Source organism: Thalassophryne amazonica, chromosome 17 (genome assembly GCF_902500255.1).
Source record: "Thalassophryne amazonica chromosome 17, fThaAma1.1, whole genome shotgun sequence".
Classification (NCBI taxonomy): Eukaryota; Metazoa; Chordata; class Actinopteri; order Batrachoidiformes; family Batrachoididae; genus Thalassophryne; species Thalassophryne amazonica.
The window spans coordinates 27,954,812-28,015,884 of NC_047119.1; the positions used below are offsets into that span (position 1 = coordinate 27,954,812).

The 61,073-nt window shown below is 38.6% G+C and overlaps 1 protein-coding gene across 2 annotated transcripts; it reads left to right on the plus strand.

The window, feature by feature from the left end:
- Positions 1–27,366: 27,366 nt before the first annotated feature.
- tbx5a (T-box transcription factor 5a) lies at positions 27,367–56,053 on the plus strand. 2 transcript variants are annotated; one of them, XM_034192794.1, is made up of 9 exons: positions 27,367–27,705; positions 28,500–28,651; positions 29,064–29,158; positions 30,036–30,155; positions 31,441–31,588; positions 43,039–43,191; positions 47,602–47,693; positions 54,357–54,589; positions 54,824–56,053. In XM_034192794.1, the coding sequence occupies exons 2-9, from the start codon at positions 28,508–28,510 to the stop codon at positions 55,411–55,413; spliced, it is 1,575 nt and encodes a 524-aa protein (XP_034048685.1). In that variant the 5' UTR covers positions 27,367–27,705; positions 28,500–28,507; the 3' UTR covers positions 55,414–56,053. The 2 variants fall into 2 exon arrangements, with proteins under 2 accessions (XP_034048685.1, XP_034048684.1); XM_034192793.1 differs by lacking the exon at positions 27,367–27,705 and having other exon boundaries at positions 28,146–28,651.
- Positions 56,054–61,073: the final 5,020 nt, after the last annotated feature.

The following is a 61,073-nucleotide window of genomic DNA, read 5'->3' on the forward strand; positions in this document are numbered from 1 at the left end:
TCTGCCACAGCCATTGTGAAAGGTGCATCTCCGTGGATTTCCAGGTGTTGCGGTCCTCAACACTGACACACCTATGTGATGGATCATGCCCAGTGAAATGCACCACATGCACAAATTGACAGAACTGGCGTTCCCTCACTCTGCAAGTGTGCAACTGGAACTCCCTCATCCTATTCAGTTAATTTGTTGTGTCAATGTTTGCATGTCCTCCTCCCAGATTGTATACAAACCCATGAGAACCAGCCCGATCTTATAGTCAAGCAAGATCAAGTGTGTCATACCAAGCAGGTGGCAGGCTATTTAGAACAGGTTCTAAGCAATAGTATTGTTCAGATTATGAGGAAAGCATGAAATATGGCACACATGTAGCACAGGGTATATAGAAAATAATTAGGGGTGGACACCAGTGAAATTAATCTTCTGAAGGGGTGTGGCAACATTTTTTAAAGATGGCCTCCAGAGTACTAAAAATGGCTTTTTTTTACCACCGCCAAGGAGGTTATGTTTCGGTCACATCCGTTTGTTTGTTTGTTGGTTGGTTGGTCGGTTTGTTAGTGGGATTACTCAAAAAATCCTCAACTGATTTCAATAAAATTTTTACCAGGGATGTATCTTGGCCTAACTTAGAAGTCATTAAATTTGGGTAATGATCCTGTACACGATCCGGATCCAGTAATTTTTTTAAGGATTCTTTATCATTGCAGGATAGGGCCATTTTCAACATTTTTGCATCTAACTTCATGAAGACGGGTCACAAAGGCTGAACAAAAATTAAGTTACAATACAACAATAATTTAGCATTTTTTTTCTCCTCATTGAATAAACTTATTAGAAAAAAGAAAGCTTGTTAGTTCATGCAGTTTCTCTTTATAAATACATTTGCTGAAGATCTAAGGGTTTAACCACTGAATCTGAAACATGACGGTAGATGCCTGAAATGATGTGGAATAAGTCTCTTTGCCAAAGGGTATTCCATGTGAAGTCAGTGACCGCATGACCTTAGCGAAGGTTTGCGCTCTCCGAGTGCTTCTAGTTTTTAATAGTTCTGTCCTTGCATGCTTTGTTTTGTATTATGACTGATGGTGAAATTATTTTAATAAACTCACAAAGCAATGTGTTGTACTCTATTAGAAGTACATTCCCAACATTTTTACCACCCTGCCTTTGACTTAAAAGTGGTTGAGTTTTACTGGAAGAAATGACAACAATTGTAAGAATCTAAGTTTTGCTGTTCATTTTATGTGATGTTGAAACAGTAATATTACATGCATAAATGTAATATTGCAGTGGTCAGAACCAGTGAAGAATGGTCCAGATATATAGTTAAGAGAATAATTCAAGTGTTTTTTGTTCTAGGCATGAGAATAATGATCATTCACTTAGCAACTCAAGCATGCAGAGGGTTCTATGTGCAAGCAAAATGCCCTGACTTGCACTGATTTATGTGCTTGTGAAGGAGGATGTGCAGAGTAGATGAATATATGACATGTTTTTGCTTTAACATGTATATTGTGACATGTATAACTTGTTAGCCCTCGGGAGTCGAATGACGCACCCTCACGTAAAAAGTCAAAATGACCTAATTAAGCCGACGTAACACTCAATCTGCTGCACTCTGAGGTTCCCTTTAAATATGTGTTGAACGTGGAGACTTCAACCTTTATAGTACTTTTTCAATTTTGTTAATAGCCCTAGTACAGTTGTGCTCAAAAGTTTACATACCCTTGCAGAATTCTTGCTTTTTTGGCCATTTTTAAGAGAATATGAATGACAACACAGAAAACTTTTTTTTCACTCACGGTTAGTGGTTGGGTGAAGCGATTTATTGTCAAACAACTGTGTTTCCTCTTTTTAAATCAAAATGATGAGAGAACTACCCAAATGAACGTCATCAAATATTTACATAGCCCTGTTCTTAATACTGTGTATTGCCCCCTTTAACATCAATATGGGTATGTAAACTTTTACAACAACTGTATAACTTGACTTATGAGTATTTTTAACGCCATGCGTTATCATGAATATTATTGTCATTTTTTGCTGGGCGTTTATGTACACACATGCAGCCAAAAGCATCATTTCCTTCTCTACTGCAGCAGCAACAGTGGTGGGAAGAAATAAGGCTCCTTCTTCCTCTTTGGTTGGCTCCTGAAATTTTCCATCAATCAGAAGTCAAGCAACCCAGTCCAGTCAAAGATTCAAGCTTCTCTACTATGGAAACCACCTGGACAACTGAGAGCCTACACAAAAACTTTGGGGGGTTTTGTAAAAATGAGGTGTTTTGTTTTATGAATGTGGAGCAAGCGCTTCAGTTATTTTTTTTGAACTGATGGAAGATGGAGCATGCAGTGCATTGTCAGAGTCTGAAACAGACAGTGAGGATTCTGGTCATGAAAGAGATTATCCATTTTCTCTTCTGGAGGAGCAACCAAAGCAGATGGGTCCACCAACATACACATGGAGATCTGAAGAGAGGCTCAGAGCGCGTGCTTCTGTTTCCAGATCCAGATCTCCACTCAGATGTGCTGCAGAGACACGCCCCAGCGCTGACTGCTGGAACATGGAGGAGGATGCAGACACTGGTCCAGCAGTAAGCAGATTTCAGCCTCAGAGAACACCAAGAGTCCAGGTTGATACACTTTCCACCCAAAGTCCAAAAGACCTTTTTCTTTTGTTTTTTGCACCTGACACAATTATAATAATTTGCACCAACGCCAATAAAATTGCTGCAAAAAACAAGGCATTATGGAAAAAATACAACTGGACAGACACTGAAATGGAAGATCTGTACAAATTTTATGGACTTCTGATATACATGTCGTTTGTGTCACTGCCAAGTCTCCAGGACTACTGGAAACAAAATAATTAGCATTTTCTGCACTATATGTTTTTGAAATGTGCAATTCATAATTACATTCTAAATCTTAGTGATATCTAACTATTTAACACATATAGTTTTGCATGTCCTGTACTACACTGTACATATGTTTTTGAAATTTACCATTTATATTTACATTCTAAGTCTTATTTTGACATATGATTGTTTTCTAAATAGTTTAGCATTAACATTTCCTGCACTATATTTGTACATATGTTTTTGAAATTCTAAATCTTATTGTGAAATCTGACTGTTTTGTAAATAATTGTACAAAAAATGCCTGAAGCATTTCCTGCATTTATGTAAATAGTTGTATTTAACTCTTCTTTTTTTTTTTTTTTTTTTGCTACATTTGTACATATGTTTTTGAAATTTACAATTTATATTTACATTTGAAGTCATGAAAATGGTTTCTTAAACAGGTTTGTGGTTTTCACAGTAAAAAAAAAAAAAAAAACTTTTTTTCTACTTGGATTTTATGTTTTTTTGTGTGATTTTAGGTTCACTGTGTTAATACAGTAGGTCACAATGAATGAAAAACTGTAAAGTCACACAGGTGAGGTTGTGCTGAAAAAAACGTCACCAAACAAGGTCAGGTAAGCACTTTTTAAAGGTAAATTATAAAGGTAAAACCAAAAGTAGTCAAAAACGGACAATTATACCCTGGACTCCAGAGGATTATAGGGTTACCATTTTTCTTTTAAGAGAAAAATGAATGGACATTACATGTGTGTGTTTCGTTAGCATTTTGTGAAAACACCAAGCTGCAGATACATAATATTCCTATCTTTCAAAATGGCCACTTGCTGAATATTTACATGTATCCCTTGTTGTGAGTTTAAAGCTGTTCAAATATGATTTGTCTGTCTGATGAATAGCCAGTTGATGACTGTCATACAAGCAGAATCATGCATATGCAGATGTAAATGTAAAATCAATCAATCAATCAACTTTTTTCTTATATAGCGCCAAATCACAACAAACAGTTGCCCCAAGGCGCTCCATATTGTAAGGCAAGGCCATACAATAATTATGAAAAACCCCAACGGTCAAAACGACCCCCTATGAGCAAGCACTTGGCAACAGTGGGAAGGAAAAACTCCCTTTTAACAGGAAGAAACCTCCAGCAGAACCAGGCTCAGGGAGGGGCAGTCTTCTGCTGAGACTGGTTGGGGCTGAGGGAAAAAACCAGGAAAAAGACATGCCGTGAAGGGGGGCAGAGATCGATCACTAATGATTAAATACAGAGTGATGCATACGGAGCAAAAAGAGAAAGAAACAGTGCATCATGGGAACCCCCCCACAATCTACGTCTAAAGCAGCATAACCAAGGGATGGTCCAGGGTCACCCGATCCAGCCCTAACTATAAGCCTTAGCGAAAAGGAAAGTTTTAAGCCTAATCTTAAAAGTAGAGAGGGTATCTGTCTCCCTGATCTGAATTGAGAGCTGGTTCCACAGGAGAGGAGCCTGAAAGCTGAAGGCTCTGCCTCCCATTCTACTCTTACAAACCCTAGGAACTACAAGTAAGCCCGCAGTCTGAGAGCGAAGCGCTCTAATGGGGTAATATGGTACTACGAGGTCCCTAAGATAAGATGGGACCTGATTATTCAAAACCTTATAAGTAAGAAGAAGAATTTTAAATTCTATTCTAGAATTAACAGGAAGCCAATGAAGAGAGGCCAACACGGGTGAGATATGCTCTCTCCTGCTAGTCCCCGTCAGTACTCTAGCTGCAGCATTCTGAACCAACTGAAGGCTTTTTAGGGAACTTTTAGGACAACCTGATAATAATGAATTACAATAGTCCAGCCTAGAGGAAATAAATGCATGAATTAGTTTTTTCAGCATCACTCTGAGACAAGACTTTTCTGATTTTAGAGATATTGCGTAAATGCAAAAAGGCAGTCCTACATATTTGTTTAATATGCGCTTTGAATGACATATCCTGATCAAAAATGACTCCAAGATTTCTCACAGTATTACTAGAGATCAGGGAAATGCCATCCAGAGTAACGATCTGGTTAGACACCATGCTTCTAAGATTTGTGGGGCCAAGTACAATAACTTCAGTTTTATCTGAGTTTAAAAGCGGGAAATTAGAGGTCATCCATGTCTTTATGTCTGTAAGACAATCCTGTAGTTTAGCTAATTGGTGTGTATCCTCTGGCTTCATGGATAGATAAAGCTGGGTATCATCTGCGTAACAATGAAAATTTAAGCAATACCGTCTAATAATACTGCCTAAGGGAAGCATGTATAAAGTGAATAAAATTGGTCCTAGCACAGAACCTTGTGGAACTCCATAATTAACTTTAGTCTGTGAAGAAGATTCCCCATTTACATGAACAAACTGTAATCTATTAGACAAATATGATTCAAACCACCGCAGCGCAGTGCCTTTAATACCTATGACATGCTCTAATCTCTGTAATAAAATTTTATGGTCAACAGTATCAAAAGCAGCACTGAGGTCCAACAGAACAAGCACAGAGATAAGTCCACTGTCCGAAGCCATAAGAAGATCATTTGTAACCTTCACTAATGCTGTTTCTGTACTATGATGAATTCTAAAACCTGACTGAAACTCTTCAAATAGACCATTCCTCTGCAGGTGATCAGTTAACTGTTTTACAACTACCCTCTCAAGAATCTTTGAGAGAAAAGGAAGGTTGGAAATTGGCCTATAATTAGCTAAGATAGCTGGGTCAAGTGATGGCTTTTTAAGTAATGGTTTAATTACTGCCACCTTAAAGGCCTGTGGTACATAACCAACTAACAAAGATAGATTGATCATATTTAAGATTGAAGCATTAAATAATGGTAGGACTTCCTTGAGCAGCCTGGCAGGAATGGGGTCCAATAAACATGCCGATGGTTTGGACGAAGCAACCAATGAAAATAACTCAGACAGAACAACCGGAGAGAAAGAGTCTAACCAAATACCGGCATCACTGAAAGCAGCCAAAGATAACGATACATCTTTGGGATGGTTATGAGTAATTTTTTCTCTAATAGTCAAAATTTTGTTAGCAAAGAAAGTCATGAAGTCATTACTAGTTAAAGTTAATGGAATACTCAGCTCAATAGAGCTCTGACTCTTTGTCAGCCTAGCTACAGTGCTGAAAAGAAACCTGAGGTTATTCTTATTTTCTTCAATTAGTGATGAGTAGAAAGATGTCCTAGCTTTACGGAGGGCTTTTTTATAGAGCAACAAACTCTTTTTCCAGGCTAAGTGAAGATCTTCTAAATTAGTGAGACGCCATTTCCTCTCCAACTTACGGGTTATCTGCTTTAAGCTACGAGTTTGTGAGTAATACCACGGAGTCAGACACTTCTGATTTAAAGCTCTCTTTTTCAGAGGAGCTACAGCATCCAAAGTTGTCTTCAAAGAGGATGTAAAACTATTGACGAGATACTCTAACTCCCTTACAGAGTTTAGGTAGCTACTCTGCTCTGTGTTGGTATATGACATTAGAGAACATAACGAAGGAATCATATCCTTAAACCTAGTTACAGCGCTTTCTGAAAGACTTCTAGTGTAATGAAACTTATTCTCCACTGCAGGGTAGTCCATCAGGGTAAATGTAAATGTTATTAAAAAATGATCAGACAGAAGGGAGTTTTCAGGGAATACTGTTAAATCTTCTATTTCCATACCATAAGTCAGAACAAGATCTAAGATATGATTAAAGTGGTGGGTGGACTCATTTACTTTTTGAGCAAAGCCGATAGAGTCTAATAATAGATTAAATGCAGTGTTGAGGCTGTCATTCTCAGCATCTGTGTGGATATTAAAATCGCCCACTATAATTATCTTATCTGAGCTAAGCACTAAGTCAGACAAAAGGTCTGAAAATTCACAGAGAAACTCACAGTAACGACCAGGTGGACGATAGATAATAACAAATAAAACTGGTTTTTTGGGACTTCCAATTTGGATGGACAAGACTAAGAGACAAGCTTTCAAATGAATTAAAGCTCTGTCTAGGTTTTTGATTAATTAATAAGCTGGAATGGAAGATTGCTGCTAATCCTCCGCCCCGGCCCGTGCTACAAGCATTCTGACAGTTAGTGTGACTCGGGGGTGTTGACTCATTTAAACTAACATATTCATCCTGCTGTAACCAGGTTTCTGTTAGGCAGAATAAATCAATACGTTGATCAATTATTATATCATTTACCAACAGGGACTTAGAAGAGAGAGACCTAATGTTAATAGACCACATTTAACTGTTTTAGTCTGTGGTGCAGTTGAAGGTGCTATATTATTTTTTCTTTTTGAATTTTTATGCTTAAATAGATTTTTGCTGGTTATTGGTGGTCTGGGAGCAGGCACCGTCTCTACGGGGATGGGGTAATGAGGGGATGGCAGGGGGAGAGAAGCTGCAGAGAGGTGTATAAGACCACAGCTCTGCCTCCTGGTCCCAATGCTGGACAGTGTTTGGTGTTATCAAGTCAAAATGACTTGATAACACCAAAACTTTTCATACATTGACATGATAATGCTAATTAGTTATGTTTATCACAACACAGATGATGAGCCTATTCTAACATATTATTTGCAGTAACACCTTTTTGTTACTTCTTTTATGAAGAACGCTTAGGATACAAACTAGGCAGAAAATGTAACTTTTGGTTATTGTTGCCATTGTATATGATTTGTAAAATGGCCACATTATATAAAATGTGTTCAGTTTTTGCTGTTACTGGGACCTGTGTTATTGGGACATCAAAGAAATTGGTAAGAAATGTTGATTTTTACATGTTCAAGCTGTGTGATTTGCAAATAAAGTGTGTTTATCATTTGTATGTATTTCCGTTCAGTTTCTTTCAGTGGCCATTTTAAAAATCACATGCTATGTCTACTTAGTTTGCATATTTCACTAGTGTCCACCCCTTAAATTGTTAATTAGAACCTCAAGATTGAGTGGGAGAAGTTTCATGCTTTCCTCAAAATGTGAACAATTGGCCCATTTGTGGCACCTTAGAACTTGTACTCATGGGTCTTCAACTTAATCCAACAGGAAGCTGCAAAATGTCAAAATGTACAAACTGCTGGCCTGTGATTCTGCACTTTTGCAGGAGTCTATGAAATGTTCCTAGGACCTAGATTAACATAACCAATTTTCTTAGCTCCACCACCAATATTGGAGTATTGTGAACCAGGATCCAGCAACTTATAATCGAGAACTTTTGTAAAGTCAAGGAACACTGAGCCATTTTCACCACAGCTGCCAGGTCCAATGGGACTGATACAATCTTGGTAACCAACGTTGTCAATGCCTGGGGTCTGACCACATTGAACCAACAGAGAAGATAGCCAAAGTATGCCTATGTCTGAGCCTCATGATGTAACTTGTTGACAAGGCTGACACCAACACACAGAGGTGTCAAAAAGGGGAGAATAAGAATAAGGATTGTAGGGGCCCAGAGAGCCCCCTAATACAATTATGATACTGACAAAATAATGGAGGGGGGGCAAGTCAGATTTCTTTTCATGGGGTCCAAAATCCCTGGTGGTCCCGTGAACACAAGAACTACAGCAAGTGCAATTCCCTGAATATGTCAGCCACTGTAGTAACCAGACCCAAAGCAGGTAGGCCCGCCCACTGAGGCCACTTCCAGGTCTGTGAACCTCAGTGAGCACTGCCACTGCAATGCTGACATTTAGATGATCACCTTTTCTGTGAGAAAGAATGTTCCAGGTACTCACCTGCGTGGCCTGCCTCACTTCAGACCTAGGCACTTTTGAGCAGTGAATGGCCTCTCTGCACCATACCAGTGTCACCCTCTGAGAAAAGATTCTTGTGGGCTCTCCCATGGTCCCTTCCTTTCCAAGGAGAAGGAAGCCTTATATAGGCCCTGAAGCCCACAGGTTCTCATCGCCGGATTCCACAGCCTGAAGCGGATGAGAGTCTAAAACCTCCACTGGATGGGACACCTGTCCAACACAGGTTAGTTCCCCAGCCAAGGCTGGTATCTATTTTCAGATGGGCAGACTGAGGCAACGCACATTAAGTGTCTTGTCCAACGACACAGACAGGTAGTTCAAGTGGGATTTAAACACAGGTCTACATACTGGCAGATCAAAGGCATGTGGATCAACTGATTTTCCCTGATACTTTACATAATGCATACCATCCTCTGATAAATGGCAGCCTCAGAGTTAATCCCACGAATTGCAGATTCAAGGGATTGTTTCTGGTGTTGAGCTCTATACCTCCCCCAAACTTCACTCAAATCCTTCTGCAACCTTTGAGAGTTATGTTAACAGACAGGCAAACCAAACCAAAGACACCATCTCATTGGTAGAGGTCAAATCAATTTAAAAGTAAGGGGTTTTCGATTATAACAACTAAAGACACGAAATCCTCATTACTTTGAATTGAACTCTTCAAATACACACGATATCCAGCATTTGGAAACCCAAATAGCCACATGTAGAAAAAAAAGACCATATGTGCGGTATGTCGTGTGAGGGATGATACATTATTTGCTCAAGCAAACCCACTTCTTCTCTGCTGTCTTTTACTAAATGGGTTCTTTACATGTTTTTCACTCAGTTGGGTTTCTTAAATAACAGCCCTAGTTTTCCACAGAATCCTGACTTCTAAGTGAAGATGTTAGTTTCTACCATCATATGTGACTGTTAAATGAGGCTGTGGGGAAAAGGAGAAGACAGACAGCTTTCCCCTCGCAGACCTAATAGTCTCCACCATCAGCAGCACTTCATACATAACCACCGGCTGGCAGATTAGAAGGGAGACTCACCGCAAACACGCACCGACACACGCACCGCTACATACAGTAAGTATTCAAAATCAAATAATTGTGTGCTGGTATTTAAAGAACACTGAGGAAATGCACGCAAGTAAAGTCACAGGACTTTGTATGAAATAGTGCAGCAAAATTTGTTTCATTTCTGTGGTACTTTTTGTCTTTCATCAAGTGAATATCACATTCCCAGCATCTCGTTTTTTCCTTCAAAGAGTTGCAGTCGACTGGCGAGGGTTTGGGACAGATGTGCTCATGCAACAAAAATCAGAGTGTGTACAGTAAAACTCATTTAAACACATGCTGAGCTCAACAACATGCACCAACAACAAGAACCCTTGTGCAGTCTGCAGGTTTCATGTCATTCTTCTCCATAACTTTAGTTCATTTGGGGGCAGAACATCTCAATTCGGATGTTCATCAGGATGTGTTTTGTCTCCTACTGCGCTCAGTGCTTGTACGGGCTGGATGTTGGGTGGGGTTTTGGAGAGTGATGGCTTAAGTTCCTTTGTTGGCAAGGAAAGGTTTACTCATGTCTTTGTCAATGATACTGTGCAGCATGGTGGCTTAGTGGTTAGCACTGTTGCCTCACAGTAAGAAGGTCCTGGGATTGTTTCCTGCCTGGGCCTTTCTGTGTGGAGTTTGCATGTTTTCTCCATTTCTTCATGGGTTTGCTCCCCTAGTCAATTGAAAACATGCTTATTTAGGGTCTGCTCCTGACCAAGGCAGCATCTCTACATCTGGAGTTGGTCCTCAAGCGCCGGACTGTGACTGCCCAACGGTAATTAGGATGGGCTAAATGCAGAGGACAGATTTTATTGTATGTACAATGACAATAAAGGCTCTGCTACTTCTACTATCAATATGAAATCAATTGCAGTAATTGGGAATTTGAGTGAGCAGTTGAAGTGTTTGAGTTTGTGTTTGAGTTGTCCTGATTATGATGAAGATTCAGGCTGTCAGGGTGACTTCCTACACTCGATCATCAGAAGTGAATTTGTATGCTGTGAAAGTGTTGAACTTTAACTTATCTCACTTATCTCAACATTGACATTCATGTCTCAGGGTTCTTGGCCTTTGACATCCAGGGATGTTTGAGAATAGCTTGCGGTGGGTGAGGTGGTGCACAGCACAAGCCAGTGCTCCCAGACTGACCTTATCTTTATGGTCAAAAGTAAGGAATCCATTCAGAAAGGTGGCATTCAAACTGTGCAACTCTGTGGTAAGCACTGTTGCCTTATTGCAAACAGGTTGCGGGTTGAAACCCAACATTGTGCTTTTGTGTTCAGAGACTGCGCAATCTTCCTGTCTCTGGATGGGGTGTCACAGGATTAGGCTGATAAGGATTAGGAATTAAACTGTCCGCATACAGAAATAACTTTCTACATTTGTAGCTGCAGATTTTTAGACTGGTTGTGTAATATTTATTTTGGTGTCAAGTTATTCCCAACATACAAAATTGTTTCCTGTCTGCAATACATATTTACCATATGTTGAAAGATGGGGTTCTCGGGCATTTCCTGGTCATTGCTCCCCCCAACCCCCAGACATTTCCCCCCTAGGTCAGCTCCCCCCCACCCCCCAGGCCATTTTCACCCCCGGTCTTTTCCCCCCACCCCCACCGCTCCGTTAACCCCCCACCCTGTGCATGTTTTCTTTTGTACTACATTGTATTTACCTTTTTACCAAAACTGTACATACATTAGTAAATATAAACAAAACATATTCCTGTTTTACTGGGACTTGATTTGTAAATATTTACAAAACAAGCATGAAAATTTGACATTTCTATTTGAGCATTAGAACTAGTCTAACAATCAACTGGCAAGAATTGTTGTGTGGGCCGCCAGAAGAGGAGGTACTGCTGGCCCACCACCAGAGGGCGCCCTGCCTGAAGTGCGGGCTTCAGGCACGAGAGGGCGCTGCCGCCATGGACACAGCCGGGGGTGACAGCTGTCGCTCATTACCTCTTGACAGCTGTCACCCATCTACTCAACATCATCTCACTCCATAAAGACCAGACGTCATCTCCACCTCGTTGCCGAGATATCATACTTCATAGGAGGTAATATCCTCAGCCTTTGTGGAAATATTGAGAATCTGTTTATTGTGAGTGTTTGCAGGAGTTCCGGTCCTTTTGTGGAGGCTGTGCAATACGGCACTCTTTTTCCTCTGAGGACGCGCTGCAAGTATTGAGTGAGAGGTGGAGGTGGCATTCCCACCGTTGTTGTTACTGGGTGTACACACACCCACACTTGACTGTCTTTGTTCTTCGCCAGCAGTACCAGATCCGACAGTCGGGGACGGTGATCACCCGGGAATTCGGGACTTGGCGGCTCCAGTATTCACCAGGTTCTGGGGCGGCGGAAATCGTGTGGTTCCGGCTCTTCTCAGGACAGACGTCTTCTATCCTCGAGCCTGCCCACACGTCACCTCTGTGTATTGACTGTTATGATATTCTGTGATTGTCTGTATGTTTGTTGTGCACATTCACAACATTAAATTGTTACTTTTTGGCTCATCTATTGACCGTTCATTTGCGCCCCCTGTTGTGGGTCCGTGTCACTACACTTTCCCAACAAGAATATGACCTTTACAAAACTAAAGTGCTACTGTACGTCATTTATGATGCAACATTTACATTCACTTGTGATGCAACGTATTTACAGTCCCTTAAACGGTAGGTGACACGATATGTAAACTTTTTTTTTTTTTTTTAGTACTTAAGACTAAAATTAAACAACAGTTTGAAATTTATCCTTTCCTGGTGCTCAGTTACTGAAGAGAGAAATATTCTGATTTTGAACTGCACGCCACTAATATCCAGAAAACCTCCTGGTGAGTCTCGACATCGGACAAGAAGGAAGTGATCACAGCACCAGAACCATTATCTTAATAGCTCCATTAATTTATGGATTTTTACAGGCTACCGACAGCCCCGTTTCCACTGAGTGGTTTGGGTCAGAGCTGCACCATGTTTTTGGTGTCAGAATGGTTCATTCTCGCTGGCAGAATCCTTTTGACCGGCAGGTGAAACACATATTGATGAGCGTGCATGCACAGTGTTGTGCAGATTCTCCACTCCACATGGAGGCAAAACTGTATTTTCACTTTATTTTATTGTTTTGTGGATTATGGGATAATTTTGTCACGTGCAGACTAAGACGTTATGAGTAGATGAGGGACTGGGAGTCTTTTAACTTGCAGCACAAAGCGGTCTGCTGTGGAACAAGAGGATCCATTCGCAGCAGAGAATCAATACATCAGCCGCAGACACAATAAACGGATTACATCTGTAGCTGACCATGCTGGTCCCAAATCAGTACAGCAGAGACTCGACCCATCTTGGACTTTTCTTCAGCCAGGACAATAAATTATTTTCAGATGTTTTCATCAGACTAAAGATGATCTCACTGAAACGGACAGGTAAGACTATATTATTTTCTTTTCTTCTTGCTTCATTTATTTATTTACATTTATTCATTTATTTACTTTATAATTACCATTCTGTGTTCTGAACTCCCTGAACCCTCATTGTCATCTAAATAAGGCTCAAAACCATAAGGCTGTGTCCTCCACAGCTACTTCAGACACACATTCAGACTGGACTTCAAAAAATAATAATAATAATAAAAAAGCTCCACACTAGAAAAAAAATGGTCCGAAAACAGCTCGACATCCACCATGTCGAGCTGTTTATTTTTATTGTTTACAATTTATTTGGGCTTGAATCAGCAGGTCCTGTTCTCATGAGGCTGTGGCAACAATACGGCTGAGGACTGAAATAGAGTGCAGCCTTCAGACAGCTGTAGTTTATCTGTGCTCTTATCAACTTTTATTGTTCAGGATTTTTAAAATATCAACATTTCATCAGTTTTAGTGATTATTTGTGCACATTTTTGGTGTCACCTACACTTTAAGGCCCATTGTTATTTTGTAGTAGTTCAATGCTGATTGTGATAACTTTAATTAATTAAACAGAGGGAGCTGATGGGGGAGGTGGGGGGGCTATGACCGGCAGGAAATGCCCTGATACCGAAAGATAGCTATTTTACTGTGATTTTTAGTTTATTTCTATAACAGAAATTTTTGTGATGAGGTGTTGCTGAAGTACGTACAGTGAGGCATCATTTCAAGGTCAAAGGTCAAAACAGACATTCCCAGTCATTTTCATTTTCAAAAAAAAAATTGTTTTGTTGGATCAAAAATAAGCTTGGGGTCAGTAATGTGAGGCCAATACCTGCTACTCAACCTCAGTGGCTTCTGAGATACTCCTAGGGGCAATTTCATGAGGATCAAAGGTCAATTCTTGAGACCCTTCTCATTTTCATTTTGAATGTTTAATTGTAGCAAAAAGAAATTTGTGGTTACTGAAGCCACAAATCTGCTCTGTTCCTTCTGTGGTTCTTTAAAGGTGAGTAGTGAATTTTCCTGTTTTTGGCCATTTCTATGGTAACACCAGTGTCCAACACTGTCCTTCATTAGAGCCAATTTTGCAAAAGATTTGACATCAAAATAAAGACAAGCACACATTACTGATGGATTGACTGACTGACTGACTGACTGACTGACTGACTGACTGATTGATTGATTGATTAGTTAGTGCATTAGTGTCGTCTGTATGGAGGTCATGTGCTGTGCTGATTAATGGATCTAACAGGTCCAAGGAAACCACAGTCGAATGATCACTTCTGGATAGTTTGTGGTCACTGGTCATCTGCAAATCCACAGTGCTACACAAGGGGGAGCCAAAAGCATGCCCTGCAACAGGCTGTGCTTTCAGACATTCATTCATCCATCCATTCATTTTCTGTACCTGCTAATTGCAATTAAGGGTCAAAGGAGTGGGGGGGGGGGGGGGGGTGCTAGAGTCGATCCCAGCAGTCATTGGGTGAGAGACGGGGTACACCCTGAACAGGCTGTCAGGGCCATCACAAGGCAAAGATTTCAAATATTTTCTGCCATAATAACATTTCCAAACCGCAGCCAGACACTTCAGAGAAGAAAATGAGATGCGCACAACAAGCACTGCGACTGTCACTGGGGACTCCCAACTGCCTGCAGCTGAGTTCATAGAGTGGATTATCTATTAATATGATGCATAGCTTCTAACCTCAACTTGTGGTTTGTTTCACAAGCATATGCCACACATAAATTCAGTTTCTGTCCAGACTTATGTTGTGATATAATACTGTAGTTGTTTTCCTTTGTGGATGAAGAGAATATCACAGATATTGGCAAGTGGACTGGGCTCCTCTGTGTCGCAGGGGTCTGTGTCGCAGGGGTGGTGGCCAAGTGGTTAATGCGCTTGGTTTCAGTTCAGAAGGTTCCGGGTTCAAATCCCCTGCCACATTTCTCCATGTAATGTGGAGTTGCGTCAGGAAGGGCATCCGACGTAAAACTTGTGCCAATTCAAACATGCAGATCCACCTTGGATTTGCTGTGGCGACCCCAAGTGCAAACAAGGGAGCAGCTGAAGGGACTTACTTTTACTGGGCGCATGTGTGTGTGTCCACTTGCCAAACTTTTACTACTTATCTGCAATACATTATTTTGTCCAGAAGAGGTCATAAGTGAATAGTTTACGCTATCCCTCAAATGGTGACCACCAAACTGGCAAAAGTACACCTTAGATTTTACTCTTTTGAAAAAATCGAAGGCCACTTGAATTTTCAATAGGCAGCCACGTAGGGGTCAATTGAATTATTACACAGGGGTCAAAATTTAAAAATGCTCCAATCATATTGAAAACTATACCACATTATTTGCTTGATCATAAATATTCCAAAAAGGTACAGTTTGGACTATCTACAATTGAATGTTATGGAGTTATGGGATAAAAACTTTAAAAATGGTGACGAAGGTCAATTTGAATGAATGAATGAGTGAGTGAGTTTTGTTTTATTTAGCACACACGCAAACACACTCAAAAAAATCTCTCATTAACAAAACTAAACAAAAGGAACAAAGAAAATACAATAACTCATAAACACTTCAAGTTAATAGCATTTTTAAAAGGAATAGTTTACCCATCTGCCATGCTGTTATTATGTTACGGGTCATACGTATCCAATGGCCATCGACCTTGTTTGACCTTTAGTTTGGAGACCAAGCATTCAACACAGTCAAAACTATTCCATTTATTAATCCTTTAATGTCAACCATTAATTTGCATCACTTTTTACCAAAATTGGAGTAACTTTAACTTCTGACCCCTGTACAAACTGAAACTGATCTTTGTCACATTTTTGCTGTTTTACCCATAACTCCAGAATATTCAGTCATAGATAATCCAAACTATACCTTTTTAGAATCATTGTGATCAGACAAATAATGTGGTATCGTTTTCAACATGATTGCAGCATATTTTAAATTTTGACCCCTGTGTAAATCTTTATGACCCCTGTAGCTCATTAGTGGCCGCTCCAAGATAGCGCCATATCTGAAAATAAACATTAGTTAATTTATAATATGTGTGTCAGATCCAATGCTTTTATCACAAAATGAACAATTGTTTTGCTATGTCGCCCCACTTGCTTGCAGCAACAGAACTGCAGATTTCTACCTGAGTATAGAAATACTGCAAATAAGTTACAGATTTAAAGATTTAGTCTCATGAACATAAAAACGCAACTGCCATTGTCTTCAGAATAACACTCATTTTTAAGAGCTTTATTGCAGTACAACCAGTAGTACTGACTTGACAGTACTAGCCAGTAGTAGTCCCACTGACTAAATGTGTAGTTAAGCGGTAGATTTCAGGTGTTAATCTCTCCTGAAATACTGAAACCAATAATGATGTCATAAATAAGGATTTATTTATTTGTTTAACATTTAAGACAAATAAAAACCAACTGCTTCAGAAAATTATTTACCATTACAAAATGGTGAAATGCTAAATTAAACAGTTGCTTCCAAAAGTGAGTAACTGTTCTGAAATGCTTGAAATACTGAATGAAACTGGCTTCAGAAAATAAGTCGGGATATCAACATGCTCAAAACATAAAATGAAACGCTGCATTCAGAAAATTGTTCAGTGTTTCAGAATGATAGAGACACTGACTAAAACAACTATTTCAAAAAAATAAATGAAAACACTAAAAAGAAACTCTAAGCTAATTGTTTCAGAAAATGTACTGTTTCAAAATGCTTGAAACATTCAATGAAGCAGGTCTTTCAAAAGTTTTGATGTTTCAAAATATATAAAGCAAAGAAAGAAAACATGTAAAAGAATTTTAGTTTTGAAACACTTGGTGGAAGGTGGAGGTATAGCAAATGCTTCTGGAAATGTGTGAAACACTAAATGAAACAATTGCTTCAGAGAATAAGTCTTTATTTCAACAAAGAAATAAATGCATGAAAAAATGACTCAGGGTTTCAGCACATATAGAACAGCTGATTTGAAAAATTAGTCGCTGTTTCAGAACACTAGATTGAATGAAACAGTGGGCCTCAAAATAAATCAGAGCTTCAACACATTTAAAACACAAAATGAAATATTTACTTCAGATAAGCCAAAGTTTATTAATGAAATGTGGCATGCAATTCTATTTTCTTTTGTGATAGCTCATCAGTCATCACTGAGCTTTGATCTTGATCATTAACCTTGGATCCTGATCACTCATTTTGATCAAAAATCTTTCTTTGATCCTCATTGCAGACCTTTGATCTTTCAATATTCCCAAGGAGGTTGCATTTTTGTTACTGTCTATCTATCATCGGTGTTTTTTTATGTTGTAATCAGGATTGAAGGAATACGGATCAAGGCACAGAATCTGACCCTTGATTACTGATTGTGTGGATCCTATGATCAAGATCAAAAGAAACAGGATTCAAAGATCAAAATTCAATGATAATGCCTCTTGATCAGGATCAAGAGGTGAATACCACACATACACCCCTTGATTGGTGTCTGCATCTAAATTTAATCAACTCTTCCTTGAACTAAGACCTACCTTTCCATGAAATCTAATTGAAATCCATTCATGTCTTTTTGAGATATTCCACTGCAGCTGGTCAGCTGAATAACAATGACAACCTCACCCGACCCCCCACCCCTGGTGAAGGTAATTAGCACTGTAGCACAGTCAGTCCTACTTGAGTGCTGAGAATAATAATGCAGCTGCATAATTCCCTCCCACACAACTGCACATTTACACATTGTGCACATAAAGGTTTTTGCACATGGCAATTTACGCTCTTTACACTCAGTGTTGTACATACCAGAGCCAGGCTACTAAGCATTTCACTGCAAGTAATACCATGTTTGACTGTGGATGTGACCTATAAAATTAGAATGGTGCACAGTATAATCAGTCGTCCCGTCCAGTCAGGATGCTGCCTCAGAGTGTCAAGAGTCAACATTGATGGTCCACTATGGTTTAAATCTTTATCTGAGTAATTTCGGATCAAATGCTCTTTCAGAATTTGAGGTGAGACAAAGAAAACTGCCAAATTTATCATCTCTGGATCTGACACGCTCATAATTTTTATTTGCGGGAGTCAAAGTTGAAGCTGTGCTGACCTCACTGAAGTGAGATGTGATGGCCCACAGGCCTCTGGGTCTGTGAATGTGGCAATGGCTGGGTTAGACCACACTGTGTGATCATTATACCCTGGCTTTGTAAGTGGGTGCACGCCGCACTCCGTGTGTTTTTCTGTTGGTGTTGTGGAGCTTTGTGTGCTGTCTGCACATTGGACACACCACACACATATATATATATATATATATATATATATATATATCTATATATATATATATATATATATATATATATATATATATATATATATATATATATATATATGTATACACACACACCCTGGACAGGATGCCAGTCTGTCACAGGGGGCAACCATCACATATATATATATATATATATATATATATATATATATATATATAGTGAAATGACAGTTGCTGACTACATTTATGCAGGATTCATTAATATTATAAGCAAAAAAACCACACTGTATAGGCAGAGTGTGTGTGTGGGGGGGGGGCACATACATACATACATATTTTTGTATTGTGATCTTGTTACTATATTTTTATTATTTTATTTTTTATACTATATTTTAGTTTACTTTAGTTCTGAACTGCTATATGTGCAGTGGTGGCATATTTCAGATAAACAGTGAACAGCTGATGTGATTGTTAGCTCATTTTTTCATGTTCGCGGATTAGCTTATCGGCTAATTTTGAAAATCATTTGCGGACCAGTTAGCTTCCACTATAATTTGTTTGGCTAACTTTAGTCAGCTTTTTTTCCTTCTCTTCTTCTTCTTCTTTTTAAAATAATATTTAAAGGTCAAACGCATTTGTAAACCCTAAAATCATACGTTTGTTCCTGTTGGAGCTCATACACTAATCTAGTCACAATGGACACATCGTGGGAAAGCAACAAGAATCACTTCGAGGAGATGGACGAGCAGGACGCCATTAGATTACTAAAATGATTTTCAACTTTATGAGGCACAGAAATTATTGCTTAATTTTATTTGCTCATTTAACTGTTATATACATCTTGATCATCATCTGATCTTGGCATATTAAACCTTTAGCTGAACCTCCATGTTTTATGTGACAACATACTAAAATTTCAGGGTTTTTGAAGCAAAATCCAAGTCAAAGCCAAATCTTATCATAAATTTGGTGGTTGGCAATACGGTAGCTTCAGCACAGTGTTTTAGCGGTTATATCAGTTTGGTGTTATGTCAGTTAACGGACGAGCAGTTACTGATGCTAACTGTGAGGGGAGCTGTGCCCACGGCTGCATGTGCATCTAATGTGTTCATTTGTTTTTACATTTTTCATTATCTCTTCTGTTTAGATAACAGTCAAAGCCACATATTTGATATACATTTCTACAGTGTTAAGTAGTATTTTGAAATAGTTTAATTTGGCTTTAGCATTTTTTTTCCTTTTTCCACTTTTAAATGCACTTTTCAGAAATATCACTAGAGGGCAGCAGAGTACATAACATATTATGGTCATAAATTTCAAAGGTTACATGCCAAAAATGTGTAGCAGTTGTGTAAATTATAATATTACATTCTGATGTTCAAAAAAGTGCCCTTGAGTGGCAAATATGATTGATATTATATTTTTTGGATAATTTGTATATGTCTCTAATATGTAAACATCTTTCTCACTTCACATTTGTGTAAAAAGTTATTCTTTATGAATAATTAAGTTTTATTTAAGCCTAGAATTGATAAATTTTATTCCCATGTTTGCAGCTCCAGAAAACCTGTTGGGGGAGGTGGAACACTGTGGTGAACTGGCTTGGGATGGGGGGTGGGGGGGGAATCAGGATGTTGGAATGTGGGTCCTTGTGTGTGATGTGCATTGTTAGCAGAACGTGTCAGCCCCGAAGCCCACAGCCACCAACCCACCATTACACCCACCCCCACCCCCCAGCCCAAAGATACATGCAAAGCTTTGTGTTTCTACCCACTGCTACAGGTGCTCCTCCACAACCAATTCATAAAAATGTGGGGTTTTTTTTCCTGAATATATTTCATCAGGCAAAAATAATTTCTGCAAACAGCCCACAACAACAACTGCATGCATACACCATGCAATGAAGAAAACTTTATTATTCTATATTTTTCTCTATCTTTACTTCATACAGTACAGTAGAACTTCTTTAAAAATATTCCGAATAGGCTTCCAAGATTTCTTGACCAGTTCTTGGAAATCTGATCACGTAACTCCAGCATTAATGTCTCTTCACTGGCTCTTGGGTTATACGAGGGTAGATGTCAAGGTTTTGTGCTGGAGTGGATGATTGGTTTTCTGCCTGGGGTAGTTCATTCAGTGCAGTGGATGCAGTATTACAAGATGGACTGTGGGTCATCTTATCTTATGGAACTTGTGGAGCCTTATGTGCCACCCATGTCCTGCATTCCAAGAGTGAAAAGAAGACAGCAGGCTGCAGAAACTTTGCCTCTCATGGTAAATGGTTATGTAGTCTGGCTGTAAAAAAATACACAGCTATATTTGGTTAAAGTGTTTAAGTCGAGACTTAAAGTCACCTCTTTTCTGCTATTTATGATTAGCTGATGGTCTAATTTTATTTGATTACAACCATTCAGACTGTTTGACTCTGATGTTGAAATCTTGTCTTTCTTCTTGCCTGGTCCTTTTGTTAGCATTGTACACTGTTTTGTGTTAGTTAACTATTTGTGTTTTATGTGTCCTTTGTGAAATATCTGATGTGAACACACTCTATTAAATCAGTTTGTAAAATAAACAACTATTTTGCTGATTTTATATTTCATCCAACCAATGTTTTAATACAACCAACTCTCTGAAATTATGAATTGTATTCTTGTTGATGCTGTGTAGATAGACTAATGAAGCTGCACATAATGTTTTTCTCTATATAAATGTTGTCATAATTTACAGGATGAAGAAGGAATTGTTCGACAAGCTTCTGATTGACACGAACAGTTATAAATCAAACAACGTGTGTGCACTCACTTCACCTCTAAGATCTGATGGGATCAGGTGTACTCAGAGTGGCATTGCTGCTGGAGACCAAAACCAATAAAATCATATAGTGTGTATATATTCATTTCTTTCTTTATTTACCCAGGTAAAAAACTCATTGAGATTGACATCTCTTTTCCAAGAGTGACCTGGCCTATATATATATATATATATATATATATATATATAAATACTTTGTTTAATATGTCATTCATTCACTAATCTGCGAGATAAAAGAAAAATTGATCAAATTTATTTAAATTCATTTTTCAGTAGTGCTTTCTCGTAATTACATGTTGAGTCACAGTTATAAAGTAATTCATGATTGTTCTTTGCTCTTGTGAAGACGTGGTGACTTCAAGCAAACAGAAGCAGACAAACTAAGAAAATCTGTCTAGATTATTAGTCAAAATTGCAGATGCTTGAAAATTAAAGGAAAACCCTTCATAAATAAAGAAACAAGAAATGCCCCGTCCATGGGTCATGAGGGATCGCTGACCGATCCAATGGGGATAATATGAATCAGATCTCATTTACCAGATATCAGCTTACTTGAACACCTTTGGGAGGTTTTAGACCAAAAAGGTAGACAGCACTCTCCATCACCATCATCAAAACACCAAATGAGAGAATATCTTTTGGGAAAATGGTGTTCAATGCCTCCGGTAAAGTTCCAGAGACTTGGAGAATCTATGCCAATGCACATTGACGTTGTCTGGGTGGCATATTCCAGCACCTCACGAAGACACTTTACGTTTTCTTTGTTTTAATTTGTCAGCTGGTGAATTCATGTCATAATCATAATTATGACTTACCATCTCATAATTATTATGATTACTGTTTCATAATTGTGACTTGCTGGGTCATACTTAAGACTAAGCATATTATAATTATTATTAACCCAATATTGGCTTACTATCTCATAATTATGAGTCAGCATCTCATATTTATGAGAAACATACTGTAATTATCACTTTGGTTTATCTCAGAATAATAACTATCACATCTTCAAATTATGATAATTTCCTAATTATGAACTACTTTGTCACAGTTGTGTTTACCTTCTCATACGATTTATCGTATTTATAACTTACTGTTTCATAATTGAGTTTGTATCACAATTATAAGATAAATAAACACTTTTGACATACTTTCTCAAAATTATGAAGTGTAACTTGATAATTATAACTTGCAATGTCATAATTTTGACTCATATTTGAAATATCATATTTTTGCATCTCACAGTTAAGAGTTAACGTCTCATACCTCCCACTTGTCCAACGTGCTATCTTGTAATTTTGATTTAACATCTCATAATCATATGTTAAAATCTCATATATTTTACTTTTTAGCTCTTAATTATGACAGCATTTTACAATTATGAGAAAGTGAATGATTAAAAATGGCTGAAATGTTTTTGGTTTGTTTGCTTGTTTGTTTCATGCTCCTGAATCACAACTTGCTGTGAGACAGGGTTGACCATAACCAAAAAGATCATTGTATGTTTGTATCTGAGTACATACGATACACTTCTTCACTCTGCATTGCCACGAAGGCCCAAGATACCTTATCACTACTGTCTCTAGTGGAACAGAAGTAAACTCATGGGGCTGAGTCTGATGGGGGAACAGTGCATGGGCGGAAGAAAGGCAGACCACAGATCCACATGTGGATGAGGAGGGAGTTATAACTCTCCATCTTTAAATACAGCCACAAAGTCAAGAGGAGGGCAGAGTGTGACAAATGCATTAGTCCATATGGATCACTTTCAATTGTTACATTTGTTGTTTCTCATATCTCTGTTTTTTAAGTATTATCATTGGAATTTGCATGCAAAATGCTATAAATTACATTATACCACATCCATCCATTTTCTCCACCCGCTTACTCCAATTAAGGGTCACAGGGGAGCTGGAACCTATCCCAGCGGTCATTGGGCATGAGGCGGGGTACATCCTGGACAGGACGTCGGTCTATCGCAGGGCCATTATACCATATTTCAAATTAAATTTTTGTGTGATGTTGCAATGGGATTTAGATCATGAGAATAATATGCAATTTATAAAAAAAAAGCATTTTTTTTTTCTCATCTGGCAGTGGATATTTGCTGAATGTACAAAACAGAAGTGTGTTCAGGAGAAAATCATCCACTCATGTTCCTTTGTTTGTTCTTAAAATTGCTCCTAATAGCCGCTCTGTGCTTATATTAAACTCTTAACTTTTTTCTCTACATCTTTTCCCAAATTCCTAGGAAGATTATGTGTATAATTTTGGTCTTCAGTGTCTTGCCCAAGGACACTTCAACAACAATCTAGGACGGAATCCGCCAAAGATGTGGTTACTAGACAACCTGAGCTCCATCAAACCGCTAATTCATGCAATAAAAAATCCAGGGCAAGCAGGAACAAATGTGATTTTTGGACACATGAGCATGTTTGCAGATGATGTCTATGTATTTACACCAGACTTACTTCACCCAAGCTTCTTTTATAGTGGCATCTGGAAAAGATCTGGCCTGAAAATTGAAAGCCTTCCAGCTTTTGTTTCCTGGTTTAGCACTTTTCACAGCTGCTTTACGAAGCACCTGGACTTAGGTCTCCTTCTCCATCCTGGGGTCTTCCCTGGCCTGTGGACAGCTTGTTACCCAAACCAGCACTTTCACCTGCCCATCTGCAGACTTTTTCCCAAACTTTGAACAATTCCTAACACACGGAAACCTCAAACCACACTTCATCCTGACCGGCCAGCAGGTAGGAAGGTTGTCCTGTGGATGGATGTGTGTGTGTGTGTTTGCTGCACTCACACACAGATGTTACTATTGTTTTTTCGTTGTATTAATCCTACATCCACTTTCTGTTCGCCCTTTTTTCCCCACTGCTGTAACATTTGGAGCCTTGGCATTACGGCCACCATGTTCCTTTTTAAGATACGCTATTAATTGGGTTCATGTGCTGATATGAAACTTCAATTTCGATTTCAATTTATTTTCATTTATATAGCACCAAATCACAACAGAGTTGCCTCAAGGCGCTTCACATAAGTAAGGTCTAATCTTCCTAATCTTATATGAAGTTTTATATCTTAATTCTGCAGGTTTGCAGAGGAACTGATGCCAATAGTCAGTCTGCTGCTGGCTTCTGACTCCTGTGGTTCAGATTTGATGCATGCTATGCCTCCCAGGCTACATTTAGATTTTATGTTTCAGAGTAAATGCTAATTATGCAGTATGGTCACGCAATGTTTTCAGATTTATTTGTATGCGCAAGAATGGGTTTTCTGTGCTTTTTACATTATGCATAAACAGACTTACTGTGTGCATGAATTTGGGAAGTTAAACACAGAATGTATGATTTATCTTTCAGTTTCATAGGTTATTACTAAACTTTGCAATGCCTTTTAAAATGCATTTTTATTTGATTTAGACAAGGGTGCAGATGTAATGTTGAAGGGGGGGGGGGGTGTCCTTAAAATTTAATTTCCACCATTCTTGTGTTGATTATCTTTTGTTTATAGGCTTGAGGGTTATTTATTTTCTACATGACATATGGACTTTTGTGGTGTTATTTCATTTCCTTTAATTTACTTTGTCCTTCTCGGTGGATACAGCTGAGATTTAAAGGGAAACATATTTACTGACTATATCAAAAGTAGTATCTGCAGTTTGACACTTTACATATTTAAAAGTGACTGCAAAATTTGTGAAACTAGCAAAATTATTCAAGTAAAAATATGAAACAAATCAAGCTGAATATTGAAAATAATTCCTTGCTTTCTTACTTTCTTAGTGTTACATTTTTGATGATGCACCTTAAAACGTAAAGACGTATTTTCGGTTCCACATATTTGTCTTTGTCAATCAGTTTATCTCATATTAAATACGTTTTTTTTTTTTATTAAAAGTGTTTCAGGAATGTTTATGATTTCACCTTAACGCAGTTGATCTTGAATTCATCTTAACAGAAAACGTTTGATTAAATTTAGTTTTCATTACGAAGAAAAAAAACATAAACGTCCACTTCAAGTCAATCTTTACGTTCAGTTCAGTTTAAATCAAATGTATTCATAATAACAAAAATAAAATAAAATAAAAAAAAACAACATATTAAGTCATCCCAACGTAATTTATTTATTTATTTAAATTATTTTGCCGAGAACTGTCACTCAATTAGTTATGTGCCTCTTTTATTATGAATTAAAACATTCATATTTTGAGTTGAAGACAAAAGCTGTCTTACACATTGTTTTGTTTTGGATATTTGACCCGTTTTTGTCCAAAATGCAACGTAAATTAACTTTTCACGCACATTTTATCAAGTTTGGAAAGTTATTTTAAAGTAATCAAAACTCTGGAATTTTTGTTTTCCCTTTTAACTGTCTCCTTAGTTATTTGCTCTTTTCCTCTTCAACGGAAAAAAAAAACAAATAAAATTAAATGAAAATTCAAAGTAGATGCAAGTCGTGTGCCAGCGAACAACGCGGCGTATTTTTTCCTCGTTTCGCTTTCATTTAGAACCCATCTATCCAAAATATTTGTCAAGACTCCTGCATGTAGGAGATTTTTGTTATTAAGTATTACACAGCAATGACGCAACAGTTACAAACTGTGTGTGTCAGTGACGTGGTGTTGCACAGATGTTCTGCTGTGTTCACACAGATTTTTTTTTTTTTTACACCGATTTAATTTAATTTAGGTGAACCTTCAACTGTGCGGTAATTTTCAATAATATCGTCTCATTTAACTTCTTATCTGAAGCAAATTGTGCGTCTTTGATATTTTCAACCAGGAGTCGAATTTTCTCCTGATTCCAGAATCTTATTTCTTCTACTTTTTAAAATGTTTAATTATTTTTTGTGTGTTTTAGTGATCTGAGCCATTTATTGGACCACTTCTTATAAACATGCATTTATTTTTAGTTACTTTTTTTTAGGTTGGAAACAAATTTTATTTATAAGACACAACACTCTCAAATAAACCAGATAAAAGCCTGGCAGATTTTTTTCAATTTATTATGAATGACATTTGGAAATGAATGGCGCAGCTACAAATTTTAGCAGGCAACTCATAAATTAAGTAAAATGTGAGCATATATTTGGGTTGCATTTTCACTTTCTTAAATACAGTGATGTGTAATTTATTTTTTAACCAATTTAACACTTTATTGTCTCTCAACACCCCATAAAGTGTTTTATACGACTTATTTATCAATGTGTTATATTACAAATTCCGGAGGCGAAGTGTAACTTTTTATTATTTGCTTTCAGCTCCTAAAAAAAAATCGTTTTTATACTCTCATCAGTTCATTGTTGCCCACATTCGAACATTATCCTCTGACACCTCTGATGTGTGTACCGCTAATTGATGCGGAGAATTGACAGAGCGCACGCACGCATGCGTAATAACGATCTAAAGCCCGATGGCTCTGAATGTGAGGCGTTCATGGTCCACTCAGGGTCCACATTGGAATATAAAGTGGCAAAAAGTTCCCGGCTTCTTTTCAGTGTTATAATTATTTACATTCTCATGCAACATTTGGATGTTTGCAGTGCACGGTTAAAGGTGCGTGCACACACTTTGCACAATTCGGATACAATTGTGTCTGAGACCGTTTGAGCTCATTTCAAATATTATGGGTTTATTGTAGGCTGACCTGTGTGAAGTCTGTGGTAGCCTAGTTCCTACCACATGTCTGTGGTTCTTAGTTGTATTAATATGTCAAATTTAGACTTTATTCGTGTTTCTTTAAAGAGCGTTTTGAAAACAAATACTTTCAGACTCGGACATGCAATGAAAGCATCACTCGTGAAATTCTTCACTGCAGTTACTTCGTGCAGCTTTGCCAGAAACATGGGGCCTACTGATTGATCACTACACGTCTGTGGAGGCCAAACCAATGAGATAATAAACCCACTGGATTCACGTGCCTGTTTGTCAGAAGAGCTGTGCGTAATGGCGCACGGCGCAGCGCCTACATTCTTTAGTAGAGATAAATATTTTTGGTTTAAATGCTGCTCATCCCCACACACACACACTCTCACACTACCACCACCATCACTCCCCCACCCGCCCGTCTCCCACCGATCTACGTCTCCGCTCAGCTTCCGCTTCGCACGACTCGCTTATTGATGCGCACTTGGAGAAGGAGCGAGAGAGGGGAACAGAGAGAGAGAGAGAGCGCGAGAGAGAGGAGGGAAGAAGGAGGTGACAGACCTGCTCCTGTGGGACTCTGCTCCTGCTTTCTGCTCTGTGCTGTCACAGCCGGGTCCACGCGCTTACAAAACGCTCGTGCTCCGTTTAGATTCCGCCTAAAAGCTCCGAGGCGAACGCGCGGATTTTACGCCGAGCTCAGGGACGATCTCCGCCTCGCCTTGGACTTTTCTTCTCCAAAAGGAAAAAAACGCGTTCATGGAGACATCGCGCAGCTAAAACTCGAGCAAACCGCCCGGATTAACCACCGTGAGGACCTCGGACATTTTACAGACTTCACTCCTCCGCCGTGTTCTGCTCCTGTACTACGACTTGCCTTTTTATTTTCCCAATTTTTAATTTATTTTTAGGTAAGCTGCTCACTCTTCGTGCGCTTTTTTTCTTCTTCTCCTGCAGAAACGAACGTCTTGGTTGTTTTATTTTGGAGGGTAGTAACGTCGATGTGCCTATTATTTTGACACTCGCTTGTTTATCACAGTGTGGATTTGTCAGAATCGAGCGCGTGTCTGTCTGCGTGCTTTTGTTTTGGGAAAGTGAATAGGAAATAGTGTTTCCGAAAGGCGATAGGCCCGCCTTACGCGCACCCACCCAAAATTAACCCACAGTGGCAATTTTCACGTTACTAATCCTCCAACGGACATTTTGCGTATATATCAAGAGTTTAGATGCAAAAAACAGTAAAAGCACAAATTTTTAGGTGAGACCAACATGCTGTTGGCTGCTTAGGTCACTATCAGTGTGCAAAATATTAAAGATTTTGAATACATTTTCATTTTATTTATGTACGTTTTCTAATGCGTTTTGTTGTGATTTTACATTTTCAGTTATATTTTTTCTCACATCTGAGAAAAATTGACTTGCAGCGTTTTGCATCTACATAGCAACGTGAAAACTGTCACTGTGGATTGTTTTTGGGGTGGAGGGTGGATGCGCGTAATTTTAGGTTGGATGTGTTCCTCTAAACTCCTTTCATTCTTATTGTCTCCATTTGTTGTCCAGCGCTGTTACGACAATCAGCTAAAATAAGACAACAGCGTTTTCTGAGTGTGTGTGTGTGTGTGTGTGTCCGTAATGAGGCTGCACGTGCTGACAGGTGTGTGTTGGCTTTCACAGCTGGAACGGCGTTTTTGTGTTTTCCCTGCAGCTCCGGTCATGGCGGACCAAGAGGAGACTTTTGGTCTTCAAAACTCTCCCGGTGGCTCGGATTCGAGGGAATTACCCAGCGACAATAAATCAGACAAACAGAATGGGACCTCGAACAAATCCCCTTCGTCACAGACAACTTACATCCAGCAGGTCAGTGCGCGTACACGTGCAGGCCTCGGCGGCGGTGCCACGGGCCTGACGCGTCGCGGGGTCACCGTCACCCTGAAGGGGAACAGCAAACAAGAAAAGCAATAATTTTGCATTAAATCTCATATTTGTATCGTTTGCAGTTTAGATTTTTAAAAAGCTTTTAAAGAAGCAAAACATTCTGATTATGCGTTAAATTTTCCCAGAACAACCAAAGTGTTTCCCCTGAGAAATTCTAGTTCAGTGAATGTGATATGCAACCAAATAGTATACAAAATTCTAAACTTTCCAACTAAACGAAACTTTTCTTGATCCCCCTCCCACCTTTTCCCAACTGTTTTATCATTTCACCTGATGTTGGTTTGTGGATCATTTATTGGAGCATCGTTTACGCAATAAGATGTTTCATTTTCAGGGAATGGAGGGAATAAAAGTCTATCTACACGAGAGGGAACTCTGGATGAAGTTTCACGAAGTGGGCACGGAGATGATCATAACCAAAGCTGGAAGGCAAGATACATGGAAACTCCAAATAGTTATCTATTTATTTGTTGAAATGCACATATCTGCCTTGTGGCTTCCTGATGTTTTCTCTTACGAGTTGGCGATTTATTATTATTATTATTATTATTATTATTATTATTATTATTACTGGGGGCTTCTGAATCAGTTTCTGCGTTTGTTGTGCAGACTTCACGTGTCTGTGTCAATTTCAATCTCACACTCATCGTGTTAAAGTAACGCAGGACTGTTTACCGTGAATTTATGCGTGATTTCCGTTCCTGTCAAAGCGGCTCCGGTATGACTGTTATGATGAATATTTTAGTTAAATTCCGTCAGTCACTTGCAGCTGTACTTTGTGCCCCTTTTGTCATATTTGCAGTGTGTTCTTCTGTAAGAAAGGCGCCAAAATCAATTCTGTTTAACAAACGGATCAGTCAGAAACACGATAATAATCAGATCTGCATCAAATGTGTCTCCAAGTCATTCAGTTCACCTCGAGTAATGATGATATAAAGTGGGATTATTTCACTTTGTTGTAACTGGACAGGAAATTAAATGTTCATTTGTTGCTGAATAATTATTCTGCCGTCGTGTTTTTCAATAACTTTTATCTAATGTTGGAAATAAACTAAATCAATCTAAAAATAAAAATTCTATGAAACAAGTTGTAGTTTCTTCCGCGCGTTTTGCGCCTTTGTTTGGATTGTTAAAAACTATAAACGGACCAAACCTATTTATGATGTTTTACGATTTTCAGTTTACGCATCTGAACCTTTTTGTCATTTCTGAAGGAAATGTCAAATGAATAAAAAAAAAAACGTTTAAAATTAGTTTCCCCACAACGCATCAATTTCATGATTTTTTTTTTTTCCGTTCTTTTCAGACGAATGTTTCCCAGCTTCAAAGTGAAAGTGACGGGATTGAACCCCAAAACCAAATATATTCTGCTGATGGACGTCGTGCCTGCGGACGACCATCGGTACAAATTCGCCGATAATAAATGGTAAGTAAAAAAAATAAAAATGAAACATTGTGTCACATTTCATTAATGTTATTGTTTGCATAAATTTCAAAACTACTTTTTTATTAAAAAAAAAAACAGTTTTAAATAGGCGCTGTGAATTTACTCGGTATAGGGAGAAATATATGATTTAATTTTGATGACTTTTGCAGTTATGTTGTGCGTTTCACAAAGTCCTGCACGTTTGTGTTATTTCTTTAGTGTCACTAGTCAGGAATGTGTTGTTTGGGTCAGTGACCTCTTCGAATCATGTCCTGGAACTAATAATGCTCTTCATCTCATAAAAAAAACTCATTTGTTGGAAAACAAATGTCTGTGTGTGAGAAAGCCGCGTGTTGATTAGTGTAGCCTGAAGAGGTTCATAGTTTTAATCGGGAAGAAGAATATTGTCAAAAGTTAACTCCCTGTTAAAGGCGAAGCATTCCAATTTTAAAATTCAACTTGAACAAATTGAAACTGCATATTAAAGGAGGAATTGTTTAAAAAATGGAATGGGGGGGGGGGGGGTTGAATTAACATATTCCAGTTATTTAAAAATTCAGCTTGGAAAAAAAATGGGTGAAGGAATTCGGATGGAAAATAAAAACACATGCAGACTGATGTTGATTAAATCAGTTACAACTTGACAAGCTTGGGTTGACTGCCTGTTCTGCTGGCTTTGTTGTTTCCTGTTTGTTTTTTAATCCCCAAAAAACTTTCAAAAAAATATTTCCAACAGTTTTTTTTAATCGTTTTATATTTGTGTGTGTGTGTGGGGGGGAATCAATCTTGTGTTTATCAATTTAAAAATAATTAATCCATATTTAAGGAGTTTACACCCAACCTAACATTTGTAGTTTTTATATTTTCTGTTTATTGTTAATTTTTTCCTCTTTGACTTTTCCTGGATTTCTATCTTACTTGCTTGAGTTACTCGAGTCGACTGATTTTTTTTTTCTCTCTCCTACGAAATTTGAGCAAAACTGTCAATTCAGTTCTATCCATAGATAGATGGATAGATATTAAGATCTGAATTTACATCTTGAAATTAAGAGTTGGTCAGCTGTTTTTGGCATCATTTTTCTCTTGTTTGCTTTACTCAATTCACATTTCTTTCTAACTGAAGAGTGGCCAACTTTCTTTTTCCTCCTTTAAGCAAATTCACAACTGAAACAAACAAATAAAAAAAAATACACCTCTGATGAGACTGATTTATTTATTGCAATAAGGATAGAATAAATCTGCCTGCACTAACAAGGGTCATATGTGTGCTGATGTTGTCATCCAGGTCTGTGACCGGTAAGGCCGAACCTGCCATGCCGGGGAGGCTATACGTGCACCCGGACTCTCCTGCGACTGGTGCACACTGGATGAGGCAGCTGGTTTCCTTTCAGAAGCTCAAACTCACAAACAACCACCTGGACCCATTCGGACACGTAGGTGCCTAAAGGCCCATAATCTATTAACCTTAAATGTGTCATAATGTAAGAAATTTTATTTTTTTTATATATTTATTTATTTATTTTTAAATCACTGTTCTGTGACACTTTAGCAGGATGCTTTGAAGTCACCTACACCTGCAGGCCACTTTCCTTCACCATGCAAGATCATTTGTGTCTTTAAATGATTATTGGTTCACTGAATAATGCAGAAGCGTTAAAGAAAATCAATGCACCACACGTCAAAGCTGGAGTCAGAAAAAGGGCAAGACAAAATTGTTGAAATTGGGATTATTGTGTCCTCGGAGGCAGTTTCAGGTTTTTCAAGTCACTTTCAAGTCATGCCAATAATGTTTCTCATTGACTTTAAAAATTGGATTTTAGAAGAATTTATTTTTTAGCAGAAACTAATCTTTTTTTTTAATAACCACTGAAAAACAAGCTAATCTGTAACATTGTTAACTTTGTCAGTGTTCTACTTGATTATTTAAAATATTAAAGGAAAATAATTCCCAGCAATTTTGGATTTGTTAGCTGAATAAATACCATAGAATGGCACATGTACGAGTCCATAATCAGCACACAACAGAAAACACTTCCATACATTAATGTTGTAAAAGAAGCTCCTTAGATGAGAAAATCCCACGTTTGTACAGATTCTCGAGGGATCTTTGGAATTTGGACTGAATTTGCTCTTGAACCTTGTCAAGTATGAGATATTTTCTCCATTTTGGAACATTTCTGCCTAATTGTAGCACTCAAGACTTTCCCAAAGTCAGCTTGCAGACTTTTACCTAACACACACACACACACCTCCTTCATTCTCCTCCAGTGAGGGGTTGTATGGTAACCATTTCCTAACTTTAGCTCATTAATATGAACTCATTATCTGGCTGGAGGCTGGATTTCTGTCTTATACCCCAAAACAGAAAACACACACATTGTTTGCTTTCAGACACTAAAAATGGGCCTCTTATTGCCAAGTCATAGACAAATGCTAAGTTGGCCAAAATAAATGTTTTATTGAAGAGACCGCCATATATTTAGAATTCCTATTAATAAGCCCAGTCATTGAAGGAAAAATATAGCAACTGTAAGTTTGGAAGAAGTAATTCAAAAATAATAAATAAATAACAGCAATTATAACAACTTCAAAAACTCTGAAGCCAAGGTTGTCTTTAAGAGGTAGTCTTAAAATAACGTGCATTTTAAATTCAGGTCATTTATGAATGATTGATGACGTGTCAAAAACTAACACAAATATTTCTTTAAAACCCTCCAAATATATGATAGTTATAAATAACAAAATGTCTAACAACTCTTTACTTTTAAAAATACACAATTTAACTTGGGTGATAAAATTACATAATTTAACTTAGGCCACCTGAAATTTCAAAGAATAAATAAGTGTATTTAATCTTGTTTTCATAATTATTTTATGGAATGATCATTGGTAACTGTCACATACTGGACAATACATCTACAAGGAGTGTACATCTACACTTTTATTTTAAAGTGAGCTTTCAAACTTAATAATTGTTTAAATTCTTTAATGAAATTTTCTTTTGGCACACTGATGAAGAACATTAAAGCTATTTTAAAAAGCTACAAATTTGCACTATACCAACCTGAAGGTCAGTACAAAATTAATCAAAGAACACATGTAGCATATGCAAAGTTTTAGGCACCATAGAATTATTAATAGTTATGTGGTGTTTTAAATTTTGATGTCATGGCAGATCGGCAGGAAATTCTTATTCCAACTGTGTGTGTGTGTATATATATATATATATATATATAAAGTGTGTGTGTGTGTGTGTACTTAAAAAAGAGAATAGGTGAACCAACTTAAATGTATTGTTTAATTGGTAACATCTAAATAAATTGTTTGAATTTAAGTTTGTAAGTTAGATCTAACTCACAAACTTAAGTCCAAACAAGTTCATTCATTTAATGTTACCAATTGAAACAACTTAAAAAGTTGGTTCTTTTTTCAGTGTACTTATTGGTACATCATCATAATTCGAAGACAGTTGCCGATGGTCACGTACCGATAAAATAACTGAATCAAAATAAATCTGTTTATAAATTGCAAAAGGATACATAAAATAATTACTATATTTTTAAAGCTAAAAATTGGTCACATATTTTGCGTATTTACTGATAAATATTAGCAGTTTTTCATTATTTTTGAAAGTTTTAGGCAGATTTAAAATGTCTCACACAGGTCTGTACGCACACATACATACTATTTGTCCACATGGTACAATGGTTGTTGCTTTGCCAAAACACAGCTGCTGAAATGAAACTGAAGCTCAGTCGGAATGCGAGTGGTGTTGTAAATTTTGGGTGAAAGTGCATTTTTGATTGGTTGCAGTGGTTCCTGGCTCGCTGGGTTTCGTGCTGGGATAAAGCACCACGGGATTCATAAATGAAACGCTGATGGCGGGCCAGCAATGCCTGGTCATCCAGCTGGTTGGAATAACTTGTGGAGGATTTAAAATGACTAAAAGTGAGAAATGAAACCAAAACATATTGCTGATGTGAATCTGAGCAATTTAAGATGCTCCTGGAGCAGACGTTTTTCCTCTCTGGTATTTTCTGATGGAACAGAGCCATCCTCTGCAAGCAAAGGCCCATGGGGTGTTATTGTTAGGAACATTGTTTAATCCTGTCAATTATACTTCCATTTCAACAGGTTATGTGAGGCATCAGGCTCAACTACTCTGAATGTATCACTTTAATTGCATGTGAACATTTTATTTACTTTTAGCAAGCAAATTTTAATGCTCGGCGAGTGAACTCAATGTGTTTTATATTAAAAATATAGACGTTGGATCAGCATAAAGCGCAAAAACAACAAAGTGCACCAAACCACTCCAGAAAGACACCAAAGCAAATCTCTTCTCCATTTGCAGATCATAAACCACAAAGACAGACGGACACAAATGAGACACACGCACATTAATAAATCCCTACAGTGCACATTAATGAGTTGCATCTTGTTGTTGCAGATGTTTGAAATTGTAGATTTTATTCAGGAACTTGCAGTATTTTTTTTTGGGGGGGGGGGGTGCACTCCTCAACTTGTGGAATATTTCTCAGTGTTGTTCATTTCCCCCTTGCTTTGCTTCTGCGCCTGTCTCCCTTTTCTTCCCCCCACATGTTTTGGCCAGGAGGGTGGAGTGTGAGCATCACACTGTTTATATTTGAATGACAGTGTGTAATGAGCAATAGATGATGGCATACAAAGCCTGTATAATCCCAAAGCTCGGGGAAACTCTCTGATGTGGTGATACTTGAAAGCAAAGGGCAGCAGTTCAAGACCCAAAGTGATCCCTCACTATCATTAAATACTATCATCCCGAGAGCTGGAGGAACAGAGATACACGAACCCAGGCGGGGCAGCGGCTGGGCCGCGGAGACGAGACGTGTGCTGGGGCCCTGGTGGGTGGTCTACAGAAACACCCCCAACTCCCACTGTGTCCATCCTAACACACATACTTTGGGAACCCACAGTCAGTGAGCTGTGCTATTTTCCATGATTGTATCTATATATAAATATATATTCAGGTCAAACTGTAATTTGTCTCACCAGCAGATGTCTTCCACTTCAAAAAGTGGTGAATAACAGTGTTTGTATTGTTGTTGCAGTTTGTTCCAACTGGATGCACCTCTGCTGTTCTTGGATTAATGAATGTATGAGTCTATTTTTCCCTATTGTTCCAATAGTCTGCAAGAGCTACTTTGTGCAAAATGAAAAATCAAAACGTTAAAAAACAGAGTTCAACCATGCTCAATTTTTTTCTGTTGCTGCTGTGACATATACAGTCTTACTGTATGTCTCATAATTGTCTTATCTCATACAACCCCTGGCAAAAATTATGGAATCACCGGCCTCTGAGGATGTTCATTCAGTTGTTTAATTTTGTAGAAAAAAAGCAGATCACAGACATGACAAAAAACTAAAGTAATTTCAAATGGCAACTTTCTGGCTTTAAGAAACACTATAAGAAATCAGGAAAAAAAGATTGTGGCAGTCAGTAACAGTTACTTTTTTAGACCAAGCAGAGGAAAAAAATATGGAATCACTCAATTCTGAGGAAAAAATTATGGAATCACCCTGTAAATTTTCATCTCCAAAACTAACACCTGCATCATATCAGATCTGCTCGTTAGTCTGCATCTAAAAAGGAGTGAACACACCTTAGAGAGCTGTTGCACCAAGTGGACTGACATGAATCATGGCTCCAACACGAGAGATGTCAATTGAAACAAAGGAGAGGATTATCAAACTCTTAAAAGAGAGTAAATCATCACGCAATGTTGCAAAAGATGTTGGTTGTTCACAGTCAGCTGTGTCTAAACTCTGGACCAAATACAAACAACATGGGAAGGTTGTTAAAGGCAAACATACAGGTAGACCAAGGAAGACAAAGCGTCAAGACAGAAAACTTAAAGCAATATGTCTCAAAAATCGAAAAATGTACAACAAAACAAATGAGGAATGAATGAGAGGAAACTGGAGTCAACGTCTGTGACCGAACTGTAAGAAACCGCCTAAAGGAAATGGGATTTACATACAGAAAAGCTAAACGAAAGGCATCATTAACACCTAAACAGAAAAAAAACAAGGTTACAATAGGCTAAGGAAAACAATTGTGGACTGTGGATGACTGGATGAAAGTCATATTCAGTGATGAATCTCGAATCTGCATTGGGCAAGGTGATGATGCTGGAACTTTTGTTTGGTGCCTTTCCAATGAGATTTATAAAGATGACTGCTTGAAGAGAACATGTAAATTTCCACAGTCATTGATGATATGGGGCTGCATGTCAGGTAAAGGCACTGGGGAGATGGCTGTCATTACATCATCAATAAATGCACAAGTTTATGTTGATATTTTGGACAATTGAAAGGATGTTTGGGGATGATGAAATCATTTTTCAAGATGATAATGCATCTTGCCATAGAGCAAAAACATTCCTTGCAAAAAGACACATAGGGTCAATGTCATGGCATAGGGTCAATGTCAATGAGCAGATCTGATTTGATGCAGGTGTTAATTTGGGGGATGAAAATTTACAGGGTGATTCCATAATTTTTTCCTCAGAATTGAGTGATTCCATATTTTTTTCCTCTGCTTGGTCTAAAAAAGTAACCGTTACTGACTGCCACAATCTTTTTTTTCTTGATTTCTTATAGTGTTTCTTAAAGCCAGAAAGTTGCCATTTGAAATGACTTTAGTTTTGTGTCATGTCTGTGATCTGCTTTTTTTCTACAAAATTAAACAACTGAATGAACATCCTCCGAGGCCGGTGATTCCATAATTTTTGCCAAGGGTTGTAGATAGATCATACTCTTTCATAATAGCAACTTAACAGGCTTCTATCTTCCACCCTGTGCAAAGGTGCATACAGCACAACACAAGCATCATTTGAGCTTTCCAACCAATGCAGTTGTAGTTTTCATGCCCATGTCATCTAAATACCGAGTAGAACGTCACTCCTCAGTGCACCTCTGAGCGAGGTTATCAAAAAATAAGGTGTGTTCAGGTGCAGTGCAGGTGGATTCCTATCCTGTGGAAGGCATTTGTGATGCAGACAACCAAATATCTGGTGTAAAGTCCAGCAAAGTACACTCAACAAAAATATAAACGCAACACTTTTGGTTTTGCTCCCATTTTGTATGAGATGAACTCAAAGATCTAAAACTTTTTCCACATACACAATATCACCATTTCCCTCAAATATTGTTCACAAACCAGTCTAAATCTGTGATAGTGAGCACTTCTCCTTTGCTGAGATAATCCATCCCACCTCACAGGTGTGCCATATCAAGATGCTGATTAGACACCATGATTAGTGCACAGGTGTGCCTTAGACTGCCCACAATAAAAGGCCACTCTGAAAGGTGCAGTTTTGTTTTATTGGGGGGGATACCAGTCAGTATCTGGTGTGACCACCATTTGCCTCATGCAGTGCAACACATCTCCTTCACATAGAGTTGATCAGGTTGTCAATTGTGGCCTGTGGAATGTTGGTCCACTCCTCTTCAATGGCTGTGCGAAGTTGCTGGATATTGGCAGGAACTGGTACACGCTGTCGTATACGCCGGTCCAGAGCATCCCAAACATGCTCAATGGGTTACATGTCCGGTGAGTATGCCGGCCATGCAAGAACTGGGACATTTTCAGCTTCCAAGAATTGTGTACAGATCCTTGCAACATGGGGCCGTGCATTATCCTGCTGCAACATGAGGTGATGTTCTTGGATGTATGGCACAGCAATGGGCCTCAGGATCTCGTCATGGTATCTCTGTGCATTCAAAATGCCATCAATAAAATGCACCTGTGTTCTTCGTTCATAACAGACGCCTGCCCATACCATAACCCCACAGCCACCATGGGCCACTCGATCCACAACACTGACATCAGAAAACCGCTCACCCACACAATGCCACACACGCTGTCTGCCATCTGCCCTGAACAGTGTGAACCAGGATTTATCCGTGAAGAGAACACCTCTCCAATGGGCCAAACGCCAGCGAATGTGAGCATTTGTCCACTCAAGTCGGTTACGACGACGAACTGGAGTCAGGTCGAGACCCCGATGAGGACGACGAGCATGCAGATGAGCTTCCCTGAGACGGTTTCTGACAGTTTGTGCAGAAATTCTTTAGTTATGCAAACCGATTGTTTCAGCAGCTGTCCGAGTGGCTGGTCTCAGATGATCTTGGAGGTGAACATGCTGGATGTGGAGGTCCTGGGCTGGTGTGGTTACACATGGTCTGCGGTTGTGAGGCTGGTTGGATGTACTGCCAAATTCTCTGAAACGCCTTTGGATATGGCTTATGGTAGAGAAATGAACATTCAATACACGGGCAACAGCTCTGGTTGACATTCCTGCTGTCAGCATGCCAATTGCACGCTCCCTCAAATCTTGCGACATCTGTGGCATTGTGCTGTGTGATAAAACTGCACCTTTCAGAGTGGCCTTTTATTGTGGGCAGTCTAAGGCACACCTGTGCACTAATCATGGTGTCTAATCAGCATCTTGATATGGCACACCTGTGAGGTGGGATGGATTATCTCAGCAAAGGAGAAGTGCTCACTATCACAGATTTAGACTGGTTTGTGAACAATATTTGAGGGAAATGGTGATATTGTGTATGTGGAAAAAGTTTTAGATCTTTGAGTTCATCTCATACAAAATGGGAGCAAAACCAAAAGTGTTGCATTTATATTTTTGTTGAGTGTATATTTCTGGCATTTAGGGGGCTAACACTCAGATGCACATTATGTGAGCTCATGACACAGGTGCACCCTGCTTGAATACACAACAAGGCTGAATTGAAAACAACCACTAAATGAAATAAAAGTAAACAACTGATGAAAAATACAAAACACCTTATGGCCACTGTCTGCTGGTGCAGTCTGACTGGGTGGCATTGATATGTTAAGTTGTCAGAAAATCTCTCACTTGCATCCACTTTCTCAGTACCATGGCCCTGGGCACATTTAATTTTAAAGGGAATGAAAGGTGACTATCTGATTGGTTTATTTCATGTTATGCAAGAGCAGCACACCCCTGACTAATGAGGAGATTAGGCATGCTTTAAATTGCACATATGAGTCATATCACAGTAATGTAATTGGGACTAGAATCTCTTAAGTATGACAAAGTATCTAGTACTTATGGTTTTGTATCTTGTAAAAGTAGCATAATGTAAATAACACACTATGGTTATGACTTATTGTCATAATTATTATCTGCAAACACATAATGATGATAAACTATCTTCTTAGTAAAATCTAACATTGCATGATCATTTTATTTATTTATGCATTTAATTATCATTAGTATCTCATAAGTGTATCTTATTGGTTTCTCATCATTTTGGGACTTAGTCATGACTTTCCATGTTATAATTTCATCTTAGCATCTTAGAATTAAAAAATTGCAATAGCATCATAGTTTGAGTTAGTATCTCATGAGGGTGTCTTGGTATCTTATTATTGTCTCAAAATTGGGACTTACTGTCCAACAGTTATGACTTTATATGTTATAATTGTAACTTAGCAACTTGTAATTAACACTTTATCTCATATTTATGATAGTATCTTATAACTGTCACTTAGTGTCCAACAGTTATGACTTTTTGTGGCCTGTGTTGTAAGTATGTCTTAATATCTCAAAATAAGCCCTTGATCATCCAAGCATCACAAACACTGTGGGAGTTTGCATAAAAGAAAAAAAAAAACATTTACATTTTCTCATCATTTTCTAAAATTTGTAAATACATTTAGAAAAAATGTAAACTGGCTTCAAAAAGGGCAATACAACCATAAAAATGTCTTTGATCCAAACTTTGTTTTTCTACCATTTTACAGAGTTCTATCAACAGTGTGTATTTGCAGCTGTCAAATAAGTTACAAATACAATGATCAAAGTGTTCTATTGGGCAATGCTCCCAGAACTGCTGCTGCACTTTGACACTTTGTGCACAGATCTGTTTCTTCACCAGAAATATCTGTCACTTCTCTGCCATCTAAATAGCAATGCACCATGTTCCAGTGGACCCACGTCTTCAAGGGAACAGCAACATGACAATCTGATTGATGTAATTCATGTTATGTCCAAAACACACATTAATGGAGGGATGAAATGTAACCCATTTGTGTCCTGATCCATAGTTTGTGCTCAGATTATACAATGTGTAAATCATAAAAAGGAGCTGGACACCGCAAAAATATGTGTGACTGCGTGCTATATAGATCATTGAGATATGGCTGTTAGTATCCAATCATTACGACTTGCTGTCTCATAATTGAGATTTCACCTTTGGCAGTTATAACTGACTGTCCTTCAGATGGTTGTCCACTAACTGTGAGATTGGTGGGTTTGATCATCAATTGTTGCCGAGTGTCAACATGTCAATTCATACTATATCCTTCATTTCTCTACACCCAAGACCTATGTTGGTAATATTCCCTGCAATTATAAGGGCAAGTATAGGATTACCAACTGGTAGGTCAGTGAGGGTTTGAGTGAATGGGTGGGTCTGCAAAAAACAATTTCATTAGTTACTCCATAGAAACTACTTTATATTCAGCTGTGACATTTTGGGTTCTGATAGATATGAGTGAGGACCAGTCAACCTCCTACTATGGGCTATGTTAATATATATTAAAGGCAGACAGGCCAGTCAAGTTGTGTGTGTGAAGACATGTTGTTCCTGGTGGCCACTAAAGCCACTGTTGCTTTGGTTCACAGTTGTATTCTGTATGTTGAACTCCATGGTTTACTGAACCCTACAAGTTTGTGTCGTGCTACAAGATGTCCCTACAGGTAAAGCTCAAGGCAATTGTTAGTCAGGCTTACCGTCAGTGAAAGATGGGTATAAAAACAACCTTTAAGATAACAGATAAGACAGAGTTTTAGGGGGAAGGCAGTGATCCTTACATTTACTTTGACATCCTTTATTTCTATTTCATTGCAGACTGTATAAATCATTTCATGTTTTGTGTGATCAACCCCATTTCATTTGTTAACATACATCCATCTCTGCATTTAGGGCTTGCAACACATTCCAGTAAAAATTTGGGATGCAGCAATTTATTCTAAAAATAATTAAAATCATCACGTTTTTTGCCAGATTTCTTGAGATGTCAGGGGATGGATACATAAACACTTTCAAGTCACTGAATGCGTCTTGGATTTCATTTACATCAATCATGAAGAAAAACAAACAGTATGGTACTGTATGATAAATCTGTGTCAGGTAGGTGGCTGCCAAACAATGTGGCCATGCTGGAAGAGGACTAGTGAGGGAAGCCACCAAGATACCCAGACAACTCTGAAAGCATTATAGGTTTCTGTGGTTGTGGTGAATGAAATAAAGTTAACCACTCTAAACATGATTTATCTCAAGTTCATACTGTCTCCAAAGAAAGACAAGTCCAAGTAAATGTAAAGGTCACTGCTTTGTTTGTTTGTTTGTTTGTTTGTTTCTTTGTGGAGGAGCATCTTCCACATCATCTCAACTTTTTTCTGATTTGATGTTGCAAATAAAATTAAGATTACTGGATTTTGTCATAGTTGATGGCAATGACTCCCTGGTCACAACAGTTTTTTTAAGACCTGTAACATGAAAGGGTTTGCAAATAGAATGTCAATTCTCATGTTCAGGGTGTTGGCAAGAAAACTATAGTCTGTCTTCTACAAACACAGAACCAACAAGTGAGGCGGCCCTGCATGTCTGCCTCTTCTCCAGCCGAGTGTATTTTACACTATCATTAGCAAATTCAAATCTGGAGTTGCATAATGAGAATTAAGTCTTTCCAACCTCGTTTTCTTGTCAGTCCACAATTTAAATACACACACTTTTTTTTTTTTTTTTTTTAATGTGTGAAGGCTATTAATTGGCCCAACCAAATAATACTGTTCATCCACACTTTGGAATGGTCTTGCAAAGTAACTCTGTAACATTATTTTATTTGAGATATTTGCAAGCTATTAAACAAACTCAAAGGATTTAATAGTGGAATTTAAAGTTTTCATTTGTCAACTCAGAAGACAGTCTGTTCCTTTGTGTCAGTGAGGGGTGGGGGTCTAAAAAAATTTGTTTGTGTGATTCTCAGAGATTTTGAAGCTTGTTTGTTTGTTTGTTTGTTTGTTTTTTCTACCTACTCATTGAAATTTGAAATACTTTCTTTTTTATTTTGATGCGTTATAATGATGTCGTATTCTGCAGTGACTATCCACTACAGAATATTATGTGAAGTTTTTCCAACAGCCTGTTGATTTCAAAGACGCATAAAAAGTGTTCACATGACCAAATCCCCAAGCAGAAAAATCACGAAGAATAATTAGCAACATAATTATTATTAGTAGTATTATTGTTATTAATATTATTATTATTGCAGAATACTCCAAAATTTTTGAGTGTGAGTGTAGATTAAAATGTACAAACGCCTTTATTCGAGACAAAATAAATGTGATTTTTTTTTTCCCTTGAAAGTTACCTCACATTCATATTTATTTTTGTTTTGTTTTGGTTTTTTTTTTGTTGTTGTTTGTTTGTTTTTAACGAGCATAGTGGCAAGTACATGACAACACAAAGACTGTTTCTGATGATCAGTCTGTAATTGAACAATTATGTTCCTGATTAAATACAACCCGAATTACTTAGAACTTGAAGTATAGATAGTTTCATCAAGAAGAAAGGTGGTCATACTTTTTACTTTTATTTTTTTTCTAGATTAAATGTATAGAAAACCTTTGCACACTATAATGTATTCATTTATTTGCTCGTTTATTTATTTAGGCGCTAATGAACGGAGTTAATTTTGTCTGTGCACCTTTTTATTTTGCGCAGGTCTCTGTTGTAATGGCGCACAATCAATATGACCTAATTCGTCCGCATATTTTCTCTTTTATTGTAGATCATCCTAAATTCCATGCACAAGTATCAACCGAGGATCCACATCGTGAAGGCGGACGAGAATAACGGCTTTGGCTCAAAGAACACGGCCTTCTGCACGCACGTCTTCCCCGAGACCAGTTTCATTGCGGTCACGTCCTACCAGAACCACAAGGTCAGACCTCGGCACCGGACTTTGTGACGCACTCACTACTTATAAAGAGCGTTTGCGTCGTGCGATCTGAAGTGACCGCCCGGTGTTTTAAAAACGGCAAACAAACGAAAGACCGTCAAGGCAATCACAATTTACCATAAAAAAAAAAAGAAAAATTACAATTTACAAATAATAATAATAAAATACAATTTACAAAAAAATCACAATTTACCATAAAAAACACAATGTACAAATAATAATAATAAAATACAATTTACAAAAAAAATCACAATTTACACATATAATAAAACATACAATTTACAAAAAAAAATCACAATTTACAAATAATAAAATACAATTTACAAAAAAAATCACAATTTACAAATATAATAAAAAATACAATATATAAAAAAATCACAATTTACAAATAATAATAAAATACAATTTACAACAAATTCACAATTTACAAATAATAATAAAATACAATTTACAAAAAAATTCACAATTTACAAATAATAATAAAAATTTAAAATGACGATTTACAAAAAAAAAAAAAACTGCGCAAATTCTGAACGTTGGCGTTTAAATCCAGATGACAAAACAGTGGTCAGGATGACTCGATCAAAGAAAGTAAATGACAGCGCCCCCCCCCCCCCCATAATTTTAGAAAGGGTCCTCACTTTCACCTGAAAATATCTGATAGACTTTAAAAGTCACGATAGATTTTTAGTAAAAAATAAGTCATGGTATAGTTTCACCCCACATCAGTTACCAACTCTTCGTATATTTATATTTTAAATATAAAATCGCAGATTTTTTTTTCTTGCAGGAAAGCGTTCGACGACGGTTTTTTTTTTTTTGTTTTTTTTTTTTTGTCATGATTCACTTTTTTCCCGCTGATATTTCTGTTCCAGTTGATACTAGGGTGGATTATCTGACTTTCGGATGTTTTAATTTGCTCCCCCACCCATTTTTTTTATATTGCAGTTTTTTAAGAGGTTAATTAAAAAATAAAATAAAATCAATAGCCCGCTTTATTGTACCTTTAAATGTTTGCCAAAAAATGCAAATATGCAGCACAGTGTAGTAGTATACATTCTAACAAAAAGTAGTTTGCATAAAATATTCATTTCAATCAGTCATGTTTGCACTTAAGTGTATTTGAGGAACGATGCAGAAATAAAATAAAGCACATATTCAGTTCCAGGATCAAAAAGTCTGGTAAGAGAAATTTGTGTAAACAGTGTCTGTTTAACATCCTCGGAGCACGTGGGCCTCTATGTTTCTAGTTTGGGGACTCTTTGGGGAGAAAAGGGGCGAAAGCTCATAATGTCCCAGCAGCCAATGAGAAGCCTGAAGGATTCTGGGAACAGGAAGCGCAAAGGAGTGACATTCTGTAGAAACCATTCATTATTTTCAAACATGTTATTGGGGGCTGAGATCGTAACCCTGGGCTAATTATTGGGGCTTTCCAGACCTGCAAGAAAAAAACATTCTGCACAACTGTCTAATCAAACAGTCTAACATCTGCCAAAGTGTCCAATTCACCTGTTGGTCTCTAATGAAAACAGTCTGTGATTAAAATATTTGTTAAACTTGATGGGAAAAAGGTTTTTAAAAAGTGTTTTTTGTTAGAATGAAATGACCAGCATTCAATAAGTATTTCATTTCAAGGGGGAATAAAATCAAAATCTTTCAGTTCACCCCAGAGCATCTGGAGATATATTTATGTGGGCACTGGCTACTTTTAGGACTTTGAACACAGTTGGAGACTTTGAAGTTGAGAATGAATTTTTGCCCAATTGTCTCGAGTTTGGTCCCAAGTAGATTTTTGCCAACTCTTTTCATCCTCTGAGGCCTGAAAACAAGTCATGTTTTGCAAAAAATAGATTTTTGCCTCTAAATTTGAAACACCATCTCGCTGGCCATTGTTTATCAAGCTGCATTTCTTTAACAAATGTTACCTTTTTTTATTTTTAAAGCATGTCTGCTATGCATGCAGCAAGCAACTTTTGCAGACATGAGGTCTTGTATTGTCTAAAAGCTGGAATCTAATGACCTGCCAAGAAGCACCGCTCAGGAGCGGGATATCCCTGGATTGTACTGAACCTCTCTGGGATTACTATTTTGGGTGGCTCTCAAAATAAAACCTGCTATAATTCTTGTTTGGTATTGACATTTTTATCAAAACTTAACATAAGAAACCTCACATTCAAACTGTGCCAAGTCACATTTATCAAGCCACAGATGATCAAATGTAAATTATGCAACAACAATATATCCTAGTGAGACATTGATTTTATTGAATTGTTTAGCTTGCACTCCTTAAGAGGCTCAGGTTTCTGGATACGGGATCTGTTATTTCATTCTCTTGGATAAGTGTCTACTGCACATGTGACTAACGGTTAAACCCATTAGAAAATGTCTCTCAGGTCTTCAAAAACATCTTGTAAAACTGTCTGTCATGATGTGAGCCAAGAACTAAAGAGCACAATGCAGCTGATAATTACTTTTAGTTTCTGTTGCAATAACAAGAGAAATTTGTAAAATGACAACAAGGGAGGCACTCAGTATAGAGTGCATGCCTCCACCATAGAACGTCCAAACTAATTAATCCCAATCCACATTCCAACCCTTCGACTTCTAAACCTACAAAGACAGCCGCCTGGTGTTACTTAAGTACACAGACCCAATCAATATATATATGTGTGTGTGTGTATATATGTATGTATGTACACACACACGGAAAAAAGTTAATATGTAAATTAGATTAGCACGTGTTAATCTAATTTATTAACTTAATTTCAAAGAATTTAATTCATTTAGGTGTTACCAAGTGACACAGTTCATTTAAGTATTTTCTTTTTTCAGTGTATGTATATCCTGTATTTTAAATTGAGGATCCTGCATTATTTTGTAACAAACTGACAGGGAAAAAAGACTTATCTTGTAATGTGGTTTTAAAGAAATCCAGAAAAAAGTTTCTGGATCTGGATAATTTAACAGATTGTTTCATGGGCCGTACATCACTCCTCAGAGTTTTGGGAAAATATAAATATTTGTTTTAATATTCCTGATGACAAACAGGCAAAGGTTAAAAAAAAAACTTTGGCAGAGCCAAACAGTTTCAAAATAATCCTTTTTTTTAATCCATTTTGGGAATTGTGTAAGAAAAAGAACAACAAGAAGAGAAAAGTAAAATAAGAAAAGCTGTCTGCAAAAGTCTCAAGCACATTAGTGTGGTTTTAGATTTTTTTCTTCATCGTTGTATTTCCATAATAAATATTTATTTGCTATTAGTGTGACACCAAAATGCCATTTTTAATGTTTCAAGTATTGTTTTTTATATTGAAATGTTCAAGAAAATCTTACTTTATTATTTTACTTTTTTTAAGTTGTAAATTAAAGACATGAGTAGATTTTTTTCAGTTAACAGTCCAATTCATGATTTTACAAAGACAACAAATGGTAAATAATCAATAAATAAACTGATCAGCACGATGTCATTGTAAAAACATATTAAGGACTTTTGGCTCCGGGTTACTACAGTGTATCCAATATGAATGCGCATGTTGATTTGGTGGATTAGATTTTGAGTTTTACACCATATGCCTTTCCTGATGCAACTTCACATACATGTAGAACACAGCACGGAGGCATGGACAGTCTTCAACCTCATAATTAACAATCAAGAAGTACATATTACAAGGAAATTGGTAAAGGCTCCTGTGAAGTTTTTTTTAATTAAGTAATAATGAAGTCACAATTTTAATTTATTCCTTTTTGGCATGCACACCACCCTCTATTAAGTTTCATGAAAATCCGTGCATATATCTTTGGGTAATCCTGATGACAAGCAAACCCGAAGAGATGAAAACATCCCACCCCCCAGCAGAGATAAATTGTGACTTTAACCATTTTGCAGATCGTGCAAGAAAAAGCTAAAAGCTACAAGGACAGATAAAATGAAAAAAAAAAATGTGCAAAAGTCTTAAGCATCTTAACGTTGTATAATTGTGTTTTGTTTTGTTTTTTTGTTGTTGCTGTTGTTTTTGTTGTTTGTTTCTCATTTTCATTAGTGTGTCAGTAAAAGATCACAAATGTTCATTTTTAAAGGAAATTTTGTTTATTTTATTCCAGAAGTAGTCAAATCAAAGAGAGATATCAAAGACGCATAACAAAGAATTTACTTCTTAGGTTTCCAGCCCAATGCAAAGTTAATCAATAATTAACTGATCAGCATGATGATCTTCAAAAACTGAAGAGAATCTCAACCAAAACTTTCCAGCTTTAAAATTAAAAGGTTGCAAGATGAGATTTTTATTTTGTTTAGTCTTTTATACTTATCAACGATCTTTTTATATATATTTATTTTTGTAGCACCTTTACACAGCATTATGTCTTACAAAAGTCAACTGTTTGCTGTTACAGATCACCCAGCTGAAGATTGAAAACAACCCTTTTGCAAAAGGTTTCCGTGGGAGTGACGACATGGAGCTGCACCGGATGTCCAGAATGCAAAGGTAGATGTTTAACCACAGAACTATAAAAAAAAAAAAAAAAACCTTTACGCTCTGTTGATCCTGCAGCTTCTACGGAAACACTGACACAAGTGAATGATGTAGATAAATGTTACAATTAGTCAGGGATTACGGACATCCTGGTCACAGTGACAATTAACAAGCCCCGCTTTAATCCTTAAATCTCACAAATGAAAGTGGCCTTCGGTGTTGTTCTCAGTGATGTAAGTGTAGTTATTGATCTGTGGCCAGTTTTTATGATGAAGACTTTTATGGCTGATTTGGCAAAGCATGACTGCAACATCTCTCCGTGCACACATCACTTTTTTTTTTTGTGTTTTGACCAGGGCTACTCCTGCGTGTATGTGCATGCACGCATGTGCATTGCTGTGGAACTAATGATATTGCTCAGCCAAGAAGGAAGGCAGCCGCGTTGCTCTCGCTCTGTTATTCAGTCCAGATGAGGGATAGAACATGCATCCATACTGTGTGGAAAACACTTTTTCAAAGGAGAAAATCTGGATTTTAAACTCACTGCCCCACACCCACACATCACTCCCCCTCCACCCCCCCCCCCCTCCCCCCACACCCCCCACCCCCCATCCCAAAAGACCTACCAGTGCGGACATGCACTATGTGGAATGCATATATCAGAAAAGCCAAAACCCTTATTTTGAGTCAAATATACAGAGATCTTTGAAATTCAGAAGCAACCACAGCCTTTAGATGCACATTAAGGTACATTAAGTATTAGTATGTGCTTGCTGCAAGATAACGCAATGTTCTGAGTGAAATACAATTCACCTTTTGAAACATGCAAATGAATAGAGCTTGTTCGAGTATCCCAACCACACCATCAATCCTCCACGCCACTGTCCAGTCCTGCCAAGTATAGTAAGTTATGCACGTCTGCTCTTGGTTACCATTCTGAAGGGAGCGGGGCTTATTGCAAAACCAGGTCACTGTTTCAGCTGCAGTGATCCCTGGAATCAAAACTCCAAAAGTAGCAAATGATGAACTGAGAGATCCTGCAGATTAATGGGAATAAGGATGACAGATTTTTCAAAGAGGAGGGTTTTCGTAGAAGAGCATATCTCAGTTTGTCGAAAGTGATTAATTGGTGGTAGCTGTTGTGGATTTTAACATCATAATTTATGATCAAGTTAACTACAAGGGATTAAATTGTAAAATGTATTGCATTTTTTCATTAAGCATTCTTCAATGTAGAAAAACTTTATCTAGCCATATTAGAAAATTGTCCATGTTCTCATATGTGTGCATGCAAAAAACTCTACATACATTATGTTAAGCATTAATATGTTAATATATTAATCATGAGTGCAAATATACAAGAATATTAATCACAGACTGCTCCAAAGTGGGGTTTGATGGGTTGTAGTCCCCCCCCCAACAACAACCATTTCAGTCAACCCACATATCACAACCAGAAAATTGAAGTAGTGCATCCGGAAAGTCTTAAATTTTCCACATTTTGTTATGTTACATCCTTATTTCCAAAACAGAGTAAATTCTTTTTTTTTTTCTCTTCAAAATTCTACTCACAACACCACATAATGACAAAATGAAAACAGTATTTTTGAAAATTTGTAAAAAAAAAAAAAAAAAAGACTAAGAAATCACATGTACATGACCTTTGCTCAATACTTTGTTGATGCACCTTTGGCAGCAATTACAGCCTCAAGTCCTCTTGTATATGATGCCACAATCTTGGTGCACCAATCTTTGGGGAGTTTTGCCCATTCCTGTTTGCAACACCTCTCAAGCTCCATGAGGTTGGATGGGGAATGTCGGTGCACAGCCATTTTCAGATCTCTCCAGAGATGTTCAATCGGATTCAGGTCTGGGCTCTGACTGGGCCACTCAAGGACATTCACAGAGTTGTCCTGAAGCCACTCCTTTGATATCTTGGCTGTGTGCTTAGGGTCATTGTCCTACTGAAAGATGAACCGCCGCCCCAGTCTGAGGTCAAGAGTGCTCTGGGGCAGGTTTTCATCCAGGATATCTCTGTACATTGCTGCAGTCATCTTTCCCTCAATCCTGACTAGTCTCCCAGTTCCTGCTGCTGAAAAACATCCTCACAATATGATGCTGCCACCATGCTTCACTGTAGGGATGGTGCCTGGTTTCCTCCAAATATGACACCTGGCGTTCATGCCAAAGAGTTCAATCTTTGTCTCAACAGACCAGAGAATGTTGTTTCTCATGGTCTGAGAGTCCTCCAGCAGCCTTTTTGGCAAACTCCAGGTGGGCTGCCATGTGCCTTTTACTAAGGAGTGGCTTCCGTCTGGCCACTCTACCATACAGGCCTGATTGGTGGATTGCTACAGAGATGGTTGTCCTTCTGGAAGGTTCTCCTCTCTCCACAGAGGAATGCTGGAGCTCTGACAGAGTGACAATTGGATTCTTGGTCACCTCCCTGACTAAGGTCCTTCTCCCCCGATCGCTCAGTTTAGACAGGCAACTAGCTCTTGAAAGAGTCCTGGTGGATCCAAACTTCTTCCATTCATGGATGATGGAGGCCACTGTGCTCATTGGGACATTCAAAGCAGCAAAATGTTTCTGTACCCTTCCCCAGATTTGAGCTCTACAGACAATTCCTTTGATTTCATGCTTGGTTTGTGCTCTGACATGCACTGTCAACTGTGGGACCTTATATGTAGATAGATGTGTGTGTCTTTCCAAATCATGTCCAATCAACTGAATTTACCCCAGGTGGACTCCAATTAAGCTGTAGGAACATCTCAAGGATGATCAGTGGAAACAGGATGCACCTGAGCTCAATTCTGAGCTTCATGGCAAAGGCTGTGAATACTTATGTACATGTGATTTCTTAGTTTTTGCTTTGTTTGTTTATATACATACATAGATACATATATATACACACACACACACACACATATACATACGAGGTCTGTCCAAAAAGTATCAGACCTTTTTATTTTTTTCAAAAACCATATGGATTTGAATCATGTGTGCTTGCATGAGCCAACCTTGAACCTTCATGCGCATGTGTGATTTTTTTCACGCCTGTCGGTTGCATCATTCGCCTGTGAGCAGGCTTTGTGTGAGCACTGGTCCACCCCCCTCGTTGGATTTTCATTGTGAGGTGGAACCATTTGGAGCTTCGTTGCATCAAATTTTCAGGAAACTGAGAGACAGCCAGGTGGAAACCATTCGGAAGATTCAGACGGCTTTCGGTGACGATAGTATGGGCATCACACAGATTAAGGAGTGTTACAACCGGTTTAAAGATGGCGCACAATGGCGGAGGGTGCGCCGCGCTCCGAGCGGCCATCGACAGGCTGAAACGACCAGATCATTTCCAAAGTGAACGCTGTGTTGATCCAGGACGTCGTCTGACTACCAGAGAAATTGCAGAAGAGGTGGACATCAGCACTTTTTCGGCACATTCCACTGTTACAGGAGATTTTGTAATGAAAGACGTGCAGAAGTTGGAAGTCTTACAGGACATGTTGTGACATGTCCAACTCTTACACAATTCCTCGGATACTCACTCGACTGAAAAGCCACCGAAAGCCGTCTGAATCTTCCGAATGGTTTCCACCTGGCTGTCTCTCACAGTTTCTGGAAAAATTTGATTCAGCGCTGCTCCAATTGTTCAGACATTTTCCTCGCAATGAAAATCCAACGAGGGGGGAGGACTAGTGCTCACTCAAAGCCTACTCACAGGCGAATGACGCAACCGACAGGCGTGAAAAAACTCACGCATGCGCATGAAGGTTGAAGGTTGCCTCATGCAAGCACACGTGATTCAAATCCATAAGGTTTTTGAAAAAAATAAAAAGGTCTGATACTTTTTGGACAGACCTCGTATATATATATATATATATATATATATATATATATATATGGGGGAAAAAAAAAACTTTTCACATTGCCATTACGGGGTATTGTGTGTAGAATTTTGAGGGCAAAAATGAATTTCATCCATACTGGAATAAGGCTGTAACATAAAATGTGGGGGGAAAAATGAAGTGCTGTGAGTACTTTCTGGGTGCACTGTATGCAATTTGAAATCCTGTTTCTGCTTCACATTCTCTTTATGATCCAGTCCTGTAGTGCACCTTGTTCCACCTGCCCTGGGATCAACTGAACACATTCTCTGTTTGACTTGCTGTACGGGCATAATTAAATGTTATGCAATACTAAAATACCCCCCGGCTGTATGAGCATAAAAATAGGAAACAGAATGTGACTTTCTGACCTTAAAATACAGTGAGGAAAATAAGTATTTGAACACCTTGCAATTTTGCAAGTTCTCCCACTTAGAAATCATGGAGGGGTCTGAAATTTTCATCTTAGGTGCATGTCCACTGTGAGAGACATAATCTAAAAAAAAAAAAAAATCCGAAAATCACAAAGTATGATTTTTTTAATAATTTATCTGTATGTTACTGCTGCAAATAAGTATTTGAACACGTACCAACCAGCAAGAATTCTGGCTCACACAGATCTTTTAATTTTTCTTTAAGAAGCCCTCTTATTCTGCACTCTTTACCTGTATTAATTGCACCTGTTTGAACTTGTTACCTGTATAAAAGACACCTGTTCACACAATCAATCACACTCCAACCTGTCCACCATAGCCAAGACCAAAGAGCTGTCTAAGGACACCAGGGACAAAACTGTAGACCTGCACAAGGCTGGGATGGACTACAGGACAACAGGCAAGCAGCTTGGTAGAAGACAACAACTGTTATGATTATTTAATTATTTATTAGAAAGTGGAAGAAACACAAGATGACTGTCAATCTCCCTCGGTCTGGGATTCCATGCAAGATCTCACTTTGTGGTGTAAGGATGATTCTGAGAAAGCTCACAACTACACAGGAGGACCTGGTCAATGACCTGAAGAGAACTGGGACCACAGTCACAAAGATTACATTAGTAACACATGATGCTGTCATGGTTTAAAATCCTGCAGGGCAGCAAGGTCCCCCTGCGCAAGCCAGCTCATGCCCATTTGAAGTTCACCAGTGACCATCTGGATGATCCAGAGGAGGTCATGTGGTCATGTGGTCAGATGAGACCAGAATAAAGCTTTTTGGAATTAACTCCACTTACCATGTTTAGAGGATGAGAACAACCCCAAGAAAACCATCCCAACCGTAAAGCATGGGGGTGGAAACATCATACTCTGGGGGTGCTCTTCTGCAAAGGGGACAGGACGACTGCAACGTATTGAAGGGAGGATGGATGGGGTCATGTATTGCGAGATTTTGGCAAACAACCTCCTTCCCTCATTAAGAGCATTGAAGATGGGTCATGGCTGGGTCTTCCAGCACAACAATGACCCCAAACACACAGCCAGGGCAACTAAGGAGTGGCTCCGTAAGAAGCATTTCAAGGTCCTGGAGTGGCCTGGCCAGTCTCCAGATCTGGACTCAATAGAAAATCTTTGGAGGGAGCTGAAACGCCAAACCTGAAAGATCTAGAGAAAATCTGTATGGAGGAGTGGACCAAAATCCCTGCTGCAGTGTGTGCAAACCTGGTGAAAAACAACAGGAAACATTTGACCTCTGTAATTGCAAACAAAGGCTACTGTACCAAATATTAACACTGATTTTCACAGGTGTTCAAATACTTATTTGCAGCAGTAACATACAAATAAATTACTAAAAAATCATACATTGTGATTTCCGTTTTTTTTTTTTTTTTTTTTTTAAGATTATGTCTCTCACAGTGGACATGCAGCTAAGATGAAAATTTCAGACCCCTCCATGATTTCTAAGTGGGAGAACTTGCAAAATTGCAGGGTGTTCAAATACTTATTTTCCTCGCTGTAGATCAATGTTAGCCATCTTTGAACTTCTCAAAGGTCTGTATCCCAAGAATGTGCTGTGTGAATTAGAAGACCCTGGCAGCAACAGGACTGGAGTTACACTGAGCACGGACAGATGGACGCATGGGCGCAAGGCCTTCGCGATACCCGATGGCCATATTTTGGCCTTGGGTAAAAATCAGTTGTTTCCTTGTCAAACAACTCTGTCCAGGAATCAGAACGTGATGAAAATTGAGGAACAGAGCCCAACATTAAGAAAGGGAGAAATAAAATAGTGCCACCTATAGGACAGCAGCATGTATCCTGACTGCATTAGTGTTAACTGTGTAGTTTTTCTATTGTTCCTTCTGTAAGTTTTTCCAAAATTTCCAAGTTAGCATTTGTGCTTTCGGAAGATCAAATTTTGTATTTAAAAAAATAATGCTATTAAAAGCACATTGAGAGGATTGTGGGGGGGGGGGGGGGGGTAGGCTTGGTGCCACCTATTCTTATGACATGCAAAATGTCTGGTCCACAATTACAAAATGCCCCATATTTTTCAGATATTTTAAGGAAAAAAAAAATCTTACATTAAGACCAGTACTTTAGTTTTAAACAGCCCTTATTGTTAGTTCTGTTTGGTGTGTATTACTGTATATGCAGGAGCTATTGATATGATGTAAAAGGAAGTTAAAATGAACTTTAAAACCCACCTTCACATTTGCGACAAATTCTATTGCCACACTACTAAATAATAATGCCCACACCTCGTCCCACCAAGAAAAAAAATCTGGAGCCACCAATGTTAACAATGAAATTAATTAGGAAATTTCAAATAATTCTCTGTGTGTGTCTGTACATAGCACCAAGGAGTATCCTGTAGTACCTCGCAGCACAGTGCGCCAAAGAGTGGGCTCCAGCCAGAGTCCGTTTAGCGGGGAGGCTCAGGGCATGTCCACCTCGAGCACCCTGAACACTCAGTATTCCCAGTGTGAGAACGGGGTCACGAGCACCTCACAGGACCTGCTGCCTCAGTCGGGGTCCTACCCGCTTCCGCATGAACACGGCCAGGAGTACCACTGCATCAAGAGGAAAGGTAGGAGGACTCTATGTGCATGGTGTGCTGCTGAGTGTGTTATTTGGGTTTGAGAAACTTGAACATGAGAAGAATATAGCAAATGTAATTAAGTGTAGTTTCTATTAGTAGTACTACAATAGCTATATAACTATTTTGCGTCAGCACTACAGTTAATATTGTAAAGTGTCTCCTCTGATGCCTGACATTTTGTTTTTCATATAATTTTCTGTTTTAATTCAACTTTGTCTGCAGTGGAAGACGACTGTCACTCAGGCGAGCATGGATATAAGAAAGCCTATCTGGAGAGCTCATCCAGTGAGGAAGACCATTACTACCGTCCTGTTGGCTACGCCCAGAGCCTAGGCCTAGCTGGTGGGCACTACCGCAGTGAATCCAGCCAGCGGCAGGCCTGTATGTACGCCAGCGCGTCGCAGGGAGCTGAGCCTGTGCCCAGTTTGGAGGACATCAGTTGTAACACTTGGGCCAGCGTCTCGCCCTACGGGAGTTGCTCTGTCACCACCATGCAGCCAATGGAGCGGCTGCCTTACCAGCACTTCTCTGCTCACTTCACCTCTGGACCCCTGGTGTCCAGACTGGGCGGGGTGGCAGGACACGCCTCTCCACAGCTGAGTGATCACCACCACGCCACCATGTACCAGAGCTCCATGACCCATCAGACTCTGGGCCGGCAGTGCAGTCCTGCCGCTGGCATCCAGTCACCAGCAGCAGGCTTGCAGGGAAACGAGTACCTCTACACGCACGGCATTCCGCGCACGCTATCGCCGCACCAGTACCACACGGTACATAGTGTCAGCATCATGCCAGAGTGGAATGAAAGCTAAAGCTTTTTCAGACAACAGATAAACTATTAAAAAAGGACCAAAACAAGACTTTCAATGAGTCCATATTTATATTTTTACAGGACACATTACTGATCGTGCAAATGGCATTGATGCTTGTTTGCTGAGAGCATTGGATTTTCACAGGATGTAGAAAAACAAGCATCTTGCTATTTAATATTTTACAACAGCATCTGCACTTACGAACAAATAGCACGAGAGAGACGCTGGTGATGAGGAGCATGCATAAAAACGACTCCAGTGCAGACACAATGATGACAGTGGAAGGAGCAAAAAGTGTTCTTATGTGGTGTGCTGGCTGGACCTCGAGTGAAAATGACTTTTCTACACATCCCAAATTCTTTTAAAATTGGGCACTGACTGATCTTCTGCCTCATTTGCCTTAAGTTCTCTCTCTCTCTCTCTTTATCCCTGCCTCTCATAGATTTTAGTTAAAAATATACTTTGTAGCAAAAGTGTTGTAAGTTATGGAATGTGAAAGTAGACGGGAGTATCTTTGATAAATATACTTGCTCTTTAAACTGCCAAGAGTGTCATTTTGTTGCTACTGCTGTGTAATTCAATTCTATTTATTTATACAGCTCCAAATCACAACAAAAGTTGCCCCAAGATGCCACGCATGAGCAAGGTTTAAACCTTACCCATCCTATGAGCAAACACATTGGCGACAGTAGTAAGGAAAATACCCTCAGGTGTTTTTTTTTTTTTTAATGACAGGAAGAAACCTCAAGCAGACCAGACTCTGTGGGGTGGCCATCTGCTTTGGCCATACCACCAAATAAAATGACACAGATCTGTTAGAAAATGCAGTGATAGAAATGATGCAGCTAAGCAATCATATAGAGTCCAGTGTTCACAATGATAGATGGCCTGAAAGGACAACCCGGAGGTGAAGACCAGTCAATCGGCAATTGCACAGATCCCAGATCAGTCACCAAAATAACACAAATGTTTCTCCAAAGCTCCAAAGAATTTCCCCACATCCATCAAGCACATTTTGGACGTCAAAAGCTCCAATGTAGACCAACCACAGTCCATAAAATTACTTTGACATGAATGAATACCTGCAAGTGTAGTAAAAAATAATTATTGTGGCTGGAGCTGGGTGGACACATAGCGGGCTCACAGTGTGGTAAACAACACTGTGAAGCATCTATATTATTAACACAGATAGCAGACAAATAATGAAAGTTAAGCAGCAAATGTTGCAGAATTATTCCATGAGGTCTATTTGCCAAATGTGCCTGACTGGCAATGTGAGAATCCTCAAAGTCGGCCATTTTTTTCAATATGGCTGACCAATTGATTTTCCAAAAACTATAGCAAAAGTGCTCAAGTACAACTAGCCTGCTTTATGTACACCTGATGTCATCATACCCCTGAAGTGAAGCAAGTATCCGGCATATAGGGAAAGTGCTACATGGGATTTCAGAAAATCAAGTCTATAAACAATTACTCAGCTTATTTTCATAAAATTAGTAATTTTCCTATCAGCATAGAGACACAAATTTTACCCCCGCCTTTGACCATAAGTAGTGTCAACCAGATATCTCAGTCGAAAAAGAGCTGGCCTGCCAATATGTAGGACTGGGTTTGAATCCCATTCATGCTACTTGTCTATGTCCTATCTGCATTGTCCCAGTCCACCCAGCTGTAAATCCCTTGGCTGGAGAAGTAACCTGCATCGGACCGGTGTCCCACCCAGGGGAAGTTGTAGCTTCTCATCCGCTTCATGCTAAAGAAAGAAAGCCGGAGAATAAGATAACCATTGGCACCAGTGGCCCTCAGAGCATATATAGGATAAATTTGGACCTTGATCTTTCACCAACCCTAACCAAAATCACTCTTCCCTATCCATCAGCCCAATTTAAATACGATGCATCCGGAAAGTATTCACAGCGCTTCACTTTTCCACATTTTCCACATGTTTGTTATTCCAAAATGGAGTAAATAAATTTTGTCCCTCAAAATTCTACTCACAACACCCCATAATGACAACATGAAAAAAAGTTTTTTTTTAATTATTTTGAAAATGTATTAAAAATAAAAACAGAAAACACACATACATAAGTATTTGCACCCTTTGCTCAATACTTTGTTGATGCACCTTTGGCAGCAATTACAGCCTCAGGTCTTCTTGAATATGACACCACAAGATTGGTGCACCTACCTTTGGGCAGCTTTGTCCATTCTTCTTTGCAGCACCTCTCAAGCTCCATCAGGTTGGATGGGGAGCATTGATGCACAGCCATTTTCAGATCTCTCCAGAGATGTTCAATCAGATTCAGGTCTGGACTCAAGGACATTCACAGAGTTGTCCTGAAGCCACTCCTTTGATATGTTGGCTGTGTGCTTAGGGTCACTGTCCTGCTGAAAGATAAACCATTGCCCCAGTCTGAGGTCAAGAGCGCTCTGGAGCAGGTTTTCATCCAGAATGTGTCTGTACATTGCTGCATTTATCTTTCCCTCTAGTCTCCCAGTTCCTGCCACTGAAAAACATCCAAGATCATGCTGCGGGGATGTTGCTATACTGCCTCTGTTCAAGTCTTGCTGTTTTCTGCCAGGTAACGCTACATCCAAAATTGGTTTCCCACTGTTTCAAAACACCCACTCCCATTGCTTTAAGGCACCGGTCTGTATGCAAACTGAGATAAGCAGGAGCATTAATATCATTCTACAGCAGCTATATGACAAGCCCAATTGTCAAATGTGACTGCAGATGTCTGTTTTTTTAATTGGCTAATTATCTCAAAATGCATTTAATCAGCCTGATTATTTAGACAACTTATTAATCGGCCTACCTCTGTTGCTTACTATGTATTGCTTTAAGGATGTTCTTCAAGTGGAAAGGATTGTTGCTCCCCGATCCCCATCCAGGCAAACAACTACCAATGAGCTTTGACACCAGATATTGTCTGTAATATATTGTGTGGTGATATGATTAATATTCAAGGTGAGTTATTAGATGGGACCATGCAAAACACTATTAGGCTCCTGCAAGAGAAACTTTGCAAAAACCATGTTAAGGTTTCAGAGTAATAAGAAGTTAGATACACAGAGAACATAGTGAATAAGAGGTTTGCACTGCTGCCTCACAGCAAGAAGGTCCCAGGTTTGTTTCCGGTCTGGTCCTTTGTGGAGTTTGCATGTTATTCCTGTGTTTGTATGGGTTCCCTCCAGGTGCTCTGGATTCATCGCATTTCCAAAGACATTTAGTTTTGGTTAAATTGACTGTATGTGTGAGTGAGAGTTTCTCTGTGTATACTGTATGTGTCGGCCCAGCAATAGTCTGACAGCCTGTCCAGGGCTGACTTCACATCTTACCCAATGACTGCTGGGATAGGATCCAAACAGCCCCTTTCCCGGGAACATTAACTAGAATAAGTGGGCTCAGAAAATGAATGAATATGCACAGAGATTGTTGCCCTATTACAGAATTTGTCAAGCTGTAAATAAGCACCAGCATTTACAATATTATAAAAATCCATCTTTTTAGGTATGTTAATTTTCTTACACTCATGCCTTAATGTTTAGTGGGAGCAGCAACTGATTTACAGTTGATTTTAAGTTGACAAATGCATATTATTGCTTGATCAGGGACAAAAATGGTAACGTGATTAAACTTTGAGCAACAGCATATAAATGACATTCTCTTAGTCAGAAACAAACCATGTGATTGCCAGAAGGTACTACACACCAAATAAACAAAAACAAAAGTAACAGTAAAACACAAATATTCATTTTATTGCAAATGGATTTGGACTATGACTGAAGTGACATGTTCTCATTGATCTTTCGGTTCTGTTTAAGCGGTCAGAGCTGAGATTCCGATTAAATAAATTTACAGTATGTCTGTGGTACGGTAAGTAATGAAAATAATGCACTCGGATTGAAAATATCTTACATTAAGTGAGTTTCAGTTTAGTTACTTAATGTATAGCATCAATAATGTCCAATAATTAATTTGCATTATTATCACGTATTAACGTCATGCTAAGCATGCTGTATAGAGTTGTTAACATTGTAACCAATCAATCAATCAATCAACTTTTTTTTTATATAGCGCCAAATCACAACAAACAGTTGCCCCAAGGCGCTTTATATTGTAAGGCAAGGCCATACAACAATCATGAAAAACCCCAACGGTCAAAACGACCCCCTGTGAGCAAGCACTTGGCAACAGTGGGAAGGAAAAACTCCCTCTTAACAGGAAGAAACCTCCAGCAGAACCAGGCTCAGGGAGGGGCAGTCTTCTGCTGAGACTGGTTGGGGCTGAGGGAAAGACCAGGAAAAAGACATGCTGTGGAGGGGGGCAGAGATCGATCACTAATGATTAAATGCGGAGTGATGCATACAGAGCAAAAAGAGAAAGAAACAGTGCATCATGGGAACCCCCCCACAGTCTACGTCTAAAGCAGCATAACCAAGGGATAGTCCAGGGTCACCCGATCCAGCCCTAACTATAAGCCTTAGCGAAAAGAAAAGTTTTAAGCCTAATCTTAAAAGTAGAGAGGGTATCTGTCTCCCTGATCTGAATTGGGAGCTGGTTCCACAGGAGAGGAGCCTGAAAGCTGAAGGCTCTGCCTCCCATTCTACTCTTACAAACCCTAGGAACTACAAGTAAGCCTGTAGTCTGAGAGCGAAGCGCTCTATTAGGGTGATATGGTACTACGAGGTCCCTGAGATAAGATGGGACCTGATTATTCAAAACCTTATAAGTAAGAAGAAGAATTTTAAATTCTATTCTAGAATTAACAGGAAGCCAATGAAGAGAGGCCAACACGGGTGAGATATGCTCTCTCCTGCTAGTCCCCGTCAGTACTCTAGCTGCAGCATTTTGAATTAACTGAAGGCTTTTTAGGGAACTTTTAGGACAACCTGATAATAAAGAATTACAATAGTCCAGCCTAGAGGAAATAAATGCATGAATTAGTTTTTCAGCATCACTCTGAGACAAGACCTTTCAGATTTTAGAGATATTGCGTAAATGCAAAAAGGCAGTCCTACATATTTGTTTAATATGCGCTTTGAATGACATATCCTGATCAAAAATGACTCCAAGATTTCTCACAGTATTACTAGAGGTCAGGGAAATGCCATCCAGAGTAAAGATCTGGTTAGACACCATGCTTCTAAGATTTGTGGGGCCAAGTACAATAACTTCAGTTTTATCTGAGTTTAAAAGCAGGAAATTAGAGGTCATCCATGTCTTTATGTCTGTAAGACAATCCTGCAGTTTAGCTAATTGGTGTGTGTCCTCTGGCTTCATGGATAGATAAAGCTGGGTATCATCTGCGTAACAATGAAAATTTAAGCAATACCGTCTAATAATACTGCCTAAGGGAAGCATGTATAAAGTGAATAAAATTGGTCCTAGCACAGAACCTTGTGGAACTCCATAATTAACTTTAGTCTGTGAAGAAGATTCCCCATTTACATGAACAAACTGTAATCTATTAGACAAATATGATTCAAACCACCGCAGCGCAGTGCCTTTAATACCTATGACATGCTCTAATCTCTGTAATAAAATTTTATGGTCAACAGTATCAAAAGCAACACTGAGGTCCAACAGAACAAGCACAGAGATAAGTCCACTGTCCGAAGCCATAAGAAGATCATTTGTAACCTTCACTAATGCT

Excerpts from the sequence above, each read along its gene's own strand:
- tbx5a (XM_034192793.1), top strand. The coding sequence starts at position 28,427 with ATGAGGCTGCACGTGCTGACAGGTGTGTGTTGGCTTTCACAGCTGGAA. Across the intron at positions 29,159-30,035 it reads ATCATAACCAAAGCTGGAAG|ACGAATGTTTCCCAGCTTCA; the intron begins GCAAGATACATG and ends CGTTCTTTTCAG. Across the intron at positions 47,694-54,356 it reads CGGATGTCCAGAATGCAAAG|CACCAAGGAGTATCCTGTAG; the intron begins GTAGATGTTTAA and ends GTCTGTACATAG.